This window comes from Mixophyes fleayi, chromosome 3, assembly GCF_038048845.1.
Source record: "Mixophyes fleayi isolate aMixFle1 chromosome 3, aMixFle1.hap1, whole genome shotgun sequence".
In the NCBI taxonomy this organism is placed as follows: domain Eukaryota; kingdom Metazoa; phylum Chordata; class Amphibia; order Anura; family Limnodynastidae; genus Mixophyes; species Mixophyes fleayi.
In genome coordinates, this window is record NC_134404.1 from 81,347,274 (window position 1) to 81,419,362 (window position 72,089).

The window sequence follows — 72,089 nt, forward strand, 5'->3', positions numbered from 1 at the left end:
TACCGAGCAGATTAAGGATTCCTTAGTCCAGTATCCGATATCCGACACGCTGGAGAACTTGATGCAACTTGTTATAAAAATTGATCGTCGGATCAGAGAGAGGAAGGCTGAACGGGAGTCCTCTGCTCCGATGGACGTTTTCACTATCTATCTATCTATCTATCTATCTATCTATCTATCTATCTATCTATCAGTATCTATATATCTCTCTCTATATATATATATATCCTAGAAATCTGACAGCCTGATCACAGGTTAATATCAATTGATATAAATATTTAGAAGCATATTAATATATTCAGACACATAGTAAGCCAATTGAAATCTACTATGTAATTTATAGCTTTACAGAATCCATATAGGGGCTAAAAAGAGTTGGAAGGACTTGTATTTGTTCCTATTAAGTCTTATACAATTTGTTCCATCCATCCATACAGACTGAATAATGTTTGAAACACCTTACTCCTTAGGTGCCCTCTTTAGGAGAATACCTCTCCACTCCTTTATTATGTTCCAGTTCTTTCCCGTCTGCTAGCCGCAGTACAAGGATATAGCTAAATAAGCAGCTAATGTGGACTTTAACTGCCTTGTTAGTAACTCACAGTTCCCAATCAATAATGTGCAGAGTAGTGTCGGATGGATCTTTGTGTCCCAGAGTCCGCTCTTATTGCCAGCGGTGCAAACCATATAACCAGGTAGAAGCAGATGACAAGTAAAATAGGTTCCTTCTGCGATCCTTCTATATTAGAAGTTAAATATATACGTTATGTAAAAGCTGTATGTTTGCATCAATCGTTATTCAGCTATGTGCCTCACAACTCCATATCCTTTAAAACAGAGTGTCAGATCATTGCATGCAATAGGCTACAGTAGGCGACGCATTTCATCTACTTAATCTAGACTTTTTCAAGCCAAATAACAGGTCATCTTTATATAAGAACTCAAATGCCAGTCATTAGTCACACAGATGTGTTTTACTTACCCCACAAAATATATATAATGCTATAAAGATATGTTCTGATGATAGTGATCATCAACCAACTCTATGTGAGGTCCATAGAGCTCATATTTGAGTTAGCAAATTCAATGCAAGGGCTGCTAACTGAAGTGGATCATAAGCCACTTTTGCTGAAATTGTTGATTATATCCCAGGTTCATGTTATGCAATCATTTGACCTATAGTTGCTCAAATCTTAGTTTAGTATTTCAATGACTATATATAGTGATAATGAGGATTTACTTAAGGTTGCATTATTTTAACCACTGAATCTACTTTGAAACATAATTCATTGATTGCTCATTTCTTATAGTCCCTATAACTTAGATATACTAAATATGGATTTAATGTCCTCATGTGCATATCTTTTGTACTGTTTGTCACTTTTTTTCATGAAACTCAACCAGTCCTATCACATGTACTCAGTGTGCATTCTCTCAAGCTTAGATTAGTTGTAATGGGACATACAAATGCATTAAATGTAACTAAAACAGTCTACTTCTACTCTGATCTCCACATCACTCTGTATAGGCTCTGAAAAGATAGCTGTAGACTGCAAAGACTTTGTTGCCATTGATCGTAAATTAACTTCTTGTTTCTGACCCAGGGGTAAATATATCAAGCTGAGAGTTTTCCTGCGGGTTTGAAAAACCAATCAGATTCTAGCTATCATTTATTTAGTACAGTCTAGAAAATGATAGCTAGAATCTAATTGGTTGCTATAGGCAATATCTCCACTTTTCAAATCCAACGGAAAACTCTCAGCTTGAAACATTTACCCCCCAGTGTCTTTGATGCACATGTGTGGCCATTCACCAGCACATGAGCACAGATAAATTAGTAAGAGAAAGGATGGAGGAGGGTCCAGCCTGCCATGTTTAGTTGTTCCCTTCTATTACCTGCTTTGTTCTTACCAATTTGCCCATGGGTTTGTAAAATAGAGGAAACAATATAGTCAAATCCATATTAATGTTATATCCAGTTAATAAGCAGTGACTATTGTATACAACAGCAAATAGTGATTAGGTATCTGCGCTTCCTGGAAGATGTTGCTAAAGGCTGCCAAAAACTGGGAACAAAGTGATGATGGAGAGGGGTTCCTACCCTCCCAAGTAACTGAGAATACAAATGTGGGAGGTCCCAAGGTGCCTGTATGTATAATATATCATGCATATATGTGGGACAGAAGTGGCTGGTGTAAAACCTTTCTAGGGGTTTTACCTTGGACGTCTGCGCTTGACTTGTGTGTTTTGAAGGTTGTTGCAGCCATTACGGATGATCCGGGTGTTCCAGTTACCGCACTTGTTGTTGTTTTTTTTTTGGTTCTGCCGTGGCGCAACCTGTGGTTGGGAAAAAATAGGGGTGGGAGATGGGGGGGGGGGGAAGCAGTGCAGGTAATGCAGACAATATACTATGGTGCTAAGATGTTTAGCAGCTGATTATAGCTTTTTGCAGTGTTTTTCGTCTATAGCTCTTTTGCTTTTTGTCTATAGCTCTAATGCAGTGTATATTGTATGCAGTGGTGGTTCCATTGTTGGCTACTGCTATTAGTTGTGAGCCCTGGGGGTTATGTTGGTTGGGGTATGTTTATAGCTTAATGTTTATAGCCCCAAAGGACCAGCCACTCCGACCATCCAAAGGAGGTCAAATCATATATACCAACTGCTCTTATGAGAGCAAATAGAGCATCAACAGCGCAACTTACTGCACACCCAATATATTATATACACATCACCACACATACTATCTCTCCAATACTGAGAACATATCCTCCACAGCCCACCACACACATATATTATTAACCTATTCCACACCTCCACCAATATACCATAAGGAAACATATAACCCTGATAACACCCACTTTCAACACACCACGAGCTATTAACATCTTTCCTTGAGTACAGAGTAACAACCTCTGCCTCACTACCACGAGCTATAAAACTTTGGGGCTATAAACATTAAGCTATAAACATACCCCACCCAACATAACCCCCAGGGCTCACAACTAATAGCAGTAGCTAACAACGGAACCACCACCGCATACAATATACACTGCATTAGAGCTATAGACAAAAAGCAAAAGAGCTATAGACGAAAAACACTGCAAAAAGCTATAATCAGCTGCTAAACATCTTAGCACCGTAGTATATTGTCTGCATTACCTGCACTGCTTTTCCCCCCCATCTACCACCCCTATTTTTTCCCCACCACAGGTTGCGCCACGGCAGAACATATATGTGGGAAAGATATAAACAACACAGTATATGATAAACAATGTATATTGATCCACAAATAATGATAAAGAGAGTGATCTCAGTGACTATTGCATGTTGATAAACATTTTAATAATGCAAGGGTTTGTAAGGAAGTCAGAACATTATAACCAAACACATAATTAGACTATTTCCAGTAATGAGGTAACACCTTTTAGATATAATAAATTTGACATGGCTTTTTTTAAGAAGAATGAGTGAGAACATATTCGGAAATATATTTGATGGCCAGTGTAGTTTCACTGCAGGTTGAGTTTATCTGAGACTCAGGAAGGAGGAATCCATGTTTGCCCTTGTCCCGTAGTTCAAAGGTGAAGGAATACTTTATACCCTGGGTATAGGCCCAGTCATCAGAGGAACCAGCTGTGGGATCTGAAATACATGGGTTTAATTATTTATATGTGGAAATTAACATGAATTCATCATACCAATTAACACCAATGCCAAAGAGACGGTCCATACAAATTAGGAATAGCCTAACTGTACTCATATATTTCTTTTGATTTCATGATAACTTAATCCTGTATAATAATTCTTTCTCGATATAGTTGTCACAGGGGTACGATAGATAAGGAACCCAGTGGTGAGGCAGGGCCCAGCAAAGCTTCTACATCTGCTTCATCATTTGCCTTCATTCTGCACTTCTGAGCATGCAGAAAGCAGAGCCAGGCCTATCAAGGGGATGAAGAAGCATTGGCAGGCTCACCCCAAAATGTGTAGCTTACAGGTTTTAGATCTGTTCTAAATATGTCCTACAATGGAAGTCATGAATTCTGTTGTAATATTGGAACAAATTGTCGCCAAAGATGTTACAGTAAATGGCTCAAGAAATAAAGCATTTGAATGGACCAACTACAACATATCTATATATATATAAAAGAAGAAGTTTGTTTGTTTGTAGGCAAATATCTTCGACACCCCTGCACCGATTTGGATGAAATCAACGCAAGGTGGTCCAGTTGGATCCCAGACAGATTTTAAGGGATTTACTAGAAAAAAAAAAGGAGCAGATTTGTTCGTGGACAAACCATGTTGCAATGCAAGGGGTGCAAATGCATTTATTTATTTATTTTTGCATACAGGGAAAATACTGTCTGCTTTTGTATGTAGGGCACAAATACTGAAAAGGGGTATTATTACATTGCAATTTACAGTTGAGCTAGAACTTGTAGATTCCCAAGTCTAAATCTGTCTGCACATTTTAAATCCCCCCGCCCCCACAGTGCAACATGGTTTTGCCTAGGTGCAAATTGCTCCTGTTTTTGCTTTGCTCCTAACTTTAATTGAGACCCAGTTTTATTGCCCAGTGGATGACCAGCTATTGTGAAAGAGTCACAATACAATATAGAAAATGTTCATTATAATATAAATATAAATATATTTAATATATTTACAAAATAATACACTTACAAATTGTGGAGGCTGAGGGCCCGTATTTATATTTAGTTCCGTAAAGGCTGTGTAACACAGATACCGCACCTTTGGAGATTTTATCCTGGTAAAAAAGATGTTTTTATACATTCTTTAATTTATATTCATATAATAAATGAGATCACATGTAGAAAATGCTATGGATAATTTCAGAACAGTAGCTAATATCAACATAGTTTACACCTCTCTGGTAAACTAAATAAATGACACTTTTCAGCTTTAACTTACCACAAATGCGTTTACAATAACAAAATGTAAATGGTCATTTTATGTTAGATATTGATGAATTTAAAGTAGGAATTTAAGTAAAACTACTATTGTATCAATAAATCCCTGCTGAGGTTCCATGTTCAACAACATTTCTTTATAAGATGCAACAGATTCCACAGAGCCATAGAGCAACGGTACATCAATAATAATAATAATAATAATAATAGTATAGTATATAATAATTGCATACTAATAATAATAGTAATAATATAGAAATGCAATAATAATAAATAACCCAGATAATACCTAGGCACAAGTTAGAATACGACAATATATATATATATATATCATCATCAGCAGCAGCTATTTTATATAGCGCCACTAATTCCGCAGCGCTGTACAGAGAACTCACTCACATCAGTCCGTGCCCCATTGGAGCTTACAGTCTAAGTTTCCTAACACTGCCAGGGTGCTTAGTATTTTAACACACTACACACACTACTTTTCATTTTTATCTATATTTTGCCGCTTTATTTGATGTTTTAATATGAATCTAATAAAATTTAGTTTTAATTGATACTATTCCCTTAGGGACCGGAGTGCCTCTATTTACTCTTTTTCTCTCTCTTTTTTGACTATGATCAAAGTATACATTAGAGTGCACCCCATCTTTTCTGTGAGGTTACTTTAAGTACCCATTATAGATGAATGGTCCCGAATTGTGTGCGACCATACCTTTTGTTTTGTATGGTATTTGCTTTTCTGAGGTCAGCACCAATAAATAAATATACTATGAGAACTCTTTGTTTTAAATTTGAAATTTGATTAACAATTGGTAATCTAGCATTAAAACCGTCTTTACTCCTCTAATAATATATATATTGATCATGACTAGCTTTAATCTGAAGGCAGATCTCAATAAATGTTGTGAGAGACGAAATGAGAACTTGGACTCTATATTTTTTGGAGGGAATGAAACTGATGCCGCATCGGCAAGTGGTGATTGGAGATAAGACTTGTCCCAGATTTGGTGGGATTTAACAACTAACGAAAACTATCTTAAAAATTCACTGACTCCGCGAGGTCTTCGTCCAAAAGTCTTCCCCTCGTATGAGCTGGCGACTCCAGAATTGAAAGTCGAGTGGGAAAATATCCTGCTCAAGTGCTCCAAGGATCTGATCCAGATTATACTCAAGCATGATACACTTATGCTAGATCAGTATTCCAAAGAAATAGAACTAATTAGCACTAGACTTAAGGATTTTGAGAATAATGAGCTATTCGTCCAAACATATGAAAAGAATAAAAAAGAACTAGAACAATATGAAAAATTTATTGTAGAGAGGAAGAGGTCAAAATTTGTACGTGATAAGAGAGATCACACCAGTGGTATTATCTTCAAATGGAATACCAAATCTAATCGAAGAAAGGATGATAGAGAATTATCCACTAGTGGTGACTCTTCGGATTTTGAAACATCTGACAATGATTTTGGAAATAGGCGACGCTATAGAAATAAGAATAGACATACTCCTAAGGATGCTACAACTCTTTTTTTAGATCCAACTACGAGACCTCAGGAAGACAGAGGGGCTCTAGATCTAAATGCATCAGGAGGGGGGGGGGGAGAAGTCTGCGGGATCGAAATCAGTGGGGGTGGAAGAACTACAATTCAGAGAGAAGACAGGGGAGGAGGAAATAAATAAGACTGCATCACTTCAAATTATTAATCTTTCCAACAGAACACTCTTAGAACAACACACAAACCTTTTATCACAAGGTTTATCTTTCTCTCCAAACACTAGATTTGATAGATTCAAATGGGAGAAGGACTTACACCTTTTCACTAGAAAACTTAAACTTACAAAAATCTTTACCCAAAAAAGTTTGAGAGTAATTAATGGAGAAGAGATGAGGGAAAGTGGAGATACTATGGATCAATCAGTACGTCTCAACTCTCAAGAAGATTTGGAGGCATTGGGAAATTTGGAAGATCTTTTTTTGGAACAAAACAATCAGGAGGGATCTCCTGATTTATCTTTAAGTACTGTTAATTGTCCCCCAAGGATTATATGTAAGAAAAAATCTCAGTTCTTCCCTACCGATAATGTGAGCCCCCAGATAGACACCTTTGAAAGGATGGTGTCAAGAGACCTCGATAATTTAAGGTCGAAATGTAAATACACATCAAGTGACAATCTTAGTGTTATGGAAAGACAGGCACTCGCAGAGATCATGGACTGGGGAGATGTAATTATTAAGCCTTCTGATAAGGGTGGGAATGTTGTGGTGTGGCCTGTTGAAATGTATAGAAGGGAAATGGATAAACAACTGAGTGATGGGAAGTGCTACAAATGACTTTTCTCTAATCCTATAACTGATTTTAAGATCAAATATGATCAGATAATAGAACAAGCATACAAGAATGGTACTATAAATAAGACGGAATGGACTTTTCTGAAGGTAGACGACCCAAAGATTCCTACCATCTACTTGTTACCTAAAATTCATACGAACAAAGAAATACCACCGGGGAGACCAATTCTATCTGGCATATCCAGCTTGACAGAGCAAGCCAGTATTTTTGTTGACGTTCATTTAAGAAAACATGTAACTAATTTATCCTCGTACATCAAGGACACTTCAGACGTCCTCAAGTTAGTGGATGGTCTCTCTCTTGATGAAGATGTGTGGATGTGTACAATAGATGTTGAGTCCCTATACACTAGTATAGGCCATCAAACTGGCATTGAAGCTGTTAAATTCTTCTTACGTTCTGAACAAGATCAAGAGTTCAGTGCCTTTTTGGTGGAACTTTTGGATTTTATTCTAAAAAGGAATTTTTTTGTTTTCCCCAACCGCTTCTATCTCCAAATTCGAGGCACAGCGATGGGGGCGGCTTGTGCCCCCAAATTCGCCAATCTCTATCTTGGCAAATGGGAACAGGAAGTCGTCTTTGACGATGGAATGCATATGTATACTGACCAAATTTTATCGTGGGTCAGGTACATAGATGACATTTTGGTCTTCTGGAAGGGTAGTAAAGAACTCTTTCATCAATTTGTCAATGTTCTGAATGACGAACCAAATGATCTGATACTTACCTTTAATATGAGTCAGGAAAAAGTAGATTTTCTTGATATCACTATTCGGAAGAAATCTGATGGCCATATTGAAACGGACCTCTTTAGAAAGTCTACAGCTACTAATAGTGTTCTCCATCATAGCAGTTTTCATTATCCCCCAGTCATTCGGAACATTCCCACAGGGGAGTTCCTAAGACTGAAACGGAATTGTTCCAATCATGTAGATTATGAAATTAGAGCTAAGGAACTCACACTCAGACTGATTGAAAGGGGATACAGTAAAAGATCGATTAAAAGAGCTGCTAATGATGTCAGAGGAAAGAACAGAAATGCTCTAATTTACACCTCTAAGGTACCAATTGCTGGGAATCCCATCCGGTTTATAGGGGACTTCTGTGACGAATGGAGACAAATCCAGACCATCATCCAGAATAATTGGTCTATCCTTTTCCTGGATGAGGATTTAAAAAGTGCTCTAGGAGATAGAGCACTCTTTAGCTGGAGACGTGCAGCAAATCTCAAGGATAAATTGGTTCAGAGCCATTTTATGGAGAAGAAATCAAAGGACATCATTAAGGGGTCATATCGATGTGGATCATGTAGGGCATGTGACCATATGGAAAAGACACTACAGGTCACAGACAAATATGGAAGTGCACATGTCATTAATGAGTACATTAATTGCAATACTAGTGGAGTTGTTTATGGCTTGAGATGCCCATGTGCTAAAATCTATGTGGGCAAAACCAAGCGTAAACTCACACTGAGAATTTTGGAACACATAGGATCAATTAGGAATGCTCAGAGGGATAAAGAACGTTTGAAACAACTATCTCCAGTTGCTAGACACTTCCTCCTTAAACACAACTGTAATACGGGTGGTTTGAAGTGTTATGGTATAGAAAGAATTAATCTTGGTATTAGAGGGGGAGATGTTGACAAAGTTCTACTTCAACGTGAGTGCAAGTGGATCTTCTTGCTTGACTCACTTTCCCCACTAGGACTTAATGAATATAACAGCTATGCGAGTTTCCTATGAAATGTAATTTAATCCAATTTAGCTTAGGTTTACTGTTCATATATCCCACAAAGCATCTAGAACAACAAATGTATTTTTTAATATAATTCCCTTTAAATGATGATCCCGCTGATGATGGGTAATACAATACATTCTGTTATGTAGGTCTAGAACTTGGGCATTCTTATTTTATCTACATTGAATTATATTATTAATACGTGAGTGCAAGTGATTTTTCATACTTGACTCACTTTTCCCACTAGGATTTAATAAATACAACAGCTATGTGAGTTCCCTACGAAATATAATTTAATCCATTTCTATTTAGGTTTATTACTCATAAATTCCATAAAGCATTTGGAACAATAAATGCATTTTTCAGTATAACTCCCTTTAAATGATGATCCCGCTGATGATGGGCCATAAAGATTTCTCCGTTATGTAGATTTAGAATTTGGACATTCTTATTATGATAAGGACTGTATTAAATTATACTATACATACCGCTAATATGGATCTCACTATTTCCTTATATATCCATGTGATTTGTACTATACACGATGAGACTAAGTATCCCACTGAATGTTAATCCTTTCTGAAACATGATTCGTTATTTCCTCTGTCAATCAGCTTCCTGTCAGGGGATTGGACGGTATGCATATTTTAGCTTCCCGAGGCTGTTGCTCGGGTTACCTCTGTGAAAAAGCAAAGTGCGAAACGTACATCGAGGCTTAGTGGCGTCATATGTGACGTCACAAGCACCCGACAGTGGCATCTGGTCCCGGCTGTGTATGCTGCGGCTAGTAATCCCGTACACCTAGTAAAAAGCGCTGGAGGTATTTGATTTACCCTCATATTAATAAGCGCGTGTTTGAGATGCAGTGATTTACATTATAAACTATGAGTGCATGTATGTACCGAGTGGGGCATAATGGGAACTGAGGGAGGCAGAATGGTAATGACGCCACTGCACCATCCCGTTAGGTGTTAGAGTGGCAATATACCTATAAAAGGACAAGGTCATTTTACAGCACTAAACACTATATGGTTTTACATGTGCGAGTGCATATTTCATCTATTTACCTCGATGTGTATACTAAACTTAGCTTCTTGTGTCATTCAGACCTGACACAAGGGATTTCAGAACACTGTGTTAATATAGCCAATAAGGAATTAATTAACTAATAAAGGCCCGTAAATCGTATTTAATAAGGGTTATCCATATGATGGTAATATATTCCCTTTAGACATCATTATACATATATGTCTAAAGACCCTTCTTATTTGGTGTTATGTGCTTGGTGACCATTTATATAACATGGTGATACATCTCTCCCTCTTAGCCCTGTATACCCCCACTATATGGTTGTATATATATGCTCATTCATATCTGGGGTACTGTCTCCCCCTTCATAGCTCTACTGAATAGGGATTGATATATGGGCTACACACTTTAAATAGGCCATAGGCAGACCTATGTAGCTTTGGATACTATCTGATTGTGGAACTTATAATTGACAAATGACACGTTCTTGGATAGACGTAATATACTTTAATTGGCCCTTGTGATACCCTATATCTGCCTCTGCCAGGGTGCTTAGTATTTTAACACACTACACACACTACTTTTCATTTTTATCTATATTTCGCCGCTTTATTTGATGTTTTAATATGAATCTAATAAAATTTAGTTTTAATTGATACTATTCCCTTAGGAACCGGAGTGCCTCTATTTACTCTTTTTCTCTCTCTTTTTTTCCCTAACATACACACACACAGAGTGAGAGAGAGAGAGAGAGAGACTAGGGTCAATTTGATAGCAGCCAGTTAACCTACTAATATGTTTTTGGAATGTGGGAGGAAACTGGAGCACCCGGAGGAAACCCACGCAAACACGGGGAGAACATCCAAACTCCTCACAGATAAAGCCATGGTTGGGAATCGAACTCATGACCCCAATGCTGTGAGGCAGAAGTGCTAACCACTAAGCCACAGTGATGCCCATCTATAATATAAAAGCCTAGCGGCGTGTGTTAGTCTGTGTGTGCAAAAAAAACCCCAACAAGCTGCAGCGCCACCTGCTGGGCGGAGTTATACACTGACCTACTAAATTCTTAGCATTATCTAATATATAAAAGTAAAAGCCTAGCGGCGTGTGTTAGTGTGTGTGTGGAAAAAACTATTTTCTCAGAAAGGGCTCATCTTATTGACCTGAAATTTGGTATACTGACATTATTTGACAAAAAAATTAGAATAGTGAAGTCAGTTAACTTCCATCATCCCCCCTTCCCCCCGTGGGAGGGGTAGTAAAGGCTAAATTTACGAGTTGAGGGGTCAAACTCATTTTCGTGAGGTAATTTTACCTCATGAATACACATGTGTAGCGGCATGTGTTAGTGTGTGTGCAGAGCTGGATTAAGGCTTCGGGGGGCCCGGGGCACTTAAGACAGGGGGGCCCCTAAGATCTAAAATTAAGGGCATAGTGACACATCCTGCATTACATCACGTACAGCCCACAGTATGACACTTACAGCTCTCCCAGAGGGCTCACTTAGGTTGTCTGCATAAGAAAAATCATTGCTTCCACAAACTAAAATACTGTACATTAAAACAATCATCAAAACACCATATTAAAATGGGTATTGACACCACACATTAAAACTAGCAATGATATCACACATTAAAAATGCCATTGATAATGTACACTAAAACTAGCAATGATACCGCACGCTAAAACTAGCAATGATACCGCACTTTAAAAATAAAATTTCTAATGCACATTAAAACTAGCAGTTATACTGCAAATTAAAATACCATTGATAATGCATCACTGGGCATGGCCAGGCCACCCTCCTACAGACAAAAAAACTGCACTGTTGTGTACACCAGTGAACGGTCACCAAAAATTGGGATTGTCACACTAGAATCACAACATTTCACAGACTTTGCTGCTCTCTTCTACCTGTTCTTCTCACTTTCACCACCTGTGCTGCAGGTTTCTTTAGTTGCAGCTTGTCTGGATCCTGGAATATTAGGGGCCCTATTTGGAGAAAAAAAATGGGTACATTTAGAAAATTACAGCCACCCCCGGCGTTAAATCAGTACCACCCATGATTAATAATTAGGCCTTCCTCCAGCCCCAGGATTAAAATAATAGTATTCACATTTAATAAATAAACCTATTTCCCTCCCTACAAACAGCCCCAGCAATAAATTAATAGTATTTGCATTTCAGAAATATACCTATTTCCCGCAACCGTCACTGCCATTAAATAATTCATAGGCACATTTAATAAAGGGACCTCATTCTCCCCAAACCACCCCATCTTAAATAAATTGCCCCCACTATTGTGTCTCTCCCCCCCCCTTTTTTCTCATGCTGTGCCTCTCCCCCTTTTTCCTTACTGTGCCTCTCTTCTCCCCCTTTTTCCCCCATAGTGTGCTTCTCTTCTCCCCATTTTTCCTCCATACTGTGCCTTTCTTCTCCCCCTTTTTCCCCCCATAGTGTGCCTCTCCTCTCCCCCTTTTTCCTCCATACTGTGCCTCTCTTCTCCCCCTTTTACCTCCATACTGTGCCTCTCTTCTTTCCTTTTACCTCCATACTGTGCCTCTCTTCTTTCCTATTTCCTCCATACTGTGCCTCTCTTCTTTCCTATTTCCTCCATACTGTGCCTCTTCTTTCCTTTTACCTCCATACTGTGCCTCTCTTCTTTCCTATTTCCTCCTTATTGTGCCTCTCTTCTTTCCTTTTACCTCCATACTGTGCCTCTCTTCTTTCCTATTTCCTCCATACTGTGCCTCTCTTCTTTCCTATTTCCTCCATACTGTGCCTCTCTTCTTTCCTATTTCCTCCATACTGTGCCTCTCTTCTTTCCTTTTACCTCCATACTGTGCCTCTCTTCTTTACTATTTCCTCCATACTGTGCCTCTCTTCTTTCCTATTTCCTCCATACTGTGCCTCTCTTCTTTCCTTTTACCTCCATACTGTGCCTCTCTTCTTTCCTATTTCCTCCATACTGTGCCTCTCTTCTTTCCTATTTCCTCCATACTGTGCCTCTCTTCTTTCCTATTTCCTCCATACTGTGCCTCTCTTCTTTCCTTTTACCTCCATACTGTGCCTCTCTTCTTTCCTTTTACCTCCATACTGTGCCTCTCTTTCCTATTTCCTCCATACTGTGCCTCTTCTTTCCTTTTACCTCCATACTGTGCCTCTATTCTTTCCTATTTCCTCCTTACTGTGCCTCTCTTCTTTCCTTTTACCTCCATACTGTGCCTCTCTTCTTTCCTATTTCCTCCATACTGTGCCTCTCTTCTTTCCTATTTCCTCCATACTGTGCCTCTCTTCTTTCCTATTTGCTCCATACTGTGCCTCTCTTCTTTCCTTTTACCTCCATACTGTGCCTCTCTTCTTTCCTATTTCCTCCATAGTGCCTTTCTGCGTTATTCCCTTTTTTTTTTTTTTACTTACCTTTCTGTTAGCTTCTTTCTTCTCCTCTCTTCTGTCTTCTTTTTTCTTTCCTGGTCCTCTCTGCGCTGTTCCTCACTGAAGGACAGGCATGACTTGATGACGTCACGCCTGTCATTCAGTATCAACAGTGCAGAGAGGAGGGAGGAGGAAGGACGCCAGCGCCGCGGTGAGGTGAGTAGTGTATCTTTTTTTTTTTTTTTACTACCCGGCTCCCCCCACCAACGAAGGGAGCCCCGAACCCCCCCTCCCGCCGGCGCCGCCGCCGCCGCTAAAAAGAAAAGTGTAAAAATAAAAATAAAAAATCAGTAGAAGTTATGCGCACGGCGGCGGGGGTCCCTCAGAGAAAGAGGGGGGCCCGGGGCACGTGCCCCCTGTGCCCCCCCTTAATCCGGCTATGTGTGTGTGTGTGTGTGTGTGTGTGTGGAAAAAACGATTTTCTCAGAAAGGACTCTTGACCTGAAAATTGGTATACTGACATTATTTGACCAAAAAATTAGAATAGTGAAGTCAGTTAACTTCCATCATCCCCCCTTGCCCCGTGGGAGGGGTAGTAAAGGCTAAATTTACGAGTTGAGGGGTCAAACTCATTTTCGTGAGGTAATTTTACCTCATGAACACACATTAAAAAGGGCGCTTGCATCGGGAAGTAACGCTCTTCCCTTGAGGAGGCCTGGGCTAGGCCCAAATGCATGATAATTCTCCCTTCCTACTATTTGACCACCATCTACTCTCCTTCACTATTTCTGCATCTCCCACACAAATCTACCTTTTGTAGATGCAATCTTGATCCTGCTATTTTCGCGTTTTGAACTCTCCTCTCCCCACTCTCCACCCTGGCCTGTCCCAACCAAGCAGCCTTCCTCTACAAGCACACGCTCACCACTGCTCTTGACTCTGCTGCACCCACCTCTTCTGTCCATCTTCACCACTCCTAAGCCCAGCCGGCACATGTACCGCAAAATGCCACTGGAGGAAATCTCGTTCCTTGGCATTTCAAGTTCATCCTCACATCCTACAGTTCCACCCTGTCCCTCGCTAAACAATCCTTCAAGTTTTTCTTCTCTTCACAGTCCTCCAATCCCTGCTGCCCTTTTGCCACTTTCAAGACACTCATATGAACCTGCAGGTCGCAGTACCCTGACCTGCCACTAGGTGTAACACACGATACTGGACACAGTAGGAGAGGGAAAAAGCAACTGACAACAATCGGAGTAACTGAGTCTGAATTGGTACACGAATGGTTAATAAGAAATAAGTACTTGTGGCAGGTGGAGTATCAGAATAAGCTGGGGTCTGGTATTTTAGCGGACAGCGGACAAGTACCGTAAGGGAAAGTTGATTCAAGACTCTTCTCCCTTTTGCCTCAAAAATACTTCAGTGGCTTGCATACAACCGTCTCCGTAGCTAACACTCTGACAACTCCCTCCTTTATCCTTTCCAATCTGGCTTCCGCCCCCTCCACTCCATGGAAACTGCCTTGACCAAAGTCACCAATGATCTCCTCTTGGCCAAATACAGGGGCCATTTCTCTCTGCTTATTCTCCTGGACCTCTCTGTGGCTTTTCACACCATGGATCATATTCTCCCACTCCACACCCTTTACACCATTGGCCCTTTCTGACACTGTCCTTTTGTGTTTCACCTTCCATCGCGCCAACCACTCCTTTTCTGTTTCTAGCTCTGGCTCCTCCTCCCTCCCATGCATCCTTTCTATAGGTTCCCACATGTTTCTGTCATTCGCCCTCTGCTTTTTTTCTCTGTACACCTCCTCCCTGGATGAATTCATCAGTTCCTTCGGCCTCTAGTACCACCTATATGTCAACGACACTGAATTTTATATCTCATCTCCTAATCTCTCCCTTTCCCACCTCTCTTGGGCGTTCATTTGCCTCTCCGCCATCTCCTCCTAGGTGTTCTTATGTTTTCTCAAACTTAACATGCCCAAAACTGAACTCATTGTCTTCCCTCTTTCAAGAGCCTCCTCCCTTCCCAACCTCTCTATCACTGTTGACAACACCACTATCCCCCCATTGCAACAATTATAGTTTTGGAGTTAATTTTTAACTGGTGTTTTCACTTAACCAGTTTAATCCTAGTGCTTTGACTAGGATTAAACAAGATTTTAACTGAAAGGCAACTAACCTAGTAATGAACAACCACAGGAGGAGATCAGAGAATATCTCTCCCCTTGTTTTTGCTGCAATTTACATTTTGTTTTTGGTTACTATAGATTGTAACAGATGAACATACCAATGAAAATAAAATGTTACTTGCCAGCTCTTCTGAATTAGGTGCAGGGTCAAATGTGTAGGAGTACGGGTACAGTAGCATCTGTGAGTATGAATGAATACTGATGTAAGCTTTAATGGAATCTAAGTTACGTTGGATGAAAGTTGCTACATTCTTGGTTTCCTTCTCAGACTCTGCTGAGCATCCACAGTAGATCTCTGAACAGGGGTCATCTGATGATCCAATACCTGCAAGACACAACCAAACTTTGAGCTTTATTTCTGCAATCTGCACAACACAGACAAAGCACAACATATGTAATGTACTTTGAACAACCAATATTTATTATTAATAAACTAGGTACTATTATTATTATTATTATTATTATTATTGTTATTGTTATTATTATTATTATCATAGATTAAAAGACGCCACAGTGTTCCGCAGTGCCGTTCAGTTGGGAAAACAATACATTCATGAAACAGGGACATACAAGGTAGACAAAATGAATGCAGACATGAAAACAAAGGGTACGGAGAGCCATGCTCATTAGAGAGCTTACATTCTAAGTGGTAGAGGGCACAGCTGAAACAAGAGGAGAGAGTATGGCTCATAGTGAAGATAAGAACAGTTGTGAGGGTGCATTAGTGTGTATAGTATCATATGGGATAAGGTAAACTCTAAAAAAGAGATGGGTTTTTAGAGAGTGTCTAAAGATTTGAAGACTGTGGGAAAGCCTGTTTGGGCGTGGTAGTGAAGTCCATAAATCGGGAGCAGCACGTTTGAATTCTTGTATGCGGGAGTGAGAGGTGCTTACCACAGAGGAGACAAGGAGCAGATTAGAGATAGCTCTAAAAGGGTGGGAGGGAGATTATTTTGATGTGAGATTTGATATGTATGAAGGGGTGGGGATGAGGGTTTTGTAGGTAAGGGTGAATAATTTTAATTGGATTCTGGAGGACACAGTGTGCCAGTGTAGGGATTTGCAAAGTGGGGCAGCAGATGTGGAATGGTGAGAGAGGAAGATCAGTTTTGCAGCAGCATTTAGAATGGACTGAAGTAGGGATACATGGTTGTCGGGAATGCCAGATAGCTGGAGGTTGCAGTAGTCAAGATGGGAGATGATGAGAGAATGGATAAGAGTTTTGGAAGCATGTTGGGTAAGCAAATGACGTATTCTCACAATATTTAATGTTTTATACGAGATAATACAGTATGATAAGAAATAAAGATTTGAGTGTCATCAGCGAAGTGGAGGTACTGGAAGCAGAATGAGCGAATTAGATCCCCAAGAGAAGAGGTGTACAGTAAAAAATAGGAAAGGGCCAAGAGCAGAGCCCTGTGGGACCCCAACAGATAGTGGGAGTGGAGGGGAGGATGTGCCACAGGTAGAAACACTAAAGGAGCAGTTCAATAGGTAGGTAGTGAACCAGCAATGAACTGTGTCATAAAGGCCAATGGAGTGAAAGTTGTGTAAAAGAAGAAGCCTGATTACAGAGTCGAGAATGGACTGAGAAGAGAGACAGTCAGATAGGCCGTTGGATAATAATCAAATAACAAAATTAAGTAAAAAACGTTTCAGCGCTGTGTATGAAAATAGTTAAAGGCTCCTTGTGTAACTATTTTGCCATTTGACACCCTACCGCTATGTATTTATTGCTATATAAATGTTTAGACAACTCAATCTCCTCCACTGATGTAATCCCCCTCTCTCTTACCATCCCTGTACTAACATGCCCTATCTTCCCTGCCCCTGCTATAATCTACACCATGTATATCAATCAACAATATAATGTTTTGGATGGCATACAACTTATTTTCCTTTTTTTCCTGTTTTGTTGATTCTATGGATTATTAAAAAGAAAATACAAATGTGTGCTCCATTGCACACCTTGTTATGCACTTCTTCATCTCTCTTTTACCCTGTATCTTTTTTTCTGTATCCCACCCCCCTCCCACATCTGACCTGAAAAAATTCTTCACTAAAACTTTATTTAAAAAAAAAAGAAAGAAATAGTTAAAAGCTGCTAACTGTAGGGGATCTGCATAACCCAATTGTGGTGAAAAGAGATATTAATATCACCCTAACCGGCCTGTCCCTCGTTTCTCACAAAATGTGGATTATAGCATGTACTTTTTATAGCCCTTGGTTTTGTTCCCCAGCTGAACAGAGTACAACTGCAGTGTCTAATTACATGTGGATAAGTGGATATTGTAGTCCTGCCTAGATAAGAGACTTCTTCATTCCATGTTACCCATTATAAAAACGTGTTGGTTGATAATTCAGTGATGCTCTTATGCATTGTTCTCAAATTGAAGCCAGATGGGTTATTGGTAAAGATCAGGTGGTGTCCAGGATACAGGTGAGGGGGCTGGAGCTGCATTCATTCTCCCCCTCCTTTCTCTACAGGAAGCATGGAACAGCTGGGGACCCTGTGACATCACAAAGTAGTGTAAGGGGTTAAGTTTAGAAGGGGCTGACTGCTACCCTATCTTTGGAGGTGGGGGAGGCCAATTAGTATCTTTTGTTCTCCATAGGACTAGTCTGCATCCCAGCAGGGGGCTGCTGTGGAAACACAGCTCATCTCCACTCGCCCCCTCCAACCCCCTGATCCAGGAACCACCAATGTTTAAAGAGATAGAGAGCCAGGGTTTTGCCCAGGGAGGGGAAAGCACTGTGGAAATTTGACCCTAGATATAAGGAGCCACTCCATGGGGGGAGGTGATATTCATTCTGTGGATTGATTCATGAAAGGTACAGTGTAGCTGATTTTGAGTTTTTGTTCTCTACCAATGGACTACAGCTGCAGCTAAGAGAAGAACTCAATTGGTCTTTAAGTCAGGACATCCAGGTGACTGTAGCTCCTTAAGCTAGTGGGGTAAGGGACATATGATGTGGTAAACCTGCCTGGCATTTACTTACTGTCTGTACATAACATTCTAGCGTTGTTTTTATTACAATAAAAACATAAGAACTTTAGAAGGTACTGGGTAGGCTTCCCTGGTTTAGGAAGGCATCCTTGGGTGGCCACCCAGAGTGAAGTGGGTAGAATTGAGCCAGAAAACCTGGTATCTTCACACCAATAAACAAAGAAACAAGTAGTTTGGAAGCAAAGGGGAAGAGAGAGATAGGATGGTAAATGGAGAGAGACAGTGGATCGAGAGATGGTTTCTTAAGAATTGGTAAGATAAGCACCCTTTTAAAAGAGGATGGAAATGTGCCAGTGGAGAGGGACAGAATGAACAGGTGAGCTAGAGGTGGGCATGCAGTTGGGGAGGGGAGCAGAGAAGATAGGAGGGAATAGGGTCAAGGGGACAGGTTGTAGGGATGATGAGATGAGTGCTTGTCACTCACCGGACTGTGAGTGCTTCTTCCCGGACATTTAGGAACCGTGGCCGTCCTCCATCCTGAGGGACTGCGCATGCGCAGCCCTTTCTATACCTCCAGTGTATGTTCCTTTAACTTAATTGGCAGATCAGGCAACCTCCCTATATTAAGCACCTGTGGTCAACACCACGTTGCCTGATCTTGGAGTCTCATTCCCCATGAGTCTCTGAAGGTGTTCCTGTGTTTCCTCGTTTATTCAGCCCAGCTGATTCCTGTGGTTTCCAAACCACTTCTACCTCTGTGGTTTCCAAACCACTTCTACTACTGTGGTTCCCATACCACTTCTACCATCTACTGTATCATCGTGACTGTGAGCTGATTCCTATCCGCTGCCTCCGTGCACTACAGTCTTCTAACCACTTCAACTCTACCTTGTATCATTGGGACTGTTAGCTGATGCCTATCCGCTGCCTCCGTGCACTACAGTCTTTCATTCACATCCACTCACCTGTTCATGATTGTGACTGCCAGCTGATTCCTATCCGCTGCCTCCGTGCACTACAGGCTTCAACCTGCAACTCGTCTGTGTTTCATCATCGTGACTGTTTGGCTGATTCCTATCCGCTGCCTCCGTGCACTACAGTCTTCAACCTGCAACTCGTCTGTGTTTCATCATCGTGACTGCTAGCTGATTCCTATCCGCTGCCTCCGTGCACTACAGTCTTCAACCTGCAACCCGTCTGTGTTTCATCGTGACTGTTTAGCTGATTCCTATCCGCTGCCTCTGTGCGCTTCAGTCTTCAGTCCTTGTCAACTCTCCCGTGTTTCCTTGAGTCTGCTGCCACTATTGCTACCCGCTACTCTCCGTGATCAACTGTTCCAGTTCAACTCTGCTCTGGTGTCCCATCGTTACTGCACCTGCTGGTTGCTATTGGCTACCTCCGTGTTCCCGCAGAGACCCGCTGCTGTTACTTCTCAGCGCTACGCATCCATCTACTGCTGATCCGCTCTCCACGCCTTCCTGGGTTCCCTGCTGGTCTACCTACCTGTGCGCTGCACCTGCTAGACCACCGCTTCACCCATCCAGGGACTTTGCATCCTGCCGGCCTCCTGCCGTTCAGGTATCTCTGCACTTCTGTCTGACTGCCTTCTCCTGAACCACGGTATGCATACTTCCCATTGACTGTGCTGTGTATTGCATACCTTGCTGGACTGTGTTGGTTCTCCTCTGGAGTGTACTATCCGCTGAGTCTATTGCCATCATTGACTGTGTTATCTCATGCTGGATTACTTCAAGAGACTTTCTATATTGGCAGTGTTGTTCAGTCATTTATACATTTATATTGTGCATATTACTGTGGATCAAAGTCAAGGTGCCCGTGTATATATTGTGTTGCAGTCTCTCCCCGTGCACCTCCTCACATATATATTCAGTGGTACAACTTGCTAGTGGCAGACCACTGACCCCTGTTTCCAGTTTCACCTGCTCCAGTATCCTCTCACATAGCAGTGGTACAACTTGCTAACGCAGACCACTGACTCCCCGGATACCTCCATTTGGATTCCATTCCTTCACTCAGACAGCGGTACAACTTGCTATCCGCAGACCGCTGACTCTCATCACCTCCTCGTTTCTGTTGGACATTCCTCCTCACTATAGCAGTGGTACAACTTGCTACCGCAGACCACTGACTACCTTCACGTGTCCTTTGTCCATACAGTTCCTCGTGTATTACTACCTCCATATTGCCAGTGCTGCTAGTCATAGACTTTCCTGAGCATCTCATCATCTGCTATTTCCTGTTCCGTGATCACCCTGCTACCAGAGTACCATATTACCACCTATACTGCTCTGGTAAGCCTATCACCTGGTGATCCCTGGGTAAAGACTCCTAGTGCCCGTGACAGTAAGATCAGGCCATGACAGACCCAGATACGGAACCTACTGCTAAAGAGATGCTGCAGCATCTGGTCAGCCGTGTGGAGCAACAGGATGCTCGCCAACAGCTGTTACTTCAATGTTACCAATCATTAACCTCCCAAGGAACATCTGGACAGACTGTTACAGCTAATATTGAAGCTCCTGTGCTTTCCTCCGTTTCCCCAGTGCCATCCCAGGTGTCTACAGCTCCTACGCTTCACCTGCCTACTCCGTCAAAATATGACGGGGACCCCAAAACTTGTAGAGGTTTCCTTAACCAATGTTCAGTCCATTTTGAACTCCAACCTCAAAATTTTTCTACCCATCGTTCCAGAGTGGCCTATCTTATCTCATTGTTTTCGGGACAAGCCCTGGCTTGGGCCTCCCCCCTGTGGGAGAGAAACGATCCAATTCTACAAGATAGTGCCAAATTCATTTCCACGTTCCGAAGTGTGTTCGATGAACCAGGTCGTGTGACCTCCGCTGCTTCCAGCATTCTTCGTTTGCGACAAGGCTCCCATACAGTAGGACAGTATGTCATTCAATTTAGGATCTTAGCCTCTGAACTTCAGTGGAACACTGAAGCATTAGTTGCCGCCTTCTGGCAGGGGCTCTCCGATAAAATTAAAGATGCACTGACTACCCAAGAGCTTCCTTCGTCACTAGAAGATTTGATCTCTCTTTGCCATCGTGTAGATATGAGATTTCGTGAAAGAGAGTCTGAGAAAACAACAGCTGTCAAAGCACCTCTTCGTTTAAACCCTCAATTTCGTCCAGCTCCATCCTCTGTGATTCCCATGGAGATAGGACGTTCCAAATTATCTTCAGAGGAAAGGAAACGAAGAGTAAAGAATAGACTCTGTATCTATTGTGCTGATTTCACGCATATGCTCAGCTCTTGCCCTAAGAGATCGGGAAATGCCAGGCCCTAACTAGTTCTGGAGAGGTGAAGTTAGGGTCCCTGGAGTCCTCTCCATTGTCTATGAAATCTAAAGTCTGCGCTTTTGATGTTACGATTTCCTTTGCTACCAAATCCTTTGAGTCACAGGCATTGATTGATTCCGGAGCAGCAGGAAATTTCATTTCTAAATCACTAGTGAATCAATGGTCCCTACCAGTGATCACTTTAAAAACACCCATTACTGTGACGGCTATAGATGGATCACGCCTCATCAATGGTCTCATCACCCAGAGTACGTCTCCAGTAACCCTTCAGATTGGTGTACTACACCATGAAGAAATTTCGTTTTTAATTCTTCCAGTTACGACAAGTCCGATTGTCTTAGGCCTTCCATGGCTTCAGTGTCACTCTCCCCAGATTGACTGGCGCACTCCTCAAGTTACGTCTTGGGGGTCTGAATGTCACCATCGTTGTCTCTCTCAAGTTATTCCTCTTAAAGTACAGCGATCTTCCATCTCATCTTCCTCCCCGGGACTCCCTCCTCAGTATGCTTCATTTGCCGATGTGTTTGATAAAGCTCAGTCTGAACGTCTTCCTCCTCATCGTTCTTGGGATTGTCCGATCGACCTTCTACCTGGCAAGACTCCTCCCAGGGGTCGGGTCTATCCTCTCTCGTTACCTGAAACTCAAGCCACATCTGAGTACATACAGGAGAATCTCCAGCGTGGGTTCATTCGACCTTCCACCTCTCCCGCTGGAGCTGGGTTCTTCTTCGTCAAAAAGAAGGATGGATCATTACGCCCTTGTATAGATTTTCGTGGACTCAACGCCATTACTATCAAGAATCGGTATCCCATTCCGCTGATCACTGAGCTATTTGATCGCATCAAGGGAGCTCGGATATTTACTAAGTTGGATCTTCGTGGTGCTTACAATTTAATTAGAATCCGTTCCGGTGACGAATGGAAGACCGCGTTTAACACCAGAGATGGGCATTACGAATATTTAGTAATGCCCTTCGGGCTGTGTAATGCCCCCGCGGTTTTCCAGGGTTTCATCAATGAGATCTTTCGGGACTTATTATATGTATGTGTCGTTGTCTACCTGGACGACATATTGATCTTCTCACAGGACCTGCCTTCTCATCACCAACATGTGGCAGAGGTCCTCTCCAGACTACGGAAAAACTCATTGTTCTGTAAATTGGAAAAATGTTCATTCGAGTTACCCCAGATTCCATTCTTGGGGTATATAGTTTCCGGAGTTGGCCTGAAGATGGATCCAGACAAAGTAAATGCTGTACTACATTGGCCTCAGCCAACTACTCTTCGTGCCATCCAGCGTTTTTTAGGTTTTGCCAATTACTATAGACGCTTCATTCAAGACTTCTCATCCATTGCATCTCCCATTGTGGCCTTAACTCGGAAAGGGGCTAATACTAAGCAATGGTCATCTGAGGCTCTCCAAGCCTTTCAAATCCTCAAAGAGTCCTTCTCGTCTGCTCCCATTCTGCGACAACCTGATGTGACACTCCCCTTCTTCCTAGAAGTAGATGCCTCTAATGTGGGCTTAGGAGCTATTCTCTCCCAACGCTCGGAGCAACAAAAATTACATCCTTGTGCCTTCTACTCTCGGGGTCTTCTGCCCGCAGAGAAAAACTATACTATCGGGGACAAGGAGTTGCTGGCCATCAAAGCTGCATTAGAGGAATGGAGATACTTGTTGGAAGGAGCTCGCCATCCGGTGACGATCTTCACGGATCATAAGAACTTGTCATATTTGCAATCTGCTCAATGCCTGAACCCTCGTCAAGCAAGATGGTCTCTTTTCTTTTCCCGTTTTGAATTAATTATAACCTTCAAACCAGCTGCTAAGAACAAGAAAGCTGACGCTCTATCTCGAGCTTTTGTGACGTCCTCTGATGTAGAAGAGGTTCCCAACCATGCTATTCTAGACCCCAAATGTATTTCTCTGGCTGCTTCATCCACCAAAATGCTACCATTTGGGAAGACCCTCGTGCCTCCTACTCTGAGGAGGAAAATCCTTTCGTGGTTCCATGCCTCTCGTTTTTCTGGACACGCCGGTGAACATAAGACCTTTGAGATTCTCTCTCGTAGTTACTGGTGGCCTTCAATGAGGAGAGACGTCAAAGAGTTTATTGCTTCCTGTGATTTATGTTCTCAGTTCAAATCCTCCCGCAGAACTCCAGCAGGGTTGCTGCGACCACTACCCATTCCGTCCAAGCCTTGGACCCATATTAGTATGGATTTCGTTACTGATTTGCCACCAAGTAAGAATCACAATACTATTTGGGTAGTGGTAGACAGATTTTCGAAGATGGCTCATTTCGTCCCTCTGTCCGGTTTACCTTCCTCGTCTACTCTGGCTGAACATTTCATTAGAGAAATCTTCCGCATCCATGGATGTCCGTCTGAGATTGTGTCAGATAGAGGAGTACAATTCGTTTCCAGATTCTGGCGGGCCCTTTGTAAAACCTTGGGCATACGATTAGCACTCTCATCGTCTTACCATCCGCAATCTAACGGACAAACGGAACGAGTCAATCAAGATCTTGAGACTTTTATTAGGATGTTCTCTTCAGCCAACCAAGACAACTGGGTAGAATTGCTCCCTTGGGCTGAATTCGCCCATAACAACATGTACCATGAGTCATCATCCAAAACTCCATTCTTTGTGGTCTACGGTCACCATCCGTCTTTTCCGGAATTTCCTGCCCTCCCGCCCACCCAAGTTCCTGCTGTGGAGACTGCTTGTCAGACCTTCAAAAATATCTGGTCTCAGGTCAAAACCTGTTTAAAGAAGACATCTAACAAATATAAGTCTTTCGCAGATAAGAAGAGGCGGGCTATTCCACCACTAAAAATTGGAGATCGTGTCTGGTTATCTACCAAAAATATTCGTTTGAAGGTTCCATCTATGAAATTCGCCCCTCGTTTTATTGGTCCATATAGGATCATTCAAGTTATCAATCCAGTATGTGTTAAACTTCTTCTTCCTAAGAATCTTCGGATTTCCAATGCCTTCCATGTGTCCTTGCTCAAACCTCTCATCATTAACCGTTTCTCGACTCCTTCCTCAGCACCGCAGCCAGTTCAAGTTCATCAGGAGGAGGATTTCGAGATTACTGAGGTATTGGATGCAAAAATTTCGCGAGGAGTCCTCCGTTTCCTCGTTCATTGGAAGGGCTTTGGTCCTGAAGAGCGTTCATGGATCAAAGCTGAAGATCTTAATGCTCCTGCCCTTCTGAAGAAGTTTTATTCCAAAAATCCGGACAAGCCCGGTTCCAGGCGTTCTGTGCCCACCTTTAAAAGGGGGGGTACTGTCACTCACCGGACTGTGAGTGCTTCTTCCCGGACATTTAGGAACCGTGGCCGTCCTCCATCCTGAGGGACTGCGCATGCGCAGCCCTTTCTATACCTCCAGTGTATGTTCCTTTAACTTAATTGGCAGATCAGGCAACCTCCCTATATTAAGCACCTGTGGTCAACACCACGTTGCCTGATCTTGGAGTCTCATTCCCCATGAGTCTCTGAAGGTGTTCCTGTGTTTCCTCGTTTATTCAGCCCAGCTGATTCCTGTGGTTTCCAAACCACTTCTACCTCTGTGGTTTCCAAACCACTTCTACTACTGTGGTTCCCATACCACTTCTACCATCTACTGTATCATCGTGACTGTGAGCTGATTCCTATCCGCTGCCTCCGTGCACTACAGTCTTCTAACCACTTCAACTCTACCTTGTATCATTGGGACTGTTAGCTGATGCCTATCCGCTGCCTCCGTGCACTACAGTCTTTCATTCACATCCACTCACCTGTTCATGATTGTGACTGCCAGCTGATTCCTATCCGCTGCCTCCGTGCACTACAGGCTTCAACCTGCAACTCGTCTGTGTTTCATCATCGTGACTGTTTGGCTGATTCCTATCCGCTGCCTCCGTGCACTACAGTCTTCAACCTGCAACTCGTCTGTGTTTCATCATCGTGACTGCTAGCTGATTCCTATCCGCTGCCTCCGTGCACTACAGTCTTCAACCTGCAACCCGTCTGTGTTTCATCGTGACTGTTTAGCTGATTCCTATCCGCTGCCTCTGTGCGCTTCAGTCTTCAGTCCTTGTCAACTCTCCCGTGTTTCCTTGAGTCTGCTGCCACTATTGCTACCCGCTACTCTCCGTGATCAACTGTTCCAGTTCAACTCTGCTCTGGTGTCCCATCGTTACTGCACCTGCTGGTTGCTATTGGCTACCTCCGTGTTCCCGCAGAGACCCGCTGCTGTTACTTCTCAGCGCTACGCATCCATCTACTGCTGATCCGCTCTCCACGCCTTCCTGGGTTCCCTGCTGGTCTACCTACCTGTGCGCTGCACCTGCTAGACCACCGCTTCACCCATCCAGGGACTTTGCATCCTGCCGGCCTCCTGCCGTTCAGGTATCTCTGCACTTCTGTCTGACTGCCTTCTCCTGAACCACGGTATGCATACTTCCCATTGACTGTGCTGTGTATTGCATACCTTGCTGGACTGTGTTGGTTCTCCTCTGGAGTGTACTATCCGCTGAGTCTATTGCCATCATTGACTGTGTTATCTCATGCTGGATTACTTCAAGAGACTTTCTATATTGGCAGTGTTGTTCAGTCATTTATACATTTATATTGTGCATATTACTGTGGATCAAAGTCAAGGTGCCCGTGTATATATTGTGTTGCAGTCTCTCCCCGTGCACCTCCTCACATATATATTCAGTGGTACAACTTGCTAGTGGCAGACCACTGACCCCTGTTTCCAGTTTCACCTGCTCCAGTATCCTCTCACATAGCAGTGGTACAACTTGCTAACGCAGACCACTGACTCCCCGGATACCTCCATTTGGATTCCATTCCTTCACTCAGACAGCGGTACAACTTGCTATCCGCAGACCGCTGACTCTCATCACCTCCTCGTTTCTGTTGGACATTCCTCCTCACTATAGCAGTGGTACAACTTGCTACCGCAGACCACTGACTACCTTCACGTGTCCTTTGTCCATACAGTTCCTCGTGTATTACTACCTCCATATTGCCAGTGCTGCTAGTCATAGACTTTCCTGAGCATCTCATCATCTGCTATTTCCTGTTCCGTGATCACCCTGCTACCAGAGTACCATATTACCACCTATACTGCTCTGGTAAGCCTATCACCTGGTGATCCCTGGGTAAAGACTCCTAGTGCCCGTGACAGTGCTGAAACTTCATCCTCAGTTACTGGAGAGAATGAATTATGTGTGGATTAGAGAGTGTAAGGTAAGTAGAGTGTTTTTTTTTTTTGCTGCTCTGTTGTCTCAGAATCCATTCCAGATTCTGCTGTATGTCAGAGCTGTTGTGTTTTTGTGTGCTGGAGGTTGCTAACAACCATACTTACCCTGCTTTCTGAGCTGCTAATGAGGATTCCACATTGCAGCTGATTCTTCAAGATTCTTCACTACTGCCTACCTAGCAGCTGAGTAGTCACACTTCTGCTCAGATGATTTTTACCTAGCAGCTGATTGACCAGGATCTACATAAATACACTCATTACCATTATAGCCTTGCTGGTGTTAGGCTAGTTCCTGTACGTTTATTCTATATAGATGAATATATCTTCTGCTTCTGGATTTAGTGTGTTTGACCTTTGTCTATATTTGCTGGACCTTGCTGTTTGATCTCTGCCTACCCTTAAACTCACTGCCTGTTTATTGACGTTGTGTACCTCTCCTGCCCTCTGACCTGGACTGCCAGGTGACTATTCTTTTTTGTGTTCAGTCTGTCTTGTTTTGTCTACGTGTGGTTCCATAACTGAGAGTTTCCCTGATTCTAACCCACTTATGACTGTTAATAACTATATTGGGAGTCCAGGGGGCATCCAAGTACCAGTGAACAGTGTGGTTCCGGGAAAGGTGTCTACTAATGGTGAAAAATAACCTGTGCCATAGATTCTGTATAGGGGCTATCAGTCGCTGATTGTGAGGTTCATAACAGTAACACCAGCCTTAAACATACAGACTCTGCACAAAGGGTCCTGCTCAAGTCTTGGCTAGTCAGGTTGAATCCATGGCCTGATTGATGAGAAATTCAAAGCATCGTGTCCATGCACAGAAAGCATCCGCACGGGCCTCTCTGGTTGTCGCTGCTGCCAACAGAGAGCCCGCCATGGGACAACCAGATATGTTCTCTGGTGACTGACCATCATTTTTCAATTTCAAGCAAAGCTATCTCCTTTACTTCTATATGAGACCTATTACATCCGGCACGGAGATACAATGCGTGGGTCTTGTAGTGTCTCTCTTGAAAGGAGATCCTCAAACCCGGGCCTTTGGTCTAAGTCCTGATACCTTGGTTATATTATCTATGGACAAATTTTCTCTGTGTCTTTTATATGACGACCCGAATTAGATATCATCAGCAGAAGTTAGCCTGCGCAATCTGAAGCAAGCATGAATCTCCACAGAACAATTTTGCACAGAATTCTGGAGGTTGGCTACTGACTCACAATGGACGACCTACTCTAAGAAATCTATTCCAGGTCAGACTCAATGAAAGACTGAATGATGTCTTAGTCCAGTATCCCGTTCAAAGCACTCTGGATGCCTTTATAAGACTCTCCATTCAGGTTGATTTGTGGATACAAGAACAAGCCGAGAAATTCAAACAGTCCACCCATAGTAACCACAGGGATTCATCCCCCCTCCTTTTCCAATGATAAACTGGAACTCATACAAATAGGCTGGTTTAAACTCTCTTCAGAGGCCTGTACTGTGTCCTCAAGGGTCACTTTACAGCAGTAGCCAGGAAAATGTTTGTACTTGGTAAACAGTAGGGAGCCATCCCTAGGTCTTTCCAGGATCATCCAGCTCCCGACATGTACCTAAAAGTTAAATCCAATAATAAATTACTATCCACAGCCCTAATTGATAGTGGGGCAGCAGGTAACTTCATGGATGAATGATTTCTTCAGGCCCATGCCATTCCTGCAGAGACCATAGATACTCCCATCATAGTTTCAACCACAGATGGTAAACATGCAAGCAGGGCATTACGAATACTTAGTAAAGCTTTTGGGCTCAGTAATGCCCCTGCAGTTTTCCAGGACCTTATTAATGGTGCCTTGAGGGATTTCTTGAAAAATTCATCATCATTTACCTGCATAACATTTTAACTCCCTTACCATGCTTCGTTCTCACATGTGTCAGGTACTCCTGTAGCTTCGAGAGAATCATTTGTTTGCTAATTTAGAGAAATGTGAGTTTGAGGTTCCTAAGGTAACATTTTAGGGTATATTATCTCAGCTGGTGGATTATCCATGAAACAATCTAAATTACATCCAAGAATGGGTAGAACTCACCAAACTAAAAGCCTTACACAGATTCCTTGGGTTTGCAAACTTTTATTGGAAGTTTATGCAAGGATTCTCCTCAATAGATGTCATGAGGCTCTCTGCCTAACTCTCACTCGTACCCAGGCCATCTCCATGACAACCGGGATGTCACTTTGTCCTGGCTTTCTCTAGAGCAACAGACGCTCTGTGTAGCTGTTCCGCGTCCTCGAATCAGGGCACCTGGGCATGTGTGCAAAGTGGATAGATCAATTTGTTTTCATTAGCCACCTGTGATTAATTATCCTGCTCCCAGGCGCCTCGCTATTGTGTATTTAAGGCAGGAAGAGCTTAGCCTCCCTGCTGGTTATAGCTTCAGTGCCCACTTGCTGACCTGCTCCACTGTGTTCCTGAGAACCTCTGCTACTGTCTGACTGCCTTCTGTTGTGACATCTGTCTGATTACCAGATTCTGCTTGTACACTTGTAGCCCTGACCTCTGCCTGTTTACCGGATTCTGCTTTTGCGCTTGTTGACCTGACTTCCTGCCTGACCACTGTATTCGGCTGGTCCGTCGATTGTCTTGTTCCACCCCAAACTCAGCCACTGTGTCCAGGAATCCTCCTACCACCTATCCTGTGCTCACCAAACATAAACTCCTACTACTTATATTTAAGACTTGAGCTCATCTGAGTACCTGTGAGCAAGACTCAACGCTTTTATGCAATTAAAAGAAGCATTCCGTGCCATGCCAGTCCTCATCCATTCAGATTTAAAAGAACCTTTATTTGTCAAAGTTGATGCATCGGATATCGGGGCTGGTGCAGTTGTTCTCAACAAAATTCTATAGATCATAGAATGTACGCCTGTGTTTACTTTTCCCAAAATTTTACAATGGCAGAGAACCATTGCAACATGGGGAATCGAGAACTGCTAGCAATTAAATGGGCTTTAGAGGAGTAGCGCCATTGGATGAAAGGAGCCAAGCATGGGGGTCATGATTTTTACCAATTAGAAAAACCTTAACTATAAGGATTCTGCTAAGATGCTAAACTCCAGACAGGCCTGTTGGTAACCGTTTTTCTACAGATTTTCATTTATTATTGCGTACCAGCCGAGAACCAAAAATGTGAAGGCAGATGCCCTGTCTAGAAATTGAAGTTGATCTCATAGATGTGTTAAAATTAGTGCAAATGACCAAGATAGATGTGAATAAGGATATTCTGACACTCTTTCACCTATCAGTGAACAAATGGTGGGCAAACATAACAGCATTCAATCAGAACTAAACTCTAACAAATGTAATCATTATGCTACAACTTATGAATGCTGATTAGATATGGTCCACAGATAATAAATACAATCAGTGATAACTGGAGGAATCCAGTTAGAAATCCAGAAAAATAGATAGATTCTATCACATAATGGGCGAATTTGGCCCCCCCACATTTGCTAAGCTACCAGAACGACATGGGGGTAAATGTATGAACGTGCGGGTTCTTCAACACCCGCGTGTTCAACGTGTTCGGCGATTAAATTTCAAGGGGCGCTGCATTGTAAAGGTTTCCCTTTGCAATGCAGCGCCGCTTGAAATTTAATCGCGGAACACGCGGGTGTTGAAGAACCTGCACGTTCATACATTTACCCCATGGTCTCCCAACATCTTTACACTTTTCATACCTACAAATTTGTAGTTTAATTTACTCACAAACAAGTACTATATAACTCAGAAAATTATTGTCCTTTGAGTGCAACTGTATTTACGCAGTAGGTTGCAGAGGAAACATATCACTATTATATCACTTCATTCTCAAATTAGATATACCCTAGACCCACACGAGGAGGCATGGTAGAGAGACCTAGGGCTAGTTTTGGATGACGAGGGATGGTCGGCAATTCGAAAACGAGTAGCTAAGGTATCTATTAACGCAAGTGTCAGAGAAACAGCTTATAAAATGTACTCGAGATGGTATATGGTCCTAACCAAGCTCCACCGCATTTTCCCAACTACATCAGACACATCTGGTGGGAATGTCCCATTATTCAAATACTTTGGGACATTGCATTGCCCCATCTCCATCAGCTCACAGCTGGTCACTTTCCTAGGGAACCCATAATATTTTTGATCAACAAACCTGTTCCTTCCATAAGCAAGTCAACGGACTGTTTGGCACTTCAAATAAGTCAAGCCTGCAAATTATTAATAGCCCGAGCCTGGAAAAAAACTCTTCGTCCTACCAAACCCGAATTGATAAACAAGTTATTATGGCACATCTCATCCATGGAGTATATTACAGCCCTTCTTAACGACTCACTACCTAAATTTCGTGAGACATGGTCCCAATGGTATAGCCTACATGGCTCCCCTGTTTCGGGTAATAAGTAACTGAGAAATCATGGCTCCTCCCCTCCCCTCCCCCTTCAACACTTCCTCCTTTACCTCTCTTCTTTCCTATTTCCAGCACAATATCCATTAAAAACCCACCAATAAAAGTACCGGTGTGGCTTTCAAATACCAAACTGTATATTTATGTTTTTTTTCTTTCCCTGTGTCCGCCTGTGGTTTTATTAGTAGGGGGCAGAGAGTTCATTGGTCTCCCTCTAGTGTTGCTTGTCCAGAACACTACCCATCGAAGAACCTACTGCACTCAGACCAAGGTGGAGGCACTGCGCTACGTGACATAAGGTAAAGGGGATCGCTGCAGACAGGAGACACACAGGGCTAGATTTACTAAGCTGCAGGTTTGAAAAAGTGGGGATGTTGCCTATAGCAACCAATCAGATTCTAGCTTTCATTTATTTAGTACCTTCTACAAAATGACAGCTAGAATCTGATTGGTTGCTATAGGCAACATCTCCACTTTTTCAAACTTAGCTTAGTAAATCTAGCCCACAGTCTACACAACCTAAATGCCCACTTGAGTCAGGTGACAGGAGGGATGTTACATAAAATAGGATCTGGTACCCAATTTGATGCACTTTAAGGGGTATATTTACATTGGTTGTGTCTTTGATAAAATTGCCGTTTAAAAAAAAAATGACAGGAAAGAACTGAGAATGGGCGGTTTGTTGGAACCGCAGTTTAGCAAATATACCCCTAAGAGATATTCATCTCCTTATTTTTTTTTTCGTTTTTGCTGATGCCTTAAAGAATATACAAGATGATGTTCCTAAACTTAAATAACCCCAAAAATTGCTATTTGTGATATAAGATCAAGGTACAAACCCTATATAAAGCTAAGATAATATATAACTATAAAAGAAGATCCGACAACTGTAGGTTTGACAATATTATTTGATTATCTAATATAGATGAAACTAAAAATAATAGCAAAGTGTCAGGGAACACATGCTCAGTTGTAAGATTTATTAAATAAAATAATTCTGACATTCTCTAAGTAAAAATAAAATATAATATTCTATAACACAACCCCATAGCGATTGTGATATACAAAATCTTCCAAATACATCATTTTCATTCCTTTCTTTCACTTTTTTTCTTGATTTTAATAGATTAAATAAAGTTTTGGAACAAGTATTCATCAAATTGATGGGGAGTAGTAATCATTTTTAATTTTAATTATGAAATAAAACAAGCAATAACTGTTTAATAAATGAATAATTTATATTACCATTGTGTAACACAGAATGCCCCCATAATAAGAGCCTTTTGCTCTCTGTTTCTTTAGGTGAGATGTCACCAGCAGACATGAGAAGGAGCAGGGTGAGCAAGAGAACATGCAAGGAGGATTTGCTGTGTGAAGATTTTTCTGTTTATGTAGGCTGGTGAGTGCGGTGGGTGCAGGAGACAGAACAGTTGTGCAGACTAGTGGGGAAGGAAGTAGTTAATGGGAAATAAAAATAGGGGAGGTAGTAAAAGGGCAATGGAGAGAGATGAGCAGTTTGGAGAGAAGCGTGGTGAAAGTGAATAGGAAAAAGAGCAAGTGTAAAGTGAGTAGGTGCATGATGGAGAGATATGGATGAATGTGTATTAGTTAGGGTAGGTAATGAGAGAGTGGGAAGGAACAATGTATCCAAATAAGAGGCTATGGATACTTTACCGCCCCATGGCTGAGGTTAATAGAGTAGGCCCTAGGTTCCCAAAGTGTGCGCCGTGGTGCTGCAGCGCTGTCACAGGGGTGCCGTGGCCAGGAGTAGAGAAAACAAACAAGCTTACCAATCCGCCGGCGCCCGGGACCCAGTATCCTCCTTCCTCTTTGTTTCTCACTGAATGTCGGGCGTGACGTCATCACGCCCGTCATTCAGTGGCAAGCGGCAGGAGAGAGGATGCTGGATCCCAAGCACCACCGAATTGGTAAGATCGAAAAAAGACAGAAGGAATAGAAGAAAGAAGGTCAAGTACAGTAAGTAAAGAAACGGAGAGGAATGGTGATAGTAAATAGCAATGGAGGGGCAAAAGAATGAAGTAGAGGGCAGACTGAGGATGCAGAGCAAGAATGCAGAGAGGGCAGAGTGAGTGGATGCAGAGGACGCAGAGTGTGTGGATGCAGAGGACGCAGAGTGTGTGGATGCAGGGGGCACAGAGTGTGTGGATGCAGGGGGCACAGAGTGTGTGGATTCAGGGGGCACAGAGTGTGTGGATGCAGGGGGCACAGAATGTGTGGATGCAGGGGGCACAGAGTGTGTTGATGCAGGGGGCACAGAGTGTGTGGATGCAGGGGGCACAGGGTGAGTGGAGATGGAGGAGGGCACAGAGTGTGGAGATGAAGGAGGGCACAGAGTGTGTGGACATGGAGGAGGGCACAGAGTGTGTGGATGAAGGGGCACAGAGTGTGTGGATGCAGGGGCTCACAGTGTGTGGATGCAGGGGGCACAGCGTTTGTGGATGCAGGGTGCACAGAGTGTGTGGATGCAGGGACACAGAGTGTGTGGATGCAGGGGGCACAGAGTGTGTGGATGCAGGGGGCACAGAGTGTGCGAATATGAAGGAGGGCACAGAGTGTGTGAAGATGAAGGATGGCACAGAGTGTGTGGAGATGAAGGAGGGCACAGAGTGTGTGGAGATGAAGGAGGGCACAGAGTGTGTGGAGATGAAGGAGGGCACATAGTGTGTGGATGCAGGGGCACATAGTGTGTGGATGAAGGACGGCACAGGGTGTGTGGATGCAGGGGCACAGAGTGTGTGGATGCAGGGGGCACAGAGTGTGTGGATGCAGGGGGCACAGAGTGTGTGGATGCAGGGGGCACAGAGTGTGTGGATATGAAGGAAGGCACAGAGTGTGCGGATATGAAGGAAGGCACAGAGTGTGCGGATATGAGGGAAGGCACAGAGTGTGCAGATATGAAGGAAGGCACAGAGTGTGCGAAGATGAAGGATGGCACAGAGTGTGTAGGGATGAAGGAGGGCACAGAGTGTGTGGGGATGAAGGAGGGCACAGAGTGTGTGGATGCAGTGGCACATAGTGTGTGGATGCAGGCGCACAGAGTGTATGGAGATGAAGGAGGGCACAGAGTGTGCGGAGATGAAGGAGGGCACAGAGTGTATGGATGAAGGAGGGCACAGAGTGTGCGGAGATGAAGGAGGGCACAGAGTGTGCGGAAATGAAGGAGGGCACAGAGTGTGCGGAGATGAAGGAGGGCACAGAGTGTGTGGAGATGAAGAAGGGCACAGAGTGTGTGGATGAAGGAGGGCACAGAGTGTGCGGAGATGAAGAAGGACACAGAGTGTGCGGAGATGAAGGACGGCACAGAGTGTATGGAGATGAAGAAGGGCACAGAGTGTGTGGATGCAGGGGCACAGAGTGTATGGATGAAGGAGGGCACAGAGTGTGCGGAGATGAAGGAGGGCACAGAGTGTGCGGAGATGAAGGAGGGCACAGAGTGTGTGGAGATTAAGGAGGGCAGAAATACAATTGAAAAAAATATATAAAAATATTATTTTCCCTTGGATTTATGTGTATTATTTTTCCATACAACTAAATAGGTATTTCTGTCCTGACCTAAATACTTATTACGTTTTTTTGACTCAACTACTTATAAAACGGGACTGCTCTGTAATTATTTTGGAGGGGTGCCTTGCAAAAATTATGGAGACTCTAAGGGTGCCGCGAACTGCAAAAGTTTGGGAACCACTGGAGTAGGCAGTTTCTGCAGCTCTGACTCGACAAGGTCCAGGATGCTGACATTGGGGCCAGCAGCCAAACAGAGATGGCTCAGTGGGAGATGAACAGACATTAAAACAGCAATGACAGTTAAGCTCTGTTGGTCCCACAGCTGAACAGGGATAGTAGTCCAGTAGATGCTAAAATAGGCTTGTTTTTGGCATGAAGTTGATCCTCAGCACTTCTTTGACATTTTTTAACAGTATTCAGAGATAACCAATGTTTTATTATTATGAAAATAGAGAAAAGTGGGAGCTTTGGCAAAGACCTGAGCCAATGTACAGCTTACTTAATACAATATTATTAAAATAATAGGTAGTCCTATTATTTAAATTAAAATTACAAACTACTGGAGGATCTGGGTGTGTGAGTAGCACTTATTTATTAGTTTTCTAGATTTTTGTGTGCATGTCAGAATCATGGCAAAATTGAGGGACTCTTTATCCAAAATTATTTTAAATGAAAAATCCTAAATCTCAAAATCAGAGGCAGCATATTGTATCATATTTAACCAGTAGTGGAACTATGGCAACTGCAGGGCGTAATCTGGACTAGCGCATGAAAAGAAGAGGTCTCCGCTCTACTCGTCTTTTTATTATATCACTTAACCTACTGTAGTTTCTACAAAGCTGTTACTAACTCTAAGGATGAAAAGCTTTGTGAGCAGGAAGTTGTTCTATAAGTGTCTGGAAAGTCAGAGAACAGCTATATGGGCAATAGACATAACTTCCCAGATTGGCCTGCAGAGGATAGGACTATGTTTAGTATATACACCCCTCTGTGCTAGGCACACCTAAACAGTTAGTGATTTAACTTTTTTTTTTTTTCTTCTTAGTGATGTCACTGATTGGCTGCATTCTCCTAAATATTGGTTTAGCCCAGAAAATGTGTGTAGTTGATGGGAACACTTTAATGTTGACCTGTCATCAACACACAGTGGTGCAATCCATTTTTGGATTGAACCAGCATGCAGTCTATCAATTTGGTAAGAAACAGTAACATTTATGAGGCCTGGCTTGTATACATAGTGGTTCTTAGACTATAGATAGGCTACATTCACATGGAATTAGTTCAGTTAAAAAAAATGGATAAGATATTTAAGATATTTGACAATGATATCTGCCTTACTCTAAACTATAACTATCTTTTATCAGCAACTAGTGTCTAGTGACTAGTGTCAGGCTTCATAGAGCGCTGTGGACTAAAGATGCTCAGAAACCACTAACCAGGAGGTGCGGAGTCTAACATACCCCTGGTGTTCACCAGGGACCCCTGCAAGGAGATTTGGGCTTAGCTGCACAGTGTATGCAGGTCGCGGTCCTCCTAGACAGTTACCAGAGTAGTGATTGAAGGTGGTCAGAACGGTCCGGGTCAAAAACCAAACAGGAGCAGGCGGTATCAAAAGAGAGAGCCACAGAGAAGTCAAACAGGCCAAGGTCACAACGATAGGACTAATAGTGAAATCCAGAAGAATGGTCGACAAGCCGGGGTCACAACAGAGGCAAACAGGCACAATCCAGTAGAGAATTCAGGGGAAACCGGTTCAGAACCAAAACAGGAGCAGGAACATACAACAATGCAGGAGAACAGGAGACCTGATACTCTGGCACCCTAATGGTGCCAGAGCAGGGTTTAAATAGAGGATGAGGAGAGGGGCGGTGAGACACGCTGACCACCGAAACAAAGAAGCATCCCTTTGCCTAGCAACGGGACGTGTCAGTGCGCATGCGCCCGATGGCGCAAGGCTGGCTGGGGACGCTGCATGCCTGTTGTTCCAGATGCCCCCTGCTGGAACTATCAGGCGGCTGTGCCCGCTTCATAGAGGAACAGCGGGTTCGGTGCCTGACAACTAGATGTCCATTAGTGCCCATGTTCTGTAATGTATCTCTACTCTAATATTAATAATGATAAATATAATAATAATAGCATGTTGGTAATGCTTCTCACTCCCACCCTCATGTACAAATCTAAAACCATTCTTGACTATCAAAATGCTGTAGCCTGGGCAACATCCGGATCAATTTGCCAGTAATATATTTATATGGGACTACACATATAACATAACAATTCTCATTACAGACTACCGAAGAAAAGCTTTAATGTATACATGTAAGGTAATACATTTTCCAGTGTACCACCATATGTGTTTTACTCCAGTAGACAAATATTATCTTTTATTTAGTACAACACTTTTTATGGGGGTTTATGTGTTAAAAACATTGGTGGACTTTCTTGGTTTTCTTTTGGGAACTTCTCTGAGAGTACAAAAGCTTTGTAGAGTATTAGGATTACTCAGTACTAAGTAAATTGTTTTCTTACCACACCATGAAATGTTGAAGTTTCGGTTGAGGTCTGTGCCGAAACAGTCGCCACTTAGTGCTGGTGAGCGATTCTTTCTCCACATTCGATCCTGTTAAAATATTTTTTCTCTTTTTATTGTACTACTTGGCTGTGTTTTTGCTATTGACATTGCCAATTATGTTACAGTAAAATGCAAAGTTATATAATGACATGACACTTTTATTTTAAATATGCTGCTTCTCAATTGAGCATAGATTATATTTATAATTTATATTGTGTGCTATAGAATAACATAATGGCAGAGACACACGTTTAGAGTCAAACTATATAGAACTGCTATAGGTTTTCAAGAAACCAAGGGGTATATTTACTAAACTGCGGGTTTCAAGAAATGGAGATGTTGTCTATAGCAACCAATCAGATTCTAGTCAGCATTTATTTAGTACATTCTACAAAATTACAACTAGAATCTGATTGGTTGTTAAAGGCAACATCTCCACATTTTCAAGCATGCAGTTTAGTAAATATACCCCCAGGAGATCTGTTTATAATGACCCCTCTTTCTCTATTCTCTCGATTTGCTATCACCACTCATTGCAGTGATGGTTCTCTCCCTCACAAGACCCGGCTCCAGTAAGCGTAGTCTTAATGCTCACCAATCATGCGTGAGTTGGCATTCACATTTGCGCTTGAACTGGAACTATTCATAAAAAAAAATGAAAAAAGAAAAAAGTAAAAAACAAACAAACAATAAAACATGAAATAAAAAAAAAAAGGAAAGAATGCTTTATTTTAATATTAACGCATTTTTTCCTTTGCACCCCCCTGGATAATAACATCCTGAGAAGTACCACTGGTGTCCTTGGTAAATAGGTTCTCCCATGTTTTGCAAGAGGAAGTATTGCAGGAGGACAAATACTGCCATCTTGGCCCACAAATCCACGCACAAGTACACTTTCATTGGAAAACTCCCTTTTAGGGTATTTTGTGGACTGCAAAAAAAACAGATGTTTTGTGCAAATGCTCCCATTTGACCAGCATTTACATACACTAGTATACACTCCCACTCTGCTTTTCAGAAACACCTCTGTGCAGAAACTTTTGATTTTTGTTGCGATCCATCTTAGTTACTGCAGCTATCAATGCTATCCAATCCCTCCACCGCCTCGCTTCTCCAATCAGTTGGACCAAAAATTCAATTATAGCCACCAAAAAAAATGCCATTTGCCCTGAGCTATCTCAAGTTTGCCCATTAAAGGAATTTTTTTTACCAAAATAATTTTGTCAACATATATTGCAAAGGAAAAAGTAGATTTAGTAATTATGATGGATACACACATTCATTTACTTTCTGTTTTATTTAGTTGGCAATTACAGTATGATCTTTTTAAGTCAGCAAAGTAAAAATGCAATTATTACCTCTGTCCAGGTGTAAACATAACCATCTATGTTAAATACAGGGAGAATATAAAAGGTCAGTTTTCTCAATAGCTTCTTTATGCTTTTGTCTTTTGAATGTCCTGTAACAAGCTGAAAAGAAATAATATGGATATCTGTGAGCTCTATGGATTCTTACCATTTTTAGCAACTTATTTTAGCTACTTAAATCATGGTGTAATTCTAACAGGCTTTATTGGCCTTATCCGGCCTCTGCTAACTCATACTTACCAACTTTTGGTTGATCCCTGGGGCAGGTCGGCATGTGGCGGCGGGGCTTGCAAATTGTGTCATTCAGCCCTGCCCCCTAAACATACCAACACAGTTTTACCCTAATCAAACAAGGGGAGGGGCTGCAATGACGTGATAATCGTGTCACTAAGCTCCGCCCCCACCATGTTAAATAACGAAGCATACAGCATGCGGCAGGTTGCCCTGTCCGGGAAGACTCCCAGAAATTCGGGAGAGGAGGCAACTATGTGTTATATGAAAGGGGTCATATATAGCATTTATAGAAAGCTTCTAAGATTTTAAAAGACACTTCAACAATGAGTATAGCCCATCATAGTACCAGACCAAAATGTTCACATGAACTAAGCAAATAAATACATTTTAACCTGGTCAGTGAGTGAAAAGACACCACCATCCTGTTATAAAAAGTGGTGCACCACCATCCTGTTATAAAAGTGCTGTGTGAATGCACCATCATGGCACTTAATTGTGAAAAAGGAAAACTAATACAAAACATCCACAGTTGAGCATGTCATGGGCTGCATGTGGTCCTGGGACGCTTGCTACTCGCTACTGTTATATAATTGGGAACAAAATGTACTCTTTTTAGAGGTAATGGAGGAGTGTAAAGAGGTTCTCCACTTTTAGCCTGCTCCTATAACACCTTATTTTACTATAAACAGTAACCGTACTTATCTAGTCACAATAGTGAAGCACTGACAGCTATCACTGAATGCCCTGTACATCTCTCATTTGATTAAATGCTGTCAGGAGAGTGTACTAAAGCACATTGTGAAGCAAAAATGTATAACTGTGCAGAGGTAGTGGTCAGCATTGGACTACGGTTACAAGGTGAGTATGGTGTCTGTCTTGTAGTACAATAACTTTCTTACAGAAGAGTGTTAAAACTGTGACCAAAATGCAGTGGTTATTACATACTTGCCAACTCTCCCGGAATGTCCGGGAGACTCCCGCATTTTGCGAGAGTCTCCGTGACTCCCGGGAGAGTGCGGCAACCTCCCGGATTTGCCCACTTCCTAGTGAAGTGGGCAGAATTAGGTCCCAAACGCAGCGATTCCCGGTAAATCGCAGCGTTTGGCCCTGCCCCCCGCTATCAAATGACGCATTTGCGTCATTACATCACAGGGGCGGGCCAAAATGACACACATTTTGGAGCCCCGTCCCCCATCACGCCCACCTCCCTCGCAGGCTCCCGGAAACCAACTTACTAAAGTTGGTAAGTATGGGTTATTGTACACTTCTTTACTGTAGAAGTACAGAAAACACACTACACAGAAGCTAGATTCATACACTAACTATATACAGCACAAATAAAGATCCGATATAATCCTCCACCAAATACACACACAATAACAGGAACTGCATACACCACAATAAGCTGTCAGAAAAAGTGACACAGGTGACAGATAACTTGGTGCAAACATTTTATAGATAGACAAACACATGTAGATTTATTTATATTTGAAAACAATTTTTAATTCATGTTCAAAGTTATATATTGCATATGTACTGCAGTAAAGGCTAACAAAAAATATGGGTTAGTGGAACAGAAGAGTGATGTGTAGTTATACAGCAAACGTATGACACCTAATCAAGGTGTAACCAATTAAGCAGTGCCCTGATTACATATGTGTGGTGTGACAGTGTGTATTCAGCTGTGTTTTAATGTATGGTATAGTAGTTGTTTAGAAAGGGTATTTTATCTTACTTGGCACAATGTTATAGATCATAGTTGCCAACCTCTAAAGGCTGGCCTCCGGGAGTCTCGGAGTAGAGGTGGGTGTGAGGGGACGGGGCTCCGTGAATCGCGTCATTTTGGTCAAGCCCCCTGTGACGTAATGCCGCACACGCGTCATTTTAACATGGGGGACGGGCCAAAATATTCTCCTGCCTGCCTGACTATATGTTCACTGAACTGAAGCTAACTGCAATTTTCGACACCAGCCTCCAGGCTCAGTAAACAGCTAGCAGGGCAGGTTCCAGAGGGCACCATATCATAATGTGCAGAGCCATACTTGGTGTCATAAACCTATACGCAGACCCATAGCTGGTGTCATAAACCTATATGCAGGGCCATCTGTGTGCCAAAACTAATATGCAGAGCCATATGTAGTTCCCAGGTGTACAGAGTAGGTGCAACAAGAAGAAAGTCCTATAATCGAGACTTGGAGCAGGAAATGAGTGTAGATGAAATAAGCAAATGTTCACATCAAGGGAAGAGAAGATTTATACTCGTGCTTTTTTGTTAATGGCTTTTCATGATACTAGGAGTATTTTATTGGATTTGGTAAAATACATGCAACTAATTTAAAGGACTGAGAGAGTGGAGCAGCAGTATAAGAATATTTTTTGAGGAAAATATTATCAGTAATTATCAGCTGCATTCAAAATAGATTGTAAAGGTGAAAGTCTAGTTAGGAAATGGCCAGTAAGAAGACAACTGCAATAGTCAATGTAGTACTAAGAGTGTCGGACTGGGGCATGAAAGGCCAACCAAGGGGAATGCAATGGTAGGGGCCCATGAAATAGTAGGCCACGTGGTGTCAGAATACTAAATTGGTGTGGTCAACTGCAAGAGAGGTGTGTCCAGCCATTAGAGGAGGACATGATTAGTATAGTAGCATAGTGTAGTATATAAAGAAGAAGTTGTACTGCAGACATTACAGCTGTTTCTTGTCCCTGCTCCAAACAGAAGTTTTTATACACCTTTGCTAACACAAATATTTATGTCATCAGAAATCCTGGAGACTCTTACAATATTATATAAAATACAGTGCAAGGTAAGGGAGCACAGTATAAAATACAAAGACCATATTAGCTATCGAAAGAGTTAAAGGAAAATAAAAGGCATTGTCAATCTTACAACACTGGGTGGGTAATTTAACCCGTTAAGTGCTAAGGACAAGTTAAATTTGCCCTGCACATATACATCTAAAGTGCTAAAGAAATAAATAAGATGTCTATCTGTAATGTATCAGATGTGCAAAATTGTCTATTAGCTATTTGGTATGCTCATCCTCTATTTGTTTTATAATTGTATTTCTTTCTATGTAGTATGTGTGATTAGTGGGGGTTAATTTAAGAAAGTGATCACATGGCTCTGTGACACTATTTAACTAGCAGTCATAGGCTGTGTAAACTCTCACTTCCTCCCGTGGCCTTTCCCAGTGGACAACTTCCACCACCCACCATGATGGTCACTCCCTGGACCTAGTGTTCTCCTATCTCTGTGACATCTCCAAATTCTCCAATTCTGTCTTCCCACTCTCCCACTCTCTGACCACAATCTCCATAGCTCTCTTTACCCATTGACCCACCTCTCCCACTCAAAGTTGCTTGCACGCTGCGTCCCATCAACAGCATTGACCCCATCATCTTTGCATCCTCTTTCAAACCCTTATTTGCTCCCATTTCTTCCCTATGTTCTCCCAACGCTGCTGTCTCTCTTTACAACACCACTCTCTCTGTTGCCCTTGATACTGCAGCCCCTATCATCCACCTTCATCCCCACCAATCTAAACCCCAACCCTGGTACTCCCCTCTTACTCATCTCCTCCAAAAGTGATCCCGCTCCTTTCTTACTACTATGCTGCCCTCTCTCTTGCCAAACAAACCTATTTCACATCCTCCCTGTCCAATAAACCCGAATGCTTCTTTGCTATCATTAATTCTCTACTGTATCCTCCCCCCCCCTCCTCCTACCTCGTCCATCACCGCTCTTGACTTTGCCACCTACTTCGATGACAAAATTGACTCTATACACAATGATATCTGTTCTCATCAGACTTAGCTCCCCCCACCTGTCCTCTATATCACTCACTCTGCCACCCTTGGCTTCAACCCACCTGGTACTGTGCCTGAGATCCTCTCTCTTCTCGCCTCCTCTTCTTCTACAACCTGTCCTCTCAATCCTGTCCCCTCCAAGTTTCTCCACTCCCTCTCTTCCAATGCCTGTTGTCACCTTGCTCACCTCTTTAACCTCTGTCTCTCCACTGGTATCTTCCCCTCGGTCTTCAAGTATGCTCTCATCTATCCTATTCTCAAGAAACCTTCCCTTAACCCATCCTCTCTCTCCAACTGTCACCCCATATCTCTGCTTCCCTTTGCTTCTAAAATTTTCAAACGACTTGTCTTCAATCGTCTCACTCAAATGCTCTATTCCCACTCTCTTCTTGACCCTCTCTAGTCTGGCTTCCATCCCTTTCACTCAACTGAAACTGCCCTCACTAAAGTAACAAATGACTTACTCTCAGCTAAGTCCAATGCTTCCTTCTTGTACTCCTCGACCTCTCTGCTGCTTTTGACACCGTTGATCATTCTCTTCTTCTCACCCTTCACTCCCTAGGTCGTTGTGAAACAGCTCTCTCCTGGTTTGCTTCGTACCTCTCTGGCCGTTCTTTTAGTATGTCTGCTTCTGTCTCCACCCTCCCTCTTTCTATTGAAGTCCCTCAAGGCTATGTCCTTGGCCCTCTGCTCTTCTCTCTCTACACCACCTCTCTTGGTGAACTCATTCAATCATTTGGCCTCCGATACCACCTCTATGCTGATGACACACAAATATATCTTTCATCCCCTGACCTCTCTTCTGCTGTCCTAACACAGGTACTAGCTGTCTCTCTGCTGTAACGACCTGGATGTCACAGCGCTTCCTGAAACTCAACATCTCCAAATCCGAGCTCATCATCTTTCCTCCTCCCAATGTTGCTATCCCTCCAAATATCTCCCTCTTGGTTGGCAACATAACTCTCTCTCCTGTCACCCAAGCTCGCTGCCTTGGAGTCACCCTTGACTCAGCCCTTAACTTTACCCCTCATATCCAGTTCCTCACCAAATCCTGCCACTTCTGCCTCCGTAACATTACGAAAACCCGTCCCTTCCTCTCTCAGGAAGCAACCAAAATCCTGGTCCATTCACTCATCATTTCTCGTCTCAACTATTGCAATCTCCTTCTCACTGGTCTCCCTTGCTCTCACACTTCTGATCTATAAACCATACAGAATGCTGTGGCTAGGCTCATCTTTCTCTCCCACCACACCTCTTACACTTCTCCTCTGCGTAAATCCCTTCATTGGCTCCCTGTCCATTTCAGAATTCTGCTCAAGCTCCTTACTCTCACTCACAAAGCCCTTACCAACACTTATCCACCTTACATCTCTGACATTGTCTCGAGTTACATACCTACCCGGCCATTCCACTCTGCCTCTGACCTCCGCCTCAATTCACCTCTCATTACCTCCTCGCATGCTCATCTCCAAGACTACTGACGTGCTGCCCCTAATATTTGGAACTCCCTACCCCATCTCACTCAACCTTCCTTCAAATGCTCACTCAAAACTTACCTTTTCAAGCTCACCTATCCTAGCACCTCCTAACTATTCTATCCGTCACCTCTTCTTCCTCGTCTGCCATCTAAATTTTTCTTCCAGTTAATCCTACTGTCTCTCACCACCACTCCCTGTAGATTATAAGCCCTCGCAGGCAGGGTCCTCTCTACCTATTGTCCGACATCTGTCTCCTGTCCCTCGCACGTCCTGTCATGTCTTTTACTGCACTCTGTGTGAGTCCCCATAGCACTACTCACATTCATCTGAGCTACTGACATGTATTACCTCATCTATTTGCTACTTGCTTCTGTATCCGGCACTACAGAATCTGTGGCGCCTTATAAATAAATAATAATAATAATGTCCACGAATGGGTGAGAAGAGCGCAGATTCCTTTCATCAAGTCAGGGATATCCCCATTTAAAGACGGTATCTTCAAGTGCAGATATTATTATGAAAACCTATGTGTAGAGTCTTTCTTTTTGCTGATTTGGAAAGGTGGACTGATGCCAAAGCAAGGACCACAAGGTAAGTTTTGTTAGTGTTGGAGAAAAATGCATATATTTGCTTTAAGTTCACTTTCATGCAATTTCAAAACAAAAAAGACTTTTTTGGCCATTTTGGGTAGCTTTTCTTTGCTGTGTCAGGCAAATTGAACACTACATAAACAAATTACTGATATTGAAGTTGTAATGTGACCAGGCCAAAAAGTTCAAAAATAGGCTCAGCAGGGGGTGAGAAAATACTCAGTGGTGAAGGGGTTAAATTAATATAATTTAATTTCTCAGGTATTACATTTTCGATATGGCACCATTTAGCACATTCCTGGTTGAGACACCAAAAAAGTGTGGGTGCACTAATTTTAATCCAAAGTTCAAAGAAATATTATACAAACTTGGCATGAATGAGTATTTAATTAGTGCACTGAATGGAGACCATAAGGAAAAGTGATTCTCAAATAACTGCCCTTCGAGCAATGATTTAGAGGTTAAGGTGCACAGTTCTTCACATTGGCAGGTTCATGTTAAAGCACAGTTAGTGCAGTTTAAGGCCTCTCTTACATTCTAATTATAAACCTAAAAGGACTGTTGATAGGGAATGCTCTTTTTCCTAGTCCCCGGTAGTCTCCGGTCCTCACTTAACTAGAGCTCCATGCGCAGCCTCTCTGCCCTGCAGTTCCCGGCTCTCTCACAGGAATATCAGTCTGTGTGATAATCAGCAGTGTATGAGCTGTGTATGTGACCGTGACTGCATATAAAGGAACCTGCATGGAGGTGTGGTATATAGCCTCAGTGTTTGCCTTGCATGTATAAATGGGTAGATGCATTACATGGACATGTAGCACATAGTAGCTTCCTGAAACTGCTATATATGAAAACTGTATGCACAAGACAGTATACCTGTGTTCACCAACTGCAAGGTATATAACCTGTATACTGCAAGATTTACTTCACTGCATTCTTATACAAATAAACCTTTAACCTCTTGGCAAAATAGGTAATCATTAAACTGATTACTAGCTATATTTTGTTTACCAATTATATTTTATTGATTTTAAAAAGTTCAGTAAAGTTCAACCTTTAAAATATTTTTAAAAATCCCATCAATCTATACACTGCTTATTATTATTAAGTACTCAGATACTTTGCTACGTAGTCACATTGCCAAACAATTTTGATGTCTGTTTCTCCATTTCACTCAGGTATTGTATATCTTTTATTATTGTTTGCCAAAATTATTATGCTTTATTTATTTGCACTATATTTTTAAATATCCCAAAATAAGGTAGCTAATTTATTAGGTGTTTCATAGGAATTCCTAATAAAACATTTAGTGAATTTAAAGTTATTGGGGCTCATGTTGAGTTGGAAGAACACCCATTTACCAGACATACAATATGCAAATTTGCATTGTGCATGCCCACAAATAATGTGTGTGCCTACGTCCGTAAGCAGATTTGGTATTTGCGTCTCTTCATGCTTGTAGAGGCAGAATGGCCGAGGGACGGAGCATGCGAATGCAGACTGAGAACAGGATGGGCATGTTTGCGTAATTGCAAACAGAGGCAGACATACATTGATACACCGATACGCCTATCGGTGCAATGCCTGGTGCAAATACACACTGATGATGATGACGACGATCGCCAGCATTAGTTAGTCGCTTCTGATCGGCTGATTGCGGTTTCACCTCTGAAACTTTCTTCATTGCTTGTGCCTATATTATATGACTTTGCGAGCATAGTTTAATAATTTTTTTGCTACTCTCTTTCATACACAAAAAGCAAGATTATACCTGTTATATTATAGATTTTTTTTAATTTAAATCAAATCTAATTGCTACTAAGTTTTTCACTAATCAAAGTACTTTTCTTGTGCTCATGACTTTGTTGGATGTAAGTGTATTTGGGTGTAAGTAGGGGTTAATGTAAACTTGGCACATATGCTACTGGTGCACAAGTAGATGCATCTTGGCTCTGACTATGATTTTTGCATAGCTATGTGTGTATGCAAACAAGATATAAGTAATATGTTTAGATAATATATTCTCAAGTTTAGATAAGTTTGTTAAGGGAGTGCCTAGCAATGCTCGATACTGATCTAAGCTATTTTTTTTTTATATAAGACTGTGCTAATAATTATGTTAAAATGTAACCATGCCATATGACGTGAAAAAACATCCCCTAAAAATTCTGTGGTTACTCTATCTATTTACTTAACTGTACTGAGGTTATACATAATACATGTCATGTGGATTATTTTACATGCCCAACTAGTGTCGTCTTTAAGTCTGAGCAATTCTTTAGCAACATTAGCATTTACTAAAGAATGACATGTAGATGTATGAATTTAAGAGATTAAAAACATTTTTTCAAGATTAAATTCTTAATGTGAAACACATACAAAATTAAGTACAGCAGGTACACTAAGGATATCTTCAAATTATTAGAATAAGTACTTCAAATTCTTCAATAAATAAAAGTATTATAAAAATATATTTGCTTTTATTTTACTAATGCACCAGAATAAAGCTGTACAACTTGTGTCCTCCATGGGAGAAGGCCACTTCATAGAGCAATGAATAGAGTCAATAGGGAAGAGAGTTTTTTAGAATGGCTGCTCTTAGATCAATGATTTTTAGGGAAGGTCAGGCATCTACCCTTCTTTCAGACACTATCATGGTTTTTGCTAATCCTTGATCAATGTGCTTGCATATAGAACAGTAGGGTTAAATGAGCCTTAACAAAAGGTTTAGATGAATCAGCCCTTTACTTATATAACTGGCATCAGTGTCCCTACAGTCATTACAGTCTTGTAGGACAATACAGTAAGGTGCATACTAGGAGTAAGGGAAAAACAAAGAAGGATAATTCGGCCCAAATTGGAAAACAGACATACCAAGAGCAACTAAGTCTGGAGTTAACCACTCCATCAACTGGGGTTGGCAAGCTCACTCATGTGCCTAACCCTCTTTATGTTGGGTTCACTGTCTGTATCCCATGGAGTGCAACTGTTCCCATAAAATTAATATGTGATGTTACTGACCTCATTCACGAACCATTGGCAGAGGGCAGGTGAAATCCATTCTCTGGCATGTATACCACAGTCCATAAAGATGGCTGTCTCTGTAGTGCTTGACTTCCCAACCTTTCCAGTGTAATAAAGACAAAGTGTAATCACATAATAAACATTTTTTGATGAATATTATTCTAATAGGAAATTATAGCCGAACGCCTTCATATATGGGCCTAGTTCTTCTGCTGTCTGAGGCAAATACCACAATGGGCCTGATTCATTAAGGAAAGTAAATTTTCTCCTGGACAAACCATGTTACAATGCAAGGGGTGTAAATTAGTTTATTATTGTTTAGCACAAAAGGAAAATACTGGCTGATTTTTCATGTAGCACACAGATACTTGATAGCTTTATTTTTATACTGAAATTTGAAGTTGATCTAGGACATGCCCTACCCCAACTATAAATCTGTCTCCACATTTTAAATTTATCACCCCCCTCAAATGTAACATGGTTTTGCCCAGGTGAAAAGTTACTCATTTGTTTTGCTTTACTCTCCTTAATGAATCAGCCCTATGTATCAAACTAATCAACATATACTAATACTTTTCTCTACTCTTAAACACCAAGTACGCATAATTATAATTATAAATATATCTGTATACAGTGAAGTTCTGTTAGATGGAGCTTGTATTGGGCTTGCCCTATTGATGAAGGTTATATGTTTTATTATGAAACAGATCTATTCTCATCTAAATAAGTGTATTACTAAGGTTACTTTGTATTAAAAAAACCTCCCAGCATAGGTCATACATTGTGCATTTTTTATATCTCAGCTCTGCTTATTTTTTGATCTACAAATAAAGCACTGAGTTGAATATGTGAACCAGTCTTATGCCAGTTCCAAAATCATTTTACATATAGTTCTGCCATCTGGGTAAACGTTTCATACATCTATTTGGATATTAATGGGTACTCTAACCATATGTATTTTATTTTACCTCTCTAATTGTGTAACTTAAATACTAAGTGATGGATGTGCAAAATATTCATGTTATAGAACATTATTTGGTTTCTACAATGGTACTTGCAAGTAGGCTTTAAAGCTTGCCATTTAATACACAGAGAAAATCTGTTTCCTTTCAGGGATCTCCTGTCTACCACAATACAACAGCTTGGGGGCGTGTTGCGCCTTCCTCCTTATAGGTAGGGCTGGGTACTTCAAGTGAACCATTAACAAGAAATAGCGTAGTAATCTCTACCTCACCTTAAGAACATACATTGGACGGCCTTCAAAAGTGTTGCCAATTTCAAGGCGTTCGACAAGCTTTGGGTGTTTAGTAGCTATTTTGCTTGTCCAGTCAGCAATCTGCAAACAAACATGTGAAGAATATTGTAATGCAGGACTCACACACAATGATTTTTAATCAAGATTTGTCCAAAATGTGTGGACTAAAATGGTCAATTTGTGAAAAAAAATTAAATAAATTATATTATGCATAGAGCTGATGAGCAATGTTTCACAACTTCCTAAGCTTCACTGACAGTGAAGTTGTAAATGTAACTAAGTACTTGAATCTTTGTGGTAGATTAATCAGACATTCTACAAAAGAAGAGTGGATGTCTTGGCATAGTAAAAAGATTCTAGGGAGTATATTTACTAAACCGCGGGTTTGAAAAAGGGGAGATGTTGCCTGTAGCAACCAATCAGATTCTAGATGTCATCTTGTAGAATGTACTAAATAAATGATAACTAGAATCTGATTGGTTGGTATAGGCAACAGATCCACTTTTTCAAACCCGCAGTTTAGTAAATATACCCCTAGCTATCATTTTCTCACATGTGCTAGATCAGTGATGGGCAACCTGAAACACTTCAAGGACCATAGGTCAGAACCTGGAGTTGTCGTTAGAAAAGAGTCATCGCCGGGACAGTCTCCTACTGGATGCGCTGTCCTGACATGATTTTTATAGTAAATTGTCCCGAAAAGTCATCTGTCATCATTGTGATGACAGATAATTCCTAAATAGGCCCCATAGTACTCTGAAGTGCCTTGTACAATTTGTATTATGTATACTGTGCAGAACTAGGAGTTTATTATCTAATGTAATGGAGATTATATAGTCTATATTTTGTATAAATTAATAGTCTTATATGTATTATTTAATAAAATCTAGCTTTCTCACCGTTTCCCAATCATTATACTTAGTATAACTGTGCTTCTTAGAATTCCGAACCTTCCGGTTGTCCAGCTGGGCTTCAATCCCTTTCTGAAGATCATGGAACAAAACTCTAATAGAAAAGAATATAAGTAATGAAGGTTTTTTCTTATGTCCTATTAAATATAAAGCACACATGACCTGCACATTTCCTTCTGTGTCAAGATCTGAAAAATAACTTAGAGCTACAGTTGATTTCTTAGCATATGGGAAATTGCAGTTTTCCCAAGTAGCCTTTTTTAAACTATATAATATTTATGAAATTTCACCCACTTTTTGTCTTGTATCAATTTACAAACAAAATTTACATATTTACAAGTACTATTGTTCCTCTGAGTCAACGGCATGAATCACTCTGTGGGCTCATTTACCTGCCAGGGACAATGCAGAGTGGCACAACTTATTTGTTTCGTACAAATGTCCCCCGTCGCGTCCCGAAACACATACATGTTTCCATCCTGCTTGTTAAAGTCCATTCATACAAAGAATTTGTGGAATTACCGTTCAAAGTAAAATTGTGCATATTGGCAAAAGTACATATAAAATAAAACCTGTTTAAATTGGTTTATGCCAGACAAACATTGACACGTACTCATACTCTACGGTGTTCTGTGTCAGCAGTTGTAGAAGTGATTCTGACTGATTGGCATGAATGTGAAAATCGACAGTCCTCATTGGTACAATTCTTGTTGATGAATCCGGATGCCAAAAATCCAGCTAAAGGAAAAGTGAAACAAGATTATTGTTCATGCTTCTAATAATAAAATAAATGCTTTGGATATGTACCGCACATTTAATGTCGGTTCTGTTTGTCCACTGAGTGCGTAAGGACTTATTTGGAAAGTTCTACTTCACTTTTTTACCACACCTGAATTAATGACATTTTTTTGATTTTTCTAAAATACTGCCTATGTATGTCTTAAAATGATAATGAGGGGGACATTGGTACTCTTTTAATTTCATGTGTTACATTTATCCATTTTAATCATTTTTATTACATATGTATTTTTTGTGCTCAAAATGTACTTCTCCTTATAAAGTGTTCTTAGCAGCAAAAAGAGTCTGATTGTAGTGAAAGCGAAGACAGATCTCGTCTAAGTACATGTAAAAATCTAATTCTTTTGCAAGGGGAAAGAGACCACTCATTAACCCATTAACCCAGGATCAGTCTCCCCATAAATATGCCCTTTCAACTCCCGGAAGGGCCTTATTTAAAGTTGGACATAAGTGCTTTTGCGCATTGCAGCTACACTTTACATAAAGTTGTGTTACTGTGCATGTGCACAACTTTTGCCCATATTCAGAGTTACACGTATCTAATACTTGTGATCCCTTACACTTGTAGAGGTGTGTAGGCTGTGATCCTCTGAAAGACAATTCATGTGGAAATGAGTCCTATTGTGCAGCTATTGTGAGGTGGGGTAACCTAATAAAGGTTACTACAGCTGCTTAGACTTTGTGATTATATACACACACACACACACACACACACACACACATATATATATATATATATATATATATATATATATATATATATATACACACACACTGGATTGGGAGTGGTGTACACTTGTTTGCTTAAAAAGATAATGCACTATCTCTGGCATTGTTTGTTCTATGTTTTGGGTATACACTACTAAACCTACTTCTGATGTTACTGAATATTCAGGGATGAGGTTTTTGGATGCGCTTGAATACTTTGACAAGCTTGGTACGCATATATATTGTATTTAAGGCATACTTGCTAACTCTCCCGGAATGTCCAGGAGACTTCCGCATTTCGGGTGGGTCTCACGGACTCCCAGGAGTGTATGGCATTCTCCCACTTCCTAGTGAACTGTGCAGAAATATGACCAAAATGTTGTGATTCTCCGGGAATCGCGGAATTTGCCCCCCCCCCTGCTGTAAAATGACGCGTTTGCATCATTACGTCACGTCCAAAATGACCCCGTCCCCGCACCCCACTTCCTTCCGAGAGGATGCCGGAAGCCAAATATACAAAAAATTGGCAAGTATGATTTAAGGATCTTGAAATAATCCTAAAATACTACACTATTTTGCGCCCTATCCTTCTTTCTTGCCTTGCAGATTAATTAAACCTGTTAACTCCTTTCTGCTCAGCTGCTAGTGGTCACAGCTTCCCTAAAAGCCACAATGTATGAGAGACATTGCAAGCGCTGCCCACCAGCTTTTTGTCATCTGTGATCAGAGTAGTAAAATGCATGACTGGAGGTTAGATAGCCTGACATATGGTATGTGTATCATTGTACATATCAGGTCTACAGGTTACAATTTGTTTTGTAGCAGAAAGCAGAAACAAAATATATAAGCCATCAAAGTCTTCTAAATGTTTTTTTAAGTGTAGAGTGTTTTCCCCCGGAATGTTTTTTTTTTTTTTAGGGATCCTAAATTGTCTCAAACCATTATCTTGAAACATTATTTCTGCAACATTACAGAACACTGTCCTAAATTTAAAAGCACAACAGATCACTGACAGTTATTTTAGAGTATTGTGTAGTAGATTTAAATGCATTTAACAAGATCTGGAAGGCATCATGAGATCAAGTTATTGATTAGTGATATACAATTTTACTGTGTATAAAAAAAAATTCCCACATCTAAGAAATTGGAAGCCTCTAGACAAGGGTTAGATTTCTCATATGGAAGGTACAGAGTAAGTTCACAAATATTTACCTATTAAACCAATACTGTAGGCATTTTTGTAATTAGTTGTCTTGTTGTCAGAAAAGCACCCCTTCAAGCAATAAATTTTAATTCACTAGCTATGCACCATAAAATACTAATGCACAAATGAGTTTTGTAAAATAAATGTAAAAAAAAACTTACAATAAACTTCTTGTCCATATTTTTAATGAGGTTGACATGTTCTTCTGTTTTCAGCTTAACCCGTAAAACTTTGTGTCTGGAATACATGTTCTGCGTTAGAATGTAAAGTATTAAACTTAAATCAAGCAATGCTGAGCTTACTCACTCTCTTAAATAACAGAAAAAGACAGTTACCCATGAAAAGGTAAACTTGATGACACCAAGCAGATAGCGGAGAGGCAAATCAAGGTCCACAGGGATTTCATGTTTTTTCAAACTGGTCATTTACTTGACAAATTGTTTAAGGAGTACTGTTGTCTCCTTTTTGTAGATTATGTTATCTGATGCATTATTTCCCCTCCCTAGTAGTATTTTTTTCTGCTCATTTCATACTTCCCAGCATTTATTCAAGCAAAATTGGAATGACAATTGAAGCCCATGCCCAGGGCCTGATCATTTAATAGGCTGACTAGACTTCAGCCTAGGGCAACAAGGCTTTTTGAAGGGTTCAACATTTTTTGGGGGTGCAAAATTATGAAAGGGACAAGAATAAACTGAAATTAATTTTAAAATATAAGAGAATATCTGTTCTCCAAAGTAAAACAAAAACATGAAAGAAAAATATAGCAATGTTTTAATCTTGACGTAATCCCATGGTAAAGGCTCAAGGCAATGGGCCTGATTGGTCTACTACACAAGAAGCTGGATTATAAATTCACTAAAGAATGCACAGAACAATTAAAAACAAAATATTGAATAATTGTCACCTTTTAATAATAAAGGCATTAAAACAGTAAGAAAAAACTTGTTTTCCCCCCCATGAAATAGATTTATTAGAATGTTGTTAATGTCTACTGACCCAAAAATAAATTTTTACATTTGCTCCTGCTTGCAAACACATGTTATAGCCTGCATACGAGACTGTCATCACTACTGATCAGGACTTAGACTAGCCCTGTAGCTGGAGCAAGCGATACGACAGAAAAATAAGTAAGTTTGAGACACTCAGCGCTGAATTCGGATGTGGCTGCATGCGCTTGAGTTTGGCATGCTTCTACTGTACATTGACTACAACAAAACACCCATTCCTGCCCTGTTCACTCCCCAAAATCATCAGCTGTAGTAAGTGTCCTTTGCCTTAGCGGAAGCAGCAGATGAGGCTACGTTCATGGCCAAAGTGATTTTGCGGACAGTATGCACAAAATCGACAGATACGTGTCTTGATGAATCAGTTCTTTTGAGGATTAGTGAGTAGTAGAGACAAGGATGGTGAAAGACGCAGACACAACTAATCGAAACTTCCGGATATTAAATCTTGTGACCGTGAGGAGAGTACACAAGGAGCATGATTGGTTGAGTTTATACATGTGACCGGATTGTGTCAGTTTAAAAGGATCCTAATTTCGTCCACCTGTTATCTTGATAAAGAATGCATTGGATTTGAAACGCGTTAATTCAACAGGGGTGACTATCGTTTAGGACTACCGGAGGAATGATGCAGCTTTGAGAACTGACTGTCGTGTGGGTAACTGACCCCATCTTTAATATCTATTTGCTGTTTTTATTCCGCTGTGAGGTACGCTCCTAGAAGCAGTTTTATATGTATTGAATCATTTTGTAATAAACAGTATTATGCTATGATTTTATCTTTTGTACACATGGTTTTTGCTGGAGACCACAGCACCAAAGGATCTCGTGTTCTTCACCATTAATTTGTTTGATGTGCAGATTTTAAAGAAACCATCTTGTAAGCACATACCCTTCGGGGATTCCCACATGTGGTTATCCAATAATCAGCCACCTAGAACACATTGTGGAAGAGGGATCACCTTTAAGAGACATCCTATTTATCTCCAATACATGTTGAGACTATACTGCTCTATGTATATTTTTTTTATGTTACAGCTATCCATGTTAGATGCTGGCATTTTATGTATGTGAACCATTCAGCGCTGTGAGTTACCAATTTTTATTGCTATACATGTCTTTGGGGAGCAGGTGGCTCCCTATATGTTAACTTGGGCTGCTTTCTGGTGACACATCAGCGCCCATTCTTGATTTTAACTTTTGTTGACCATAATTTGCAAACGTTTCTGATTTCTGTTATTTTATACACTCGACCATTAATAAAAACTTGTTTGAAAAAAGATAATAAAAGATGTCCCCAATGTCAACCACCCTAAATGTGTGCATATTCGCAGCTGCATCCCCTGCACCTATGGTATTTACACCCATGGCTACTGACTACCATATTTTGTTTTACTAATATAGAAATACATTTTTTTTAATACCATTAAGTAGAGGAAGACATTAAATTTATCAAGCTGCAGGTTTGAAAAAGTGTAGCTGTTGCCTATAGCAACAACATTCTAGCAGTCATTTTGTAGAATCTACTAAATAAATGATAACTAGAATCTGATTGGTTGCTATAGGCAACATCTGCACTTTTTCAAACCTGCAGATTGATAAATTTACCCCTATCTGTATAATGCCTCATGATTTAATTAATTCCTAGTGAGTTGATACTCTGCATTGTCATGAATATTGCAGGGAGTGGCTCTAGGATTTTGGGAGCCCTAAACAAGAAAAATGGATGGCCCCCCTCCAACACCCCAATTTGCAACAGAACCAGGGAATGTTTCTGCACATTGCAACTAATGAAATAATGCAACATACATACACATACATACAAATATATTCTTTAATAAAATGCAGTGATGTAAAATAACCCTTAAATTACCAAATGCAGCCGTGAACCACATGAGGGTAAAAAATGAATTACTGAGAGAGAGAGGAAGGGAGGTAAATGAACTACTGGGCAGGAAAGCATTCAGATTTTCCAACTAGAAATCCTGTGTTGCCCCTAAGTCCCCATATTGATCGGCAAGGAATCCACATTAAATCAGGAAATAGACTTTGTTGCCAAGTCCGATATCCAGGACATGAAGATCTAAAATCTTGATATCAGAAACAAGTGCATCAATATCGTGAGACTCTGTGAAAATATGGATGCAGGGGAGAGTGCCTTCAATAACTGCATGTGTTGTATGTTGCAGAGGTCCAGAGATATCATGAGCAGAAGGGTAAATTTTTGGTGAAAGAAAACATCTGATTTAGTTGCTGTTGCAGCTATGGGCACCAGCCATGCAATTCATTCCACACTGATCTCCTCATACAGAGTATAGTGTATTAATATAATGCTGTATTAGTAAATATTATACATCATATCCATCATATACAGTTGCTCACAGTGCTGGTTGTGGTTGCTCTCAGGAGAGAACAACTTGGCTGAGGTAGCTATCAGAGACACACCAAGTCTGGCCAAACCTAATAGTGTTGGGGTTGGGGTGTTGTTAGGGGCGAGGGAGAAAGCTGAAGTCTGGGAGTTGGAAAAGATAGAATTGTGAAGGATGAAGCCAAAATCAATTGGTTGGACAAGGTAGAGTAATGATGGATGAAGGTGAAGTCAATGAATAGGCAAACAAAACAAGAGTGTCTGAAGAGCCAGCAGAGAAATGCTGTTATTGTGGCGGATCCTCACAATGACGAGGTATATACTGTATCTATCTAAAATATTATATAGTACTATGTATATAATACAAATACATAGTTAGATCAATGTGCATATATGGTGTTATATATACATTGCTTTGTATATAATAGTATAGAAAGATAAATACACATTGATCGCATCATACAGCGCACAGTGTATAGTATATAATGCATAATTAATAAATAATATTATGGATAATCTATAGTATTATTGATTCTGTATTGTATATGATAGGAGATCAATGTGTATATATACATCTGTAATAGACATGTATATAGATATTGCTCCTCTCATACAGGGCCTGATTCATTAAGGAACGTATACGCTGATATGTGTTGTAATTGCAATGTGCATGCTTAGAAAAAGACTATATGTCAGCGAGCACAAGTACATCCACTTCACCTTTAAAAGCAAATGACATTATAAAAATATTTTAGAAGCTTAGCAGCTCTTCCAACACCCATTAGGTGGCTGCACAGTATCATTTTTGTTTTTATGTTAATTATCATCCAAATCCATCCGGTGAAGGGCCCAGAACAGGCTCCCAGGGGTCACAGTTCTGGCCAGCGTACAACAGCAGGAGGTTCAACTGGGATCCTAACCCCCCTAAAACCTGTCCAGGAACAAACTGGACCACCTAGTGTTGGTTTCATACCAATCGGTGCAGGGGTGTCCGAATGCATAACTGGACAGACAAGCAAACCAAATCCATTCAGTGGAATGCCCAGAACAGGCTCCCTGGGTCAAAGTCCTGACCTGCATACACCAATGGGAGGTCCGACCGGGATTTCAAACCCTAATATGTCTTCTGGGATCCAATGCTACCATTCTATTAAGTTTTCATCCATATTCATCCAATGGAAGTTTCAGGACAGGCTCCTTGGGTCAAAGTTCTGGCCAGTGTGCACTAATGGGAGGTCTTATCGGGACCCTAACCCACTTAATACCTGGTCAAGATCCAACTTGACCAACTTGCATTGGTTTCATCCCTATAGGTGCAGATATTCGCCTACAAACAAACAAACTTCTTTTATATATATATATATATATATATATATATATAGATAATACAAACAACATATCCCTGCACTTAGCCTCACCTGCATTTTAAGGGGACCGGCTGCATGACAATGTTTATGAATACAATAGAACAGTGGCTGTCAATGCTTGTCCTTGCCAGTACAAATCTCAATATATCTGGCACAATAGAAATATGAGGTCTTTGAGATGCAAACTTAAATGTTCATAGAGTGGATTTATATTACTATACAGCTGGTACCCTTAAAATGCAGGTGAGGCTGAATGTGGGCATATTTTCTATTTTGTTTATTAATAACACCCAACATTGTCTTGCCTGCTGTCTGGCCAGCCTTTAAACAGATATTTAGATATGATTTAAAAACCAACCCATCTTGTCACATTTTAGATTTCTAAGCAGTGAAGTGAGAGCACGTGATTTTAATTGCATTTCTGTGATGAATAAAGCATAGATGTAAGTGTAGGGACTAATTAATTTATTACAAACAATATGAACCAATATCTCATATTTCTATTGTGCTAAATATTTCCAGAATTGTACTCGTAAGGGCAAGCCCTGTGATCATCTGTTATTTTTATTTATTTATTTATATATGCATTTATGCATATTCTGATACTACTATCTGTTTCTGATATTATTCATAATATATTTAATATTCATATACATTCTTTTAAATGTTTAATTGTATAGCACTACAGTACAGCAGTGACTAAATTTGCTAAACTATAAGGGAACTTTTAGTCTGACTATTTTTCTTGTTTAACATGATTAGTGGTGCTAGGCTAAGCCAATAGCAGGAATTTAGGGCAAGTCTAGTTTCCCCACTAAGACTGGGTACACACTGCAGGTTTTTCAGCCGACTATTGGGTCAATTGAGCGATAACCGTTCAGGCCAATAATGCATTAGTGTGTGTACTTAAACGATGAACGATAGTCGTTCCAAAGTACCAATTGTTGTTTCATTTTACTGTTCAGCAGAGCTATAAATCTCGTTCCAGTGTTGTTCCAATCCAGTTCTACCTATGCACTCGGTGGCGTAGTGGTTAGCACTCCTGCCTCACAGTGCTGGGGTCATGAGTTCAATTCCATGACCTTATCTGTGTGGAGTTTGTATGTTCTCCCTGTGTCTGCGTAGGTGTGCTCTGGTTTCCTCCCACACTCCAACAACATACTAAGAGGTTAATTGGCTGCTATCAAAATTGACCCTAGTCTGTCTCTCTCTGTCTGTATGTGTGTATACATTAGGAATTTAGACTGTAAGCTCCAATGGAGCAGGGACTGATGTGAATGAGTTCTCTGTACAGCGCTGCGGAATCAGTGGCGCTATATAAATAAATGATGATGATGCACTCACGATCAGGATCTCCATAGAGTTTAAAGAGTCATCTTTTGAGCCAACGGTTAAGACAGATGAAGAGCACAGATCTGAGGGTAAATCTTGTAAAACATGTATAATGTCTATACATGAATCGGTGCTGATCGTGACTTTTTTTTTCAGTCGTTGGTATAATTGTTGTAGATAACACATAGGTTTGAAAAATCATGCATTGTGTACCCAGCCTAATTGTTCAAATATGTATCAGTTCTAAAAGTCCACATAGGACAGGGCCAAAAGCTGCAGCATTGCAGAAGCACATGCTTTCACCTATTTACCAGAATTTACAAATGATTTGTTAAATATCAGCTGATGGATTGTAGTTCTATTTTTTTACTTCTATTTTTTTACTTTTTAATTTCCTTATTATTGTATACAAATATGTACTTCTGGTAGAATAATGACACAGCAAAAGTGACCTGGGGAGAGGCAATAAATAAAAATATATATCTGCACACATGTAATCTGGTCGCTTAGCCCCATTAATAAATGTTTGGATTTATAAGCTATTTGGTCACATGTCTCTGGCTGAACCATATAGTTGCCATTGTTCAGTTTCCACGCTAAGTGAAGCATTGTTCTGTGTACCTGACCATTCTAAGGTCTCTTCCAATTCCCCTAATGACCTCATATATGTGTGTGTAGATCATCGGCTGACTGGATTTCCCATCTTGATAGATATATCCCAATCAAACTAGATCAGATTGTATCTAACAGATGCAATAACCACAGTGGCTACACTTGAATGACCAGCTTTATAATACATGCATTGGCCTGAAAACAACACATGGTTAATTTTCCATATAAACCGGTTGATTTCCCATTCCAGAGTAGTACTGGTATATATGTATATATATATATATATATATATATATATATATATATATATATATTAAGAAACAACGTTGTGTTCAACAGTTGTGTTTAGCTGTTTTAACTATCTCAAACTGTTAATCACTAAAGCTGTCATAACAGAAAAATACATGTTTTTTTTATCTAATATAAGAGATAAAGGAAAACAGAAGATTACATTATAAAATGTTATCCATTTATCTCTTTTACATCAACTAACAGTACCATAACGGTATATATGTGACAGTTAGAAATGTCACATAGATGATTATGACTCACTTTTCAGTTGCATTTTTTACTTGTATAGATATTGTGAGATATTATATGCAGTTTTGAAAAATATATATGATAAACAAGAGGAATTTACATTAATCTATATCATATTTGAAAACGTAGTCTAGAAAGGTTTAGTGTATGGTTCTACATTTAAAGGTTGATATGGTTAGTGTTAAAAGAAGATTTTGTGGATGCTGCTATTACAGACTTTAATAGACTGGAATGTAAAGCAATAAAAAAAAAGAGGATATTCGGGCTGAGCAGAATTTTTAAAACTGTTCTGTGGAATATTTGCCTCATTCCTCATTTGAGTGCAGAATTTTGCACATTTCTCTGGCAGAATTTGGGCAAGTGTTTTGCAAGGAATTTCCTCCTATTATTTTTGTTCTGCCCAGACTTTTACTGCACTATTTCCCAACCCAGCAGATTGAATGGACATATTTGTCATTTCAGATCTATTTTCTAAACTAAAAATTTCACGAAATGCAGAATTTTCTAATACAGAATAGAGAGAATAGACTTAGAATACAGTGCGAAATACCGTTCAACAGAATGGCGATACAAAAGTAGAACTAGAAGTTTGTGTCACTAGTTGTAACTGTTCTGTCTCTAAATTTGATTAGTGTGAAATTCCACTGCAACTGCCCACAGTTTCAGTTGTGCCAGTAGCAGCCCCTTTATAACTTTGTTAGTTGTACCATCTTTAGCACATTGTATCTACCTGGGTGTGAAAAAACAGAATATATACTTTTCAGTTGGAGTGTGTTGCATGAAACTGTGTGGTCAAAACCAATGTGTAATTTGCTGATATTAGCATTTTTTAAATGCCCTGCACAGAAAAACTATTCAAAAATGGTTGAATGGATAAGATCTTGGTTGCAGGATAGAAAACAGAGAGTTATAGTAAATGCAGTACATTCACCTTAGTATGTAAGACCTTACGAGCAGGGCCCTCTTCCCTTCTGTATCAATTCTTCCTCTCCTACACCACTGTACTTGCTATGCTTGGAGATACTGAAGTCTTGGTTATACTCGTTTTACTTTGTACTGTTGTACCCTGGTATACTGTCTGTACTATAATTTTGTATCTTGTATGGTGCTGCAGATATCTTGTGGCGCCATATAAATAAATAATAATATTAATAATAATAATAATAATAATAATTCACAGAAGGTAAAGGTTACCAGTAGAGTAATCCAAGGATCTGTACTTGGATCAGTGTTTTTTAATATTTTTATTGGTGATAATGGAAATGGTATTGAAGGAAAAGTATGCCTTTATGCAGATGACACAAAGATATGCAACAGGTAGACTAGAGGAATGGTCAAGTGTGTGACAACTACAGTTTAATGCCAAAAAATGCAAAATTGTTCACTTGGGTCGCAAAAATCGAACGCCTGAATATAGTGGCACTATAATAGAAACTACTGAGGAGGAAAAGGATCTAGGAGTCACTATTTCAAGTGACTTAAAGGAAGCAATGTAACAAAGCAATGAGGAAGGCAAGACAGATGCTTGTTTGCATAGGGGGATAAATCAATAGCAGAAAGAAAGAAGTAATAATACTACTGTATAGGTCATTGATACGGCCTCATCTAGAATACTGTGTTCAATTCTGGAGGTCATATCTCCAGAAGGATATAAATACACTGGAGACTGTACAAAGAAGGGCAACTAAAATGGTGCATCGCCTACAGCACAAAACTTACCTGGAAAGACTTAAAGATCTTAATATGTATAGTTTGGAGCAGAGAAGGGAACGGGGGGACATGATAGAAACTTTCAAATATATCAAGGGTTTTAGCAAGGTACAGGAGGGAAAAATTCTTCAAAGAAAGAGAAATATTAGAACACGATGATATGCACTGACACTGGAGGGAAGTAGGATCAGAGGAAATTTGAGGAAAAAGTGCTTCACAGAAAGAGTAGCGTAGTGGATAAGTGGAATTGCCTCCCATCAGTGGTGGTAAAGGCTAAAACAGTAGAGCAATTTAAACATGATTTGGATAAACATAAGGATATCCTTACAAAGATTGAAGGATGAAATATGGTTTGACGTTACCATAAATTAATAAAAATTGGGCAGGCTGGTTGTTATCTGCCGTCAAATTCTATGTTTCAAATTTTTATTGTGGTGCGAACAACATTAAATGGTCTTGGAGGGGATGGAGGACTTCAAAAGCACTAGGCATGCCCCTAGGGTGTGTGGTCACACTGACATTGGATACGCCCCTGTCCCGCTGGTGGAGACACCATCACTGGGAGGTATGACTTTTCTCTGTGCTGATTAAGTAGCTAGCAGCAGTACTAAAATGCAGTATAATGTACTTTTGAAGCCCAGTGAATTCCATCACTTTCCGCACATTATGCAAATCTGAAAAAGCAGTTCAATTGTTTAAAAGGAACATATGACTTTTAAAAACTTGCTTTCAAGCTAAGCTTTACATACATTAATGACAGAAATGTTTTAGAGAACTGGTTTGGTCAGATTAGCACATTTAGGAACTTCTGACCCAGAAATTTCTATAGTGCATTACAAATGTTAAGTACCAGTCACAATAACCCTCGCTCATACTCTGGGTGCTGTTAGTTAGTTTAAATTGTTAAGTGTATCTTTGACAGTAGTGCAGAATAATGCTGTTAGGCTCCTATTAAACAGGTGTGAGAAAATAATGTTGTCACTATTCATACATCCAACTGTCACGAGCCGCAGCAGAACGCCGCATCCTGGCGTGAGGTAGCAGCCGAGCATGTGCATTAGTTACAATGCACTGTTATCTTTGTGGCATAGAGTAGGAGGGTGTAGGGACATCCTCTAACTCCAGGGGGTGCTCGCGCATGATTCTAATCTGTCATTTATATTTTCATACATGTTCCTGGTTTGTGATATGACCTAGTTCTAAGCTAGCAATTAATTATCAGCCTCCTGAGGCTGATTGTCAGCCCTGTCCTCCTCCTTTCAGATTTGTCCATCAAAGTATTTAAAGCAGTGAGGACTGTGCCTCACTGCTGGCTATAGTCCCTGCTTGCTAGCATACTTCTCCTGCTGTTGTTGTACTTGCTGTCATCTGTGTTACCGTTGCTGACCCCTGGCCTGGATTTTGACATTGCTGATTTGCCTGTGATCCTGACCCCTTGCTTGGATATTGATGCTGCTGATTCACCTCTGACCCTGACCCCTGGCTTGAATATTGACTTCACTGATTTGCTCATGACCCTGAAACCTATGCCTGGATACCTGATTCCTCCTCTTTGTAATACATGCGCTATGGTCTCAGGTTATCAGCTCCTACTACTGGAGAACAAGACCTGGGGGCATCCGAGTACCTGTGAGTGTGTCTAGCTCTACGGGAAAGGCGGCTGCTACAGGAGAAGTCCTCTGCAGCGGTTCTAGGAGTTGATACCTGGGGTGTGAGCCGTAACACCAACGTCTATATTTCTGTGCTAGTGTCTCCTAGATAGCAAATCCATGGTAGTGAACATTAAATAGTAATGTAGTTGAGTTGTAAATAAGATAACAGTCACATATTAGTGTACATCGAATAATAATCCTATGATAGTCTGCATTGGATAGTACCAATCCCATGATATTGTGCATTGAAAAAAACTTGTATATTATCTGGTAATCCTATAGAAGTATACACTAACTAGTAGTCCCTTGGTTATGTATACTGAATAGCAATCCCTTAGTAGTGTTGCATATTAGCTAGTAACATTATGTTAGTGTACATTGACTAGCAATCCCATGCTAGTGGACATTGGATAGAAATGTTGTAGTAGTGTATATTGAGTACAAGTAGTTTCATGGTAATGTAAAGTGTACGCCACTCATATAGTTGTGTTGTATATTAGGTTGCAATCCCATAGTACATTGAATAGTACTCCCATGGTAGTGTACAAGGAATAATAATGTCATGACGGTGTATACCTGCCAACTAGTGGTAACTCTGAATAGTATTCTCATAGTAGTACAGATTGAAAAGAAGTGCCGTGGCAGTGTACTTTCAATACTAGGAGTTCCATAGTAGTGTACATTGGAGTACTGATCCCACTGTTGCTTACACTGTTTAAAATTTGTACAGTACTGCACATTCTATAGTATTTTCATGGCAATGTACAATTGCTATTCCTGGACTGTTATTGTGTATCATTCCTATGATAGTATAAACCAGTAATTCCATAGCAGTGCTGTACATTACTTAGTAAACCCATAGTAGTATCTACTAGATAGCAATCCCATTTCAGCATACAATGGATACTCATTCCATGGCAGCACACGTTTGATAAGAGTGTAAAAGTGGTGTACATACGGTAGTGATGTCAAGGTGGTGGACATTGGATCCTATTGCCACGGTGATTCTCAGTAGATAGTAGTCTGATATTGGTATTGGATGTATAGCTGTCAGGATCTGCCTGTAGCCCTCTGCATTGCATGCTGCTTATAAGTAGGGAACACCCAGGTGCTAACAAAGGAAAAGGCTGCTAAAGGGGGAGGGGTTACACCAGATTGGTCGCTCCTCGCACTAAATAGATTGTGATGCCTATAAAAAAAGGGCTCCAGACCTTATGGGAAGACTTCCTTGTACTATTAGCTGATGCAGAGAATACAGAGGGGGGTTACAGCTCAGACAGAGAATCATTGACAGTTACTTTACATGTGTTAGTCATTAAAAATATTCTTATGATCAAAGCAGTTGTTTTTCTTTATTTTCCCTTATTTTAGAGCATTGTTCATTATTATGGTGTTTACTGTGGCTTATATCTGTGCCCACCTTAAACTGGTATATGTAGTGTAAACTAATTTGTCCCCTCTAGTGAGCTTTTGGATTGCTAACTATATTGCATCGTATACAGATGCAGCCTATTGTGATGCAAAATGAACAAAATAGGCAAAATATTTTTAATGCTTTATTCAATTTTTGTTTTGAACCAAAACCAAGATAAAAAAAATTAATTAAAACTGTGTTAAAAATATATATCCATCAGATAGTGTTGTTTAACCAAAAGACAAGGAAGATGTATTTGTTATGTTGAACATTAAATATTTATTTTTAGCAATGATGTATAGCACCAGAATGTACTAAGTTATGTTGGCTAATAAAATAATCAGCTATTTTTATTTTGTCATTTTATTATTATTATTATTATTATTATTATCATTTATTTGTTAGGCGCCACAAGATTTCCGCAGCGCCGTACACAGTACAAACAGTAGACTATACAGGGTGAAACAGTACAGAACAATAAACAAAAGATACCAATACTTCAGAAACTCTAGGCAGGCTGATGCAATAAGCACGGAGCAGAAGAACAGGTGAGGAGACAGGAGGGAAGAGGGCCCTGCTCATGTGTGCTTGCATCCTAAAGGAGGGTAGACAGAACAGGCACAAGGGGAGCCAGAAGAAAGAAGGGAGAGCGAGTGGAGGTGGTGAGGTGGTCAAGTAGATGGTTGGCAAGCTTTACGGAAGAGGTGAGTTTTCAGTGCACGTTTGAAGGAACACAAAGTAGGAGAAGGACGGATGGAACGAGGGAGGTCATTCCAGGGAAGGGGGGTTGCACGGGAAAAGTCTTGGATTCTGGAGTGGGAAGAGGTGATAAGAGAGGAGGAGAGGCGGCAGTCATTGGCTGAGCGCAGAGAGCGAGCAGGAGTGTGAATGGACAGGAGGTTAGAGATGTAGGGGGCAGTAGAGTGTGAGAGAGCCTTGTACGTGGTGGTGAGGAGTTTGAAAAGGATTCTGTAGGGGAAGGGAAGGCAGTGTAGGGCGAGGCAGAGAGGGGAGGCCGAAGAGGAGCGGCGTGAGAGGAAGATGAGTCTTGCGGCCGCATTCATTATAGAGCGGAGGGGGGAGAGATGGGAGTGGGGGAGGCCAGTGAGGAGGTTGCAATAATCCAGGCGGGAGATGATGAGTGCGTGGATGATAGTTTTGGTGGCATCCTGAGAGAGGAAGGGACGGATGCGGGCAATGTTGCGCAGTTGAAAGCGACAGGACTGGGCAAGGGAATGTATGTGGTGGGCAAAAGAGAGAGAGAGAGGAGTCGAGGGTGACACCCAGGCAGCGGAGGTGGGTAACAGAGGAGATAGTGGTGTTGTTGATGACAATAGAGAGGTCATGGTGGGATGGGAGTCTGGGCGGAGGAAAGACTATGAGTTCCGTTTTGGAGATATTGATTTTGAGAAAATGCGCGGACATCCAGGAGAAGATGGCGGAGAGGCAGTCAGATACCCGAGAGAGGAGGGTGGAAGAAAGATCAGGAGAAGAGATGTAGAGTTGAATGTCGTCAGCATAAAGGTGATACTGAAGACCAAAGGAGGAGATGAGAGCGCCAAGTGAGGAAGTATAGAACGAGAAGAGTAAAGGGCTGAGAACAGAGCCCTGCGGGACGCCTACAGGGAGAGGGTAGGGGGAGGTGGAAGAACCAGACGTGGATACAGAGAAGGAGCGGTTAGCAAGGTATGAGGTGAACCAGGCATGGACAGATCAAGAGAGGCCGAGAGAGAGAAGGGTTTGCAGCAGAAGGGGGTGGTCCACAGTGTCAAAGGCCACGGAGAGAGGTCAAGGAGGATAAGTAAGGAGAAGTGACCCTTGGACTTGGCCAATAGGAGTTCATTAGTAACCTTGGCCAGGGCAGTTTCAGTGGAGTGAAGGGGATGGTAGCCGGATTGGAGAGGGTCAAGGAGTGAATAGTCCGAGAGGTGTCTGGTGAGGCGGCTGCAGACAATACGCTCAAGTAATTTGGAGGCGTAGGGGAGTAGTGAGATAGGGCGATAATTAGCAAGAGAGTTGGGGTCGAGATTGGGTTTTTTGAGGATACAAGAGATTAGAGCATGCTTAAAAGAGGAGGGGACTACACCAGAGGAGAGTGATAAGTTGAAGAGGTGTGCGAGGTAAGAACAGGTAGTAGGAGAGAGAGAGCGAAGGAGGTGAGAGTGGATAGGGTCGAGAGGACAGGTAGAGGGTGGGGAGGAAAGAACAAGGGAGCAGACTTCTTCACCTGTTGTGGGGCAAAAGGTGCACCAGAGTTGATTGTTGGCGGGAGGTGAGGCGATGAGGGTGGTGGGGGAAGGGGAGAAGGAGATTTTCAGTCTGATGGCCTCAATTTTGGAAGAGAAAAAGGTGGCAAAGTCAGAAGCGGAGAGGGAAGGTGGAACAGGGGGGAGAGGGGGAGAGAGGAGGGAGTTAAAGGTGGCAAAGAGGCGGCGGGGATTGGAGGACTGAGAAGAAATGAGGGACTTGAAGAAGGATTGTTTAGCGAGGGAGAGGGCAGAGCTGAAAGAGGAGAGAATGAATTTAAAGTGAAGGAAGTCAGCCAGGGAACGAGATTTCCTCAGAGGCGTTCAGCAGTGCGAGAGCACTTTTGGATTGAGCGGTTGAGTTTGGAGTGCCAGGGTTGAGGAATAAGGCGGCGGCGGCGGAAGGTGGCTCATTCCCAGGATCCCGAATGTGCCCTCTTCTTAAGTCCCATTGGTTCACACACACTGTCTTGGTAGAGAATTGGTGTGATCTGCCGACTGCTTTCAATTGACGTTGATGGACCAGGTCATTGTGATATAATATCATGATGGCCATAGACACAAAATATGAAATTAACTCCCTGATTGCTCCTGTCACTAAATTGTTGTCAGTGTGGTTTATTTTGCTTGTAGTGCAAATTTTTCATTTGCTGGGTCATATCTTGCATCTCCCTAAAATTCCTCTATGGCTGCCGACATTAATAACACAAACCCTCTGGGTGCTGGAGTATTGTGTTCCAGTTCTGGGTTAAGATGCTGGCATATCCATTGCTGAAGGTGAAGCACAAATTCCTCTGTGTCTGAATAAGTATTATCATGCCCAGGGTAATGTTGTACAGTGTGGGTAGCATGCTGATGTGATGGTGCTGTAATGGAAAACATATGTGTATCTATGTATAAATGTTAGACCACAGAATATGTTACCTTTCCTTATTCATTCACAAATATTTGTTGTAAACAAATAAGATTATTCTAATAGTTTTCAAATAGCAATGTTTTTATTTTTATTTTAATGTTTACTCATCTGCTACCTCCCCTTGTTTGACTTGCCGGGGTAGCTGAATTTTACATTGGGATGTAACTGATTTATTAATGGAACATGGAATATAATATTTTCTGAAGCTTGGTATCTATATCTATGCTGTGAAATTAAAACTTCTGATGCATATAATGGTATGCGTGGCCTTCTCTTCTGTCATGATTTCCTCTCTTTCTCTCCTCTTTCAGGCTTATGGAGACACAGAGTTTAGGACGCTCGTTGCATTTGGATGCAAGGAGCCTGATTGCCTATTGGTTCATTTTTTTATGTTTTTTCCTTCATCTGTGTTACCTGTTCTCCAATCACTCTGTTTGACGTATGGGCTTTCTTTTCTTTTGCATTACAGGTAAGGGGCCACTGGAAATCTAGGTGATTGGGCATTCCTTTGTACATTGGGCTGCTTTGCATCGGTTGGTGGTGGACACTTATTTCATAAGGAAGTGGAGATGTGTCCCTTATTGTCTTGTCATTCATTTGGGAGGTAATGATTTTGGCCATGGATCTTCAATTAGTCTGATTTTGAGGACTCAAGTGGATATGACTGATGTGGTTTCCAGGTGGCCTCATCTAGTAATCTGCTTGTCTGATATTATTCATAGGTGGGTTTGGAGGAATTGGAGTGGTGGAGAAGATGCAGAGAAAGGTGAATTCTGTTTTCTGATTTGTGTGGTTCATAGGTGGTATCTGGATTGAACACCCACGGATCAAGTTTTGCTTTCTGCATCTTTATAGGCGTGATGATGTGCACTTGATGGAGGAGGGACTAGGCATTTTATTGGTGCATTTGCAGAGTTTGAGGGGATTTTGTTAGGTCAATATGGTGGCGGGCCTTGGTCCCTTACGGCACTTGGCGTGGACGGAAAGCATTGGCAGCCAGAGGCCAATAACTGATGGGTGCACGGTTATTTAGCTGAAGATTCCACATCCCTTCGAAGAGTCAGGCTTTGGTTTCTGTTACAGGCACCACTCCTGGGAGCATGTTTGTTGGTTGCTTTCTGTCAGCCCAAAGGGGATGTGGGTCTTAAGGTATATGAATACCCAGTTTTTGTTAGGGTGCGCCCTTAAGAGTTAATTGTCCCCTAGTTAATTTACATTGAGAGGTTAAGTGACCCTCACTGTGATATGTAGGGAATTCATTCTAATTGAGCTGCTTATTCTTTCTATTCCACAATATGTTCTCAGATTAATAAATCTGATCTCTTACTCTGTCTGCGCTTTTATTTAATGATAAGATTTCAGTTTTGGTTTAGGGCGAGTCATGCCATGCTATAAAAGCATTACCACAGGGTGCTGGGGCTTTGGGTATTATTCCAACCTTGGCATTATCTGAAAAAACTCGGTATGTTCTCCCCATATTTGTGTGGATTATTATTATTATTATTATTATTATTATTATCATTTATTTGTTAGGCGGCACAAGATTTCTGCAGCGCCGTACACAGTACAAACAGTAGACTATACAGGGTGAATGTCACTCACCGGACGGTTGGTGCCTCTGGTTTGGGACATGGGTCTCTCTCTCTCTTGCCGGTGCCTGTTCGGCGCCGCGCCGTCCGCCATCTTGACCAAGGATTGCGCATGTGCAGAAACCACGAACTGTTAAAACCTTGCTCATAGTCTCATTGGACAATCAATCACCTCTCACTACTTAAGGCACCTGTTACTCTATTACCGTTGCCTGTTCTTTGGTTCTCATTCCCTTGTGACTCTGAGGTGTTTCCGGTTTCTACTCGTGCTCCCTGTTTGCTGTGGAACATACCTGCGCTTGGACAAGCCTTCTCTCTATATCGTGGTACAACTGGCCAGCCGCAGAACACTCGACGCTACCTTGTTACATACCTGCACCTGGACAAGTCGTCTCTCCATATTAGTGGTACAACTTGCTAGTCGCAGACCACTCTACGCTACCTTATAACATACCTGCACCCGGACAAGTCTTCTCTCCATATCAGTGGTACAACTTGCTAGCCGCAGACCGCTCCACGCTATCTAGTATTATACCAGCATCTGCACAAGTCTTTACATTTACCAGCGGGAACATATGTCAGGAGCAGCTTACCCTACTATTTTGCATGGTACCTGTTATTAGGACTAAAGCCTATAGTGCCTCTGAAGTATAGATGCGAGTCGCTGGCTCTCCTGCTGCATTATTGATTGGTCCTTTCATAGACTTTATCCAGTTGTCATATATTGGTCTGCTGTATGCCACCTGTGTGCTAATGCACTTTGGAACTTTCTCCTCCTTTTATTACTGCTCATCAGTCTACCGTGTTACCATTGTTTCCATTGTTCAGAGACTCTTTATTTATATCATTGACATTCCCTTTTCTATTCAGTTGTACAGTTCCGTATATTCACCACACTTCCCAGAGGGCCGCGACCTGCACAGTGGCAGCCACTAAAACCATACTCCCTTGCGGGAGTTCCTGGAGAAGACCAGCCACTGTCTTAAACTCCGCGCCTCTGGTAAAGTGAAATTCCACCTGGTGAATTCTGGGTAAAACTCCTAGTGCCCGTGACAGTGAAACAGTACAGAACAATAAACAAAAAATACCAATACTCCAGGCAGGCTAATGAAGTAAAGACGGAGCAGAAGAACCAGTATGGAGACAGGAGGGAAGACGACCCTGCTCATACAAGCTTACATCCTAAGGGAGGGTAAACAAAATCAGGCACAAAGGGGAGCCAGTTGAAGCATGGGGGAGAGAAGGGGGGCATGAAGGAGAGAAGGGAGAACGAGCAGAGGAGATGAGGGGGTTAAGTGGATGGTTGGTAGGCTTTGAGGAACAGGTGAGTTTTAAGTGCCCGTTTGAAAGAGCACAGATTAGGAAAGAGACGGATGGAGCGAGGGAGGTCATTGCAGTGAAGGGGGGCCAGACGGTTAAATTTCTGGATTCTTGAGTAGGAAGAGGTGATCATAGTGGAGGAGAGGTGACAGTCATTGGCTGAGCACAGGGAGAGGGCAGAAGTATGAATGGAGAGGAGGTTAGAGATATAGGGGGCAGTAGACTGGGAGAGAGTCTTGTAAGTGGCGGTAAGGAGTTTGAAAAGGATTCTGTAGGGGAAGGGGAGCCAGTGCAAGGCAGAGGAGGAGCTGCATGAAAGGAAGATGAGTCTTGCAGCCACATTGAGTATAGAGCGGAGGGGGGCGGGATGGGAGTGGGGGAGGCCAGTAAGGAGGAGGTTGCAATAATCGATGAGTGCGTGGATGATAGATTTGGTGGCATCCTGAGAGAGGAAGGACCATATGCGGGCGATGTTGGAAGCAATAGGTTTGGGCAAGAGATTGAATGTTGGGGCAAAAGAGAGAGGAGTCAAGGGCGACACACAGGCAGCGGAGTTGGGTGACAGAGGAGATGATGGTGTTGTTAACAACGATAGAGGTCATGGTTGGAGGCGAGTCTAGGGAGAGGAAAGACAATGACTTCAGTTTTAGAGATGTTAATTTTGAAAAATCTCGAGGACATCCAGGAGGAGATGACAGAGAGACAGTCAGATACACGAGAGAGGAAGGTTGAGGAAAGATCAGGAGAAGAGATGTAGAGATGAATGTCATCAGCATAAAGGTGATAGAGAAAACCGAAGGAGGAGATGAGAACACCAAGGGAGGAAGTATAGAGCGAAAAGAGTAGAGGGCCGAGAACAGAGCCCTGAGGGACTCCTACAGGGAGAGGGGAGGGGGTGGAGGAAGAACCAGACGTGGGTACAGAGAAGGAGCGGTTAGCGAGGTATGAGGGATT

The 72,089-nt window shown here is 41.4% G+C and overlaps 1 protein-coding gene across 2 annotated transcripts; it reads right to left on the reverse strand.

Annotated features, from left to right (window-relative positions):
* Window positions 1-3,260: 3,260 nt before the first annotated feature.
* Window positions 3,261-53,485, reverse strand: LOC142143770 (carboxypeptidase B-like). 2 transcript variants are annotated; one of them, XM_075201903.1, is made up of 11 exons: window positions 53,398-53,485; window positions 53,224-53,299; window positions 50,966-51,090; window positions 50,341-50,446; window positions 49,421-49,522; window positions 48,184-48,285; window positions 39,045-39,155; window positions 37,644-37,734; window positions 15,761-15,960; window positions 4,681-4,768; window positions 3,261-3,642 (listed from the first exon to the last, which is right to left on the reverse strand). In XM_075201903.1, the coding sequence occupies exons 1-11, from the start codon at window positions 53,466-53,468 to the stop codon at window positions 3,455-3,457; spliced, it is 1,260 nt and encodes a 419-aa protein (XP_075058004.1). In that variant the 5' UTR covers window positions 53,469-53,485; the 3' UTR covers window positions 3,261-3,454. The 2 variants fall into 2 exon arrangements, with proteins under 2 accessions (XP_075058004.1, XP_075058003.1); XM_075201902.1 differs by having other exon boundaries at window positions 4,681-4,765; window positions 15,734-15,960.
* Between the last annotated feature and the right edge of the window lie 18,604 nt (window positions 53,486-72,089).

Coding starts and splice junctions, on each gene's coding strand:
- LOC142143770 (XM_075201902.1), bottom strand. CDS start 53,468: ATGAAATCCCTGTGGACCTTGATTTGCCTCTCCGCTATCTGCTTGGTG. Junction 50,447..50,965: donor CAGAACACCGTAGAGTATGA/GTACGTGTCAAT, acceptor CTTTTCTATTAG/AGTTTTGTTCCATGATCTTC. Junction 4,766..15,733: donor GTAACATTTTATTTTCATTG/GTATGTTCATCT, acceptor CTTTTTTACCAG/GATAAAATCTCCAAAGGTGC.